The sequence below is a fragment of the Mustela lutreola genome, chromosome 9, assembly GCF_030435805.1.
Source record: "Mustela lutreola isolate mMusLut2 chromosome 9, mMusLut2.pri, whole genome shotgun sequence".
In the NCBI taxonomy this organism is placed as follows: Eukaryota; Metazoa; Chordata; class Mammalia; order Carnivora; family Mustelidae; genus Mustela; species Mustela lutreola.
The window spans coordinates 108274449-108328984 of record NC_081298.1 but is presented as its reverse complement, the minus strand read 5'-3'; the positions used below and the strand labels follow the sequence as shown (position 1 = coordinate 108328984).

Here is a 54536-nt window from a genome sequence, read left to right as displayed (position 1 = left end):
ATGGAGGCTACCAGTCAGTGAATGCTGGTGGTTTCCAGAAGCTGGAAAAGGCAAGGGAAAAGATGCTTCCCTAGAGCTTCTAGGAGAAACAATTGAATTTTAGTCCAGTGAAACCCATTTCAGACATCGGACCTCCAGAACTGTAAAATAATAAATGTGTGTTGCTTTAAGCCACCAAATTTGTGGTAATTTGTTACGACAGCAGTAGGAAATTAGTAGGAGGCCTTAGTAGGCTCCTGTGAACAGTGTTTAATGAAAGGTGCATGGGTCACTCGGTGTGTACTTGGAAGGCTGCCCACTGCTTCTCTTGTAGCCCATCTGCTCCAGAGCTTCTAGAAATAGCCAGAAGCTGCAGGAAGAACCCAGCTTTCCCCCACCCATCATGCATGGACAACATCTCGGGCTGCTCACAATTGTAGTTTTAGTTCAAATCTTGTGATTTGCCAATCAGATATTTCACAGTGAATATGTCATTCAGCCGACTGACCCATGCCACTGGTTGTCTGCTAGTGGACGTGTGAGGAGCAGTGAGGGAGAGATGGCGAGTTTATCCTGGGTGTGTTGAGTTTAAGGCTGTGGTGAAACTGATGGGCTCAGGTCAGGTGACTTGTCCCAGCCAGTGATACAGGGCTGGAACTCGGCTGAGAGTTTGTGAATAGGACTGACATTCGTCCTGGGAGCCTGGATCCCTCTCCATTTCACAGACAATCTGGGGTCAGGAGCAGGCTAGGGCAGAGAGCCCATGAGGTCGGTTCTCAGAGCAGTGGGCTGCCAGCCCTCTTCCTCCTTTGTGGGACTACTCTGCGTCCATTCAACATGCACCAGGGACCAGGCCGTTCAAGGACAGATTTTCTTCACCCTCAGAACCAGCCTGCAAGGGAAGCATTTGTACCCATTTGACAGATGAGGACACTGAACTAGAAGGGATGAAATAACTTGGGGAAGGTTGCATGAGCTGTACATGATGGAACTCAAGGTCATCCTGGCCCATCTGACCGCAATATCATTCCACACATTTTTATTCCACTCTTATTCTGGGAGTTGGGGACAGGCTGGCAAATAAGAACAAGCTTCCGTGGAGGTGATCGTGGAGCGGGAGAAACACTAAACAGGCAACCAATCAAAGAAGAAAACAAACAAGAGCAGTTTACATGAGAGAGGGTGGGCGGGGTAGGTATGGAATGACTTGGGAGAAGGTGGTCAGGGGAGGTGACTCTTTTTGGGGAGCTGACGTCTGAGCTGAGGCTGAAGGACAGGAGTGAGTGGGCCTGGGAGTGACGAGGCAGAGGAATAGCAAGCCTGCAGGCTCTGAGACCGAAGGGGCTTGGTGTGTCCAAACAGCAGTGGGAGGCAGGGGTATTGGAGCCTGGAGAATAAGGGAGGGGGTTAGGAGGTGAGCAAGACCAGCAGGGGCAGGGCCACGGGGGCCTTAAAGGCAAAGTGAGGGCTTCCGTTTATCTTTATGTGTGAAGAGAAGCTACGGGAAGGGTTTTAGCAGAGGAGACACATGCTGGCCTGACTCCTTTAGTAAGTGTAGATTCTTATCCTGCCTCCCCATGGCCTGCATATGCCCCGATTCCTTTGTCACCTGGCTTTCAGGTCATACCTGTGTGTTTATGTGTTGAAGTGACTCTGTGCTTTTGGAGGGCATGTTCTGTTCAGTTTCAGGTCACCAGTACCCAGAGTAGCTGCTGGAACACAAAAGGTGCTGAAGAGGTAGAGTCTCAAATGGATTAGGGGATGATCACTAATTGGCCGATCATTAATAGTCTCAAATGGATTAGGGGATGATCACTAATTGGCCGATCATTCAGGATTATTCAGTGTAAGGAGAGCCATGGTAGCAAGGTGGATGGTTTCCATTGTGGGACAGAGGCGGAGCTGGCAGAGAGGGCTAGACAGAGCTTCAAAAGCCAAAGGGCACTTAGTCTGGGCCTCAAGGAAAGAGTAGTCTCCCAGGCAGAGAGTGTGGGCCTGGACATTTCTAGGCAGAGGGAATGACTTGGGAGGGCATGATGGAGAAGAGCTCCTAGCACCTTGGGGATGTGAGGAGGCATCACGTGCTGGGACTCAGGGCTTGTGGTTGAAGAGTTGTTGAAAATGGAGATGGGAAGTTAGGTGGGGCCTGACTAGGAATGCCCTGCGAGGGAGGTTACCTTTATCCAGGAGACCTAGAGGAATCATCCAAGTATTTCAAGCAGGACCTGGATTTTAAGCCTGGGCCTCTGAGGTCAACATTGGACCAACCCAGCTGCTGCAAGGACCTCACCCAGTTTCCTCTTCACTCCCCCTGTCATCCCACCTGCCCTCTGTTTGGTAATGCCCTGGGATCAGCTTTGGTGCTTTGGTTCCAAGGTTTACTTAGCCCTGTTGCCTCCTCTTGCCTCCTCATCTCCATCACTCATGGGAACTCAACTTGATCCAACGTGGTGCAGGGCCTGTGGCTGGGAGGAAGACTGGGTCTCTCTGGGTGGTCATGAGCACGGTTCACAAGAGAAAAAAAAAAATTCTTTTTGAACATCTAATATGTGCCAGTCCTATGTTAGTGCTTGTGAGATGAAGAGGACATGGGAGATTTAGGAGACACAGTACCTACCCTTTAAAGGTACAGATAGTGTAGTGTGGGGATACTGGGCGTCAGGAATAATAGCTGACCCATATTGACTGCTGTCTGCAGAATGACTGGAAGACACTTCAAACAGCACTCAGGGAGGCTTGGACTGAAATTCTGCAGGCTTCTGTTCCAAATAATGATGGGAAGTTCTGATGCTGGGATTTAAGAGTGGGAAATGAAAGTAACTTCTAACATATACAGCTCAGAGCTGCCAGGAATGTTCTTCCTCCACCTCCCAAGACTTGTTTTTTAAATTCCTCCTCCTCCCTGGCGACCGCATCAAAGGTTTCATTCCGAAACCAGCCAATCAGAACTGTGACTGTGTAAATTTCTGGGAGAGGCACTCTTTAGGTCTCATTCACTATGTACAACCGGTAGTTGGGAGCCAGAGATCAGTAAACAAGTGATTGGAAGACAGTGTCATAACCTCTTATTCAGGCAGCATCAGGGAGCCGGGCTGGTGGGGAGGGCAAGCGGTCCCATCCAAGGGGGTCAGGTCCCAACTCAAGGGGGTTTAGAGGCAGTAAGGCGTGCATGGGGGCCAGCCAAGTGAGGGACACGGGGAACTCTGGGAGCAGGTCAAGACATTTCAGGCAGAAGAGGCAGCCACATGGCTGCAGGAAGTCCTGAGTGTGGCTGCGCGCGTGTGTGTGTGTGTTAGTGTCCACGTGTATGTGTGTGCCTGCGAGCACGTACGTGTGCACACGTATGTATGGTGTGCCTGTGTGCCTGCATGGGCTGGTGTCCGCATGTGTACCTATGTACATTGTATGTATGCATGAATGTCTGGGTGTGTGTGCTCTGTGTATCTATAAGAGGGGCCAGACAGCTAGGCAGCCGTTGATAAAGGACCTGTCTTTATTCCAAGAAGGCTTGGAGCAGTCTTAGACAAGAGAATAATGTGTTCAGGGTTTCCTGTAACCCATGTGCCATTCCAACCAGGATTCAGCATCTAGTCACACTTACCTTTTTTTTTTTAAGATTATTTATTTATTTATTTAACAGAGAGAGAGATCACAAGTAGGCAGAGAGGCAGGCAGAGAGAGAGAGGAGGAAGCAGGCTCCCTGCTGAGCAGAGAGCCCGATGTGGGACTTGATCCCAGGACCCTGAGATCATGACCTGAGCCGAAGGCAGCGGCTTAACCCACTGAGCCACCCAGGCGCCCCAAGTCACACTTACCTTTTGACCCCAGTTTTCATCTCATCCTACTCCTGCGTTTTATCACAGCCCCTACAAACTATGGCTTAAAACGTTGGACACAAACCCCAGGCTACACAACATATGGCAGTTCTAGGCACGTCTAAACCTGGATTAGGGAGGGAAATAAAAGCGAGGAAGAAGTCTCGAACGGGAGCCAAGGTTTCCCGGATACCATTCTGCTAACATGTACCACCGCTTCTTCAATGAGCACCACAGAAATGAACAAAAGTGAGCATAGACAGAGAAGTGAACATCTCAGAAGCACTGGCATTTGAGTTATTTGACAACATTGCCGGTTGGATTTTACATTTGTGTAACTAAGAAGGTTCACTAGCGATTCTGCCAAAACAAAGTCTGTGTATCCTTAAAGCAAATCCCAAGCTCTGTCCCTAAAAGGCACAAACTCCAAGCAATCCCAGATCCGGTCCCCAGGGTCCATCTTCTGAGGCCAGCCGCCTGCAGTAAGGCCTTTGGGCTGCAGGTGGCAACAAAGATCAGCCTTCCTCACTGCCTTGTTGAAGCTTTGAACCATGCAATTTAATTCCTCCAGTGCTTGGTATCCCCTGTGTGTGAGCCCCTGTGCACCAGATCTCTGCCTCCCTTCCAATAGATGCTTCCTTCTCAAACGATGTGTGAGTGCAGATCCAAATCACGTGAAGACGTTATAGAGCTCTGAATGCTCCTTCCTTCTGACGAGTTTCCTGGCACCTTCTTAGTGCTCTAGGAGCTTGGAGCCTAGGAGGGAAGGCAGATAGTAAATGCATACTCATTTCTACTCCCTGTGTATATATGGGAAGGAACAAAACATGTATGCCTGATCCCTTCTCCCGGGGACACCAATGCCTCTCTCATACTCATCCACTCCATCCCACTTGGGACTCCCCCTAAGTTCTGATCATAGAAGTAGAGTGACAAAGAAAGGTGGAAGCCTGGAGTTCTGGCAGAGGCTTTTCCCACTGACACTTTCTGAGGGCCCATAGCCAGAGGACCTGAGCTAAAAAAAAAAAAAAAAAAAAAAAAGTCATGGTCCTGTGACCCTGTCTACTCAGAGGATTAGAGACTCAGGTGTCTCCTAGCTAAGTATTTTCTAGACTTCTTCCAGGGAGCACTACTCCAACAAATGCTCATGGGTTTAAAAGGAAAATGGGTTATTATAATTTCATGTGCCAAATCAACTGAGCTAAGGAAAGCCCAGATAGCTGGTAAAGCATTATTTCTGGGAGTGTCTGTGGGGAGTGTTTCTGGAAGAGATTAGCATTTGAATTGGTAGGATGAGTAAAGAAGATGGCCTTCACCAGTGTGGTGGGCTTCATCAATCCACTGAGAGCCCCAATAGAAAAAGGAGGCAGAGGAAAGGTGAAAATATTCTCTTTCTTCTCTTGGGCCGGGATGTCCATCTTCTCATGCCCTTGGACACTGGAGCTCCAGACTGTAGGGCCTTTGGACTCCAGACTGGGTTCTACCACTGGCTTTCCTGGTTCTCCAACTTATGGATGGCAGACTATGGAACTTCCTGGCTTCCATAACTGTATGAGTTAAGTAATAAATCTTTAATCCTGTAATAAATCCTGTAATAAATCTTTCCCTCTTTCTTTTTCTCTCTCTATAAATAAAAATAGCTATTTATATCTCTGTATCTCTGTATTTCTCTATCTACCTATCTAATCTGTCCATTTGGTTCCGTTTCTCTGGAGAGCATAATACAGTTATCTCTGTTGTACTCTCCTGCATTCCTTTCTCTATTCACTCTCTGTTTGGCCCCACCAGGTTCCTCACTGCTCTCCAAAGACAAACACTCCAGGTTTGATGCCATCCCAGAGCCTTTGCACTAGACTTCTGTCTTTATGTCTCACTTCCTCAGTGAGGGCTACTCTGATCACTTCATTTAAAATAGCAACATGTACCCGTCTCCAAATCCCAGCACTCCCAAATCCTCTATAATACTATCATATTCTAGCATACTCTATGATTTAGTTTTTGTTTTACTTTTTTCCTTCTTGTTCCACTAGAATGCAAGTCACACAGAGCAGAAGTTTTGGTCTGTTTTGTTTGTTTATATATCATGAGCATTCAAAAATGTTTATAATGTGTCAGGTACTTAGCAACATTTGCTGCATGAATACAATAAGTTGGGGGAATATTCATTATTTAGGTCACTGTAGAGCTCAGTCCCCAGAAACTCAAGTAGAATTTCCCCCAAATGGTCCAATTTGGATATCAGAACCTAGGAAGTATAGTGCCAGGACACCTGTCCGGATTTGTTAGGAAGGACTGACAGTAGGTGGGAGTAGCAGAGAAAGGGTCTAGTTTCCAGGAGGGCTGGTATGGGTGCGTGGGGTCTCAGGGCTTCCAGTCAGTGTCTGAAGTGTTTCTCATGGTACCTCAGTTACCTATTTCTGTGTAACAACCAACCGTCACTTAGAAATTTTTTTCATTTTTTAAAGATTTTATTTATCTATTTGACAGGGAGACAGTGAGAGAGTGGATACAAGCAGGGGGAGTGGGAGAGGGAGAATCAGGCTTCTCACTCAGCAGGGAGCACAATGAAGGGCTCAATCCCAGGACCCTGGGAGCATGACCTGAGCTGAAGGCAGTCGCTTAACCAACTGAGTCCCCCAGGCACTGAACCAAGACTTAGGAACTTAAAACAACAACAATTTATTATTTTTCAAGATTCTGTGTATTGGTTGGTGGGTCTTCTGCTGGTTTTTCCTGGGTTCACACACATTCAGCTAAAGGTTAGCTAGGCTAAAAGGTCCAAGATAGTCCCACTCATATGTCTGGCAGTCGATATGGACTGTTGATTGGGGGCCTTGGCTCTCCTCTGTGTGTCCTCCAGCAGGCTAGAGTGATTTCCTTATGTGGCAATCTCAGGGAAGCTGTTCAAAAGGGGAAAGGTAGAAGCTATAAAACCTTATGAAGCCTTGGCTCTAGAACTCGCATTGTCACTCTTGCCATATTCTACTGGTCAAAACAGCTCACAAGGCCAGCCCGGATTTAAGGGAATGGGGGTGGAGAAATAACTCCAATTTTTAATGGGAAGCCCTGCAAAAATTTGTCCCCAAAGTCACTAGAGGAAAATAAGGGGTTAGATCTGACTGAACGGGCATTCTTGACCTTCCCATTACCCTGCCTTCACAACAAATTCAATGGGCTGTGTAGGGCAGTAAATTCTTCATTCATTCATCCATTCACTCATTCATTCATTGACCACTACTGAGCACCCACGATGTAGTGCTGGCACGGCGGGGATATAGAAATGAGTGGTGTCTAGCACTTGGTACGTCTAAAGAAAATGGGAAAGCCACCTTGATCAAGCCCTCTCAGATGTTCTTCATTTTGCTTAGTGACTTTAAGGCTAACTGGGAACCCAAGGAAGAGTATTAGCCCTTGGGATGATGTCCAGAGGAAAGTGAGATCCAGTTGGAGCCCTTGTCTATGGGAGGCAGATGGTAGAAGTGAGGGTAGGATTTAAGGCATATCTCCAAGGCTGGAGAGAAACAGACCTAAGGGAGAAGAGGAAAATCCGAAAGCAAAGGGCCTGTGGCCCCAGGAATGGGTTCTGAAATAGGAAAATACCATGTGCTTTGAAGTCACTGACCTCTGGTGCCCTGGCAATATTATGATAAAGCTACGCATGCTCTTCTTCCATGTTTTCTTCCTTCTTTTTTTTTTTTCTTCCTTTCCTCTCTTCCATTTGTATTTACTGAATCCTACTTTAGATTCTGTTAGGAGGATATCTGTTAAGTTTTTACTTCCTAGCCTTCTCAAGCTCATACTTTTCTCCTGCTCTCCCAAACCCAGAGTTCAGTGTTGAGCACATGGTAAGGACTTAGTCAATGGCTTGGGATGATTATAAGTTGCAGAAGTAAACTGAGAGGAAGGTCAAAGAATATCTTCACAGATATCCTAAGAAAGGTGACCCTCATCCAAGACTATCTCCCCCTCACATCATACAGCTCCTAGAATACAGATCACCTTGTAGGTAGCACAGATTTGCATGTTTACTTTGTTCTCAGAGCTTGAGGGGTTCCCCAAATCTCTTGACCACTTATACCAGATCATCTAGTTAAAAATGAAGATTCCTAAGTCCCCCTCAAACCAACTGGTACAGAGTTGTGGGGCTAAGTCCAGGAACCTGAGTTTCAAGGGAGCCTGTGAGTGATTTTTCGCAAGTCTCTGAGGATCCCCAGTGTAAACGAAACTTCACTTCCTCCACAACAAGCCCCATAGAAATAAATCCCATCAGGGCACGTGGCACTCCGTCTGTGTATATTTCCATGACAAAAAAGGGAATAACTGAAACAGGAAGTTGAGAATCAGAACATAACTCTCTATAAAAAAAACATGTGCCATGATTGTGACCTAAAATGTCATTCTCTACTCAGGCTCATTAGTCATACAAGATGATGGAAAATCATCCTCATTATGAGGGGCTGCTTGTTAGTTGTTACTTCCCCCAGACACCCTGTGAGAGAGGCAAAGTGGGTGCCCAGCATGGAAGTTCAGGGAAGCATGGCTTCTGAGAATTCACTAGCATAGACTCTATTAGGGTAGGAGATGCTTTGCCTAGGATTGGCTAGTATGGGGGTGGGAGCATGCTTTTTAGGTGAGGGGTCAAGGTTGATGTTACTACCTTTCTCATTATGGAAGTTGGGTGTCTCTTCTAATTGTGTTATCCTTGGGTACACTTTTGTTTTACTTTGTAGGTGGCACTTCCTAGGCCTGACCAATCACCTAACTGTAGGGGTGAGAGCTCCTGTTCTGTAGAGGTCCTGACAAGAGAATATTGGAATAATAGAGCCCCTACCACATACACTGCTGGTGGCAGGTGAATGCTTGACCCTTTATCAACATTATTATTAAAAAGCACCAGACTGTGAGCTTCTTAAAGGGCAGAGACTTGGTATTTTTATTTCTATACATTCATAAATGAGCACAAAGTTTCTAACATCACCTCATATGGGCATGTAGGTTTTACACTGATTCTAGAGGACACCACTCACATTTTGATATCATTGACTTGAATATTTATTATGACAATGTTATGGTCATTGACAATAAAGTGACTGTACTAAAAAAACAACAACAGTATTTCTAATGCCTTTCAAGCTGATAAGAATAAAAAAAATAAAGCTTTATGCCAATTCATTCCAAGGATGAGTGGTTTGAGCAGAGTACAAGGAAAGGGGTTTAGGCAAGAGATGTGGCTCACAGGAAAACAGGGACCAGATCATGAAATTTATTAAGGCTATACATGCTAACCCCTGGTCTTTAACAGGACAGCAGGGAGTCCCTGTGGACAATTTCAAACAGGGGAATGATGTGGTTGAATTTGCCTCCTTATATAGTTGCTTCTGGTGTGTGGCTGAAGAATGGATATTGGCATAGGCTCTCAAGTGGTTTCCCTACTCTAGTGTTTCTTGCCTCCAATCCAGTTGAGAGATGAGTATCTAACAATTGTCACAGGGGTTTTGAAGGAAGTGAATGGATTTAAGGCATAGTAAGAAGGCAGAGTTGATAGATTTTAGTGATTTATTATGTGCAGAATGGAGGTGTAATTGTTGAGATTGATCAACAAATTTCTTTTTTTTTTGGTCTATTGATGCACATTTCTACTGATGGGTAGAAAAGATTTATTTCTGGGTTTTTAAAAGATTTATTTATTTATTTGAGAGGGAGAGAGAGAGAGAAAGAGAGAGAGGTAGGGGAGGGGCAGAGGGAGAGAATCTTTAAGCAGATTCCCCACTGAGTGCAGAGCCTGGTGTGGGGCTAGATCCCATAATCCCAAGATCATGATGTGGGACCCAAACCAAGAGTTGATCACCCAACCATCTGAGCCACCCAGGTGCCCCCATTAGTGAATCTATTGATGAATGGTAGTTTCATTCACTGACATAAGGACTGATGGGGGAAAAAGTGGCAGCTTTGGGAGAAAGATGATAAGCTTTGTTTTTGACTATGTTGAATTTTGAGGTATATATGAACTCCAGATAGAGGTGCTCAGTGGGCATCTATCTATGTGGATCTGGTACTCAAAAGAGGAATCAGAAATGAAAGTTTAAATTTTGTATTTAGAGAGATATTTAGGAGATAATTGAACTTGTGGGGTGAATAAAATGGGCAGAAAGATTAAAAGAGAAAATAGTCTAGGACAGAGACATGTTTGGTAGGTAGAGGACACAGAGCCTTCAGTGGAGGCTTGGAAGGAGAGGCCTGAAGAGGCAAAAGGAAGACAGGGAGGCATGGAGTATGGAAGTCTAGAAAAGAAATGGTTTCAGAGTGAGAATCAACAGTGTCAAACACTAGCAGTACATCAAGGCTGGTAAAGTTTGAGAAGTGTCCATTGGATCTAGCAGCTGGGTGACCCTAAAGCAAAAGTTGAAATAAAAGGTCTTCTGGAGTGAGTGGAGGGTGAGAATAGAGGGTCAGTGAGTAGAGATATATTTTTTAATAGATTTGTCTGTGAAGGGGAGAGAAAGGGGAGTATAGTTAGAGGGAGATGTGTGGCTAAGGAAAGAATTTTTCAAGATGTGACAGATTTAAACAAGTGTAAAAGCTGCGAGGAAGACCCTAATGGAGAAGGATGGGTTGAAAGAAGCAGAGGGAGGTGGGTTTGTGGGTAAGTGTGTGGGCTCTGGAGTAAGTCTAGGCAACTTTAAATTCCTGTTCTTCTCTTTCTCCTGTGAGTAAACTGAATGAAATAGGCATACTCAAGTTATTTTTAAGATTAGGCAGCAGAGTCATATGCTTTTTTCTTTCCATGATGCATCTGTGAGAAAAAAAAAAAAAAAGTGCCAAGGATTTTCTTCAGATTTAACAAGAAATCTCTTAAGTCTTTATGCCATTTAAGGATATGGAAATGCTTTTTTCATCCTTATTCCCAAGGCAACTGTTCCATTTATCTATTATGGTGAAATAAAGTATCCAGAAACTTAGTAACTTAAACAACAACAAAAAAAGAAGACAGTTTTATGTTGCATGTGAATCTGCAGTTGAACATGGCTCAGTCTTATCTCTGATCCACCCAGCATCAGCTGGGGAGGGGGGGCTCAAAGGGTAAGAGCTGGGGTCATCTGATGGTTCCTTCACTAACAGGTCTGGTTCTCTGGTGGGACCTTAGTGGGCTGTTGATCAAATCACCTTCACATGACCTCTCCACACAGTGTGGGCTTCTCCTCAACATGGTGACTGGGTTTCAAGAGTGAGTGTCTTGAGAGAGAGTGAGAGACAGGCAGAAGCTATATAATTTCTGCTGACCTGGTTTCAAAAATCATTCGGCATCACTTTTGCCTTGTTCTGTTCGTTAGAAGAGCATCACTGATGTCAGCCTGCATCAAAAAAGAGGGAAATTCGATTCCACCTCCTAATGAGAAAAGTGTCAAAGAATGTGTGGGCACGTTTTAAAACCACAACAGCAACGCATTGCCAATTAAGACAAATTAAAGCTATAGGTTTCTTTTTCAGGGTTTCTTTTATAGGACATGACTTCTGAAGCCTTCAGTGTTTTTTAAGACCCTTTTGGTCAAATAATACTTGCAAGGGTATATTTGGTTTAACTAAGAATAGAAAAGTTTATGATAGTAATGAATATTCATACAGGTCTTCATAATGCACAGAACAAGAGTGATAGTCTTATGGTTGTTCTTAATTTAATGTTGCTTAAAATGGAGTCTTTGAACTAGTTTAGGCTGCAGAACAATATCTTTCTCACTGAAGCTGAAAGGAAGAGGGATACCTCCCATATTGCTGGGAGTTGTGTTTGTTTGTTGGTTATGAAGACTAGTACTGTAGGCAGTATTATTTGTACGATAAGCAAACAGTAGACCCTTGGATTTAATTTTAACAGCAGAATGGAAAAAGAACTAAATAGGATTTTATTTAATGACAGTGGAATAAGGAACATAGAGAGTTTTTCTTCCATTTGATGTAAACTTGAGCAAATAAAGTGCGTGTACACTAATGGTGACCACCATATCATGGCCTCATAGCATTTGGGGGGAGGACTGAGTAAGTTAATGCATGCTAAGCTCTTGGCATGGGGCCAGGCACACAGAGTGCTCACTTGATGATTGAGAATCGTAGGTGATGTCAGAACCTTGATGAGGCTGAATGTGCCAGTAAGGCTAAAGTGGAGGGACTAACCGTGGGTAAGAGCAGAGCTACTGCTTCTGTTGGACGAGAGGGAAGAAAGGATGAAGGTTCAATGGGTTTTAATGTGGGCTGATGGGGAGTTGAGAAAGTCTACCAGCTTCTGTTGTTTTGCTATAACTAAAGGAAGAGAAGGCTGGATAGGAGATTGAAGAAAGTAAGGAAGATTTGAAATATTTTCTGTGAAGATGGGACAGCTAGCAAATTATAGAAACAAGAAAAGGGTGCTAAGCTACTGTGAAAGCCAGCTGGTTGGCTATTGTCAAGGTGCCATTGTACAGATCTGTCATGTTTTCCTGAGCTTCTTGGTGACTTTGGTGTAGAATCCAAGGAGGAAAACATTGGACAGATCTAGAGCTTTGCCAAGAAGCGCAGTGGGTGAACAGAGGAGCCTCACGGGTGGGGGGGGGGGAATATCGACAAAAGAATGGTTCAAGTGTAGGGACTGGAAGGAAGTGAAGAGAGGAGGAGATGATAGAATGAACTTGAGTAGGTCAAAGGGCTGGAGGTCTCTGGTGGTTGAAATATATAAGCAGCAGGGGAAAATGGACAGTGAGGGAGGAGCAGAGGGAGAGAGAAAGAGAAAGGAGGAAAGGAGAAACAAGCCATAAAGTCTGTCTTTTGTGGTCAGAGAGCAGGATGTTTGAACTTTTCAGAAGTGAAGAGGTTATGGGAAATGATAAGTCATAGGGTATAGCCATGAGTGTTGGTAATAAAAGAGAGTAGAGATGGAAGTCACTGGAAGTGAAAAAGTTAAGAAACTGAGAGGTCATGGTGTAGGTCATCCAAATGGGTTTCAAGGTACAAATGGGGTTTAGGGCAAAGAAAAGGACTTGGTTCCGGGTACCAGATATTTAATAAATGGAGGGGAATGATAAGGTGGTCAGTAGCTAAAAGCGACTCCGAGAGTTACAGGATGGTATAAACTTCAAAGGATGGGGTTTGCATTTGTTTGTTTTCTTTGGTTGTTCATTTAACAAAGGTTACAGATGTTACAATATGATGTCAGTGGAGAAGTGACCCAATGTTGGCCCCAACTTCCTGACCGTGAAATATCTGAGGGTAGGGGCTTGAATTCTTTCTCCTTGAGAAAGTGGCAGGGAAAGCAGGGTACCCCAAGAACAGTTGGGGCTCAACCAACACAAGAATTGGGGGACCATTTAGAAAAGAGAATGGAAAGATAGACTTTAAAGATTCATTTTAAAAATAGCAATTCAGCAGCTGCTATGGGTATGTTTTGGGCACTGGGATACATCCATGAATAAGACATATTAAAGAACTTACATGGGGCACCTGGGTGGCTCAGTCAGGTAAGCATCCAATTCTTAATTTTGGTTCAGCTCGTGATCGGAGGCTCCCTGTTCAGTGGGGAGTCTCCCTGTTCCCTTCTCCCTCTGCCCCTTCCCTACCTCAAATAAATAAATAAATATTTTTTAAAAAAAGGAATTTACATTCCAATAGCAAGAGACAGAGAAATAAACACCTGAGCAAAGGCATACTCCATACAATTTTGGATAATGATACAGGATATGAAGGAGAAAAATAGGGCTATTAGATGGAAAGCAGAGAGTATGTGGAAGAAGTGGGGACTTATCAGTCACAAATTATGTCCTCCAAAGGGGATGGAGGGTGCAGTGGGAGTTGTGTCAACAGTAAGCCTAGATAGATTTTATAGAATGAGTGCTTGTTAGAATAAAGAGTTTGGTTGAATAGCAGTCAGAGGAAAGCACATTAGGGTTTGCAAACCATCACTGTGAGATGTGTGGTTTTGCAAAATAACTGCCAAGGTTTTTACGGCAGTTCTTTCCCATTGTGGCCCCTTGGGAAATCTATGGCCATGGTGTGACCTTTCCTATCTTCTTGACCTCAAGGCCAAGGACAGACCCTTGGGATTTCTGCCCACAGGCCCCACAGTTCCCACAGGTCACTGAGCTACTGGAAACTAGAGCAGATGCTTACTGTGTGGGAATTGGAGGCAGCCTCCAGGGCAAGACAGTTTGCATGCAGCTCCGGAAGCCATGGTGTTCTTGATGTTGGGCAAAGGGAAGTGGCTAGCCCATCAGACATGTCATCCATTGAGGCTTAGAGGACACTTTCTTAGGACAAAGAAAAGGAAGTTTTCTTTTACTGGAGTTAATAAATATAGGGAATTTACTTTCTTAACAGATCTCTAAATAAAGATAGAGGAAGAACAGGAACAATACCTAGAGAGGAGAGCTGTAACTGATGGGTAATGAGAATGGGGATTTAGAGGAAACCTGCTCATTCCAGGTGGCCCCATGAGCAGCCTTGAGCTCTTGCCTTCCTCTCTGGTGCCCTGGTTGGCCAGGGCATTGGGAATGCCACTTAGGGCCAGATCACTCTCACCTTGCCTGATTTTACTTCATTGAGAATCCTATAGTCTGGTATGTCCTCATGCTCTCTTCACCTGAGATCACGAAGATATATTTGTCTAGCTACAGTTAAAACCCTTCCCTTTAAAAACAAGGAAATCGATGTATTGTTGACTCACATGTTACTACCATTTGAGCTCTCACTATATTCAAGATAACTGTAGAAGAAAACAGAGACCCAAAGTTAAAAATGTGATCTTTCATAATGCAGCTGAGGGAACAAATTGTCTTTAAAAAAGACATTACAAAGTGCTCTGTGCTGAAGCATTGGTTTACCCTGCACTCTGCCCTCTCTCTTGCAGGCCTGTCTTAACCTCCATCAATTGCTTATAGATTTTTTTATCTTTAGAGCGGTCTCCTCTTCTAGCTTCTAAGCCTGTGAGTCTACCTGCCAGCTGGACTTCCCTTGGGTAGCCCAACAACATCTCAAACACAGTGCAACCAAGCTACTATAATAGTTTCCCCCTACTACCTCAGAAAAGATTTGCTCCCCCTTCTTCATGTATCTCTATTCTTAGCACGATTCTACTGTCTTCCCAGTTCCCAAAGTCCCTAAATAAGAATATCCTTGCTCCTTGTTGTCCTTCCACACTCACGTTTGCATCCACATTCAGCAGTCACCAAGTCCTAGTGAATCTATCTGTCCACCCCGATGGCCGTCATCATGGTTCAGGCCCTTGTCCACTCATCCATGGGTGCTGAGGTGACCTCCCCATCAGCCATGTTCCCGCAGTTTTTGCCTTGTCCTCAACTCTTGCCCACACTGCTGTATCTGGGTGCTCCCAGGCTTTTTCTTCCAACTTTCACATAGGATTTTATCACAGACAAGATGCCTCATATGCAGGGCCCTGCCAATCCCCAGCTCATCTCTCAGTTACTCTTACAGCTCTGCACACATACTGCACATTGTAGCCACGAGGAACCTCTGAAGCAACCCCCCGCCCCGGTCCCCCAGGATGCTCTCTCTCTCACACAAGGTCTGTCCTTGCACATGCTGCTCTTTCTCTTCAGAAAATCATTCCCCTTTTGCTTCCCTGGCTAAGTTTACTCATACTGTGGAGCTCAGCTAAGGACCTAGGTCCCTAAGGGAACAATGTGTTGCCCGGTGGCCAGATTGAGCATCCCTTTTCTATGCTTCTAGGGGACTCTGGATCAAACCCGTCACAGCACTTACCAAACTACATTATAATTGTGAGCCTCTGGTTAATCTATAAACAACCTCTGGACAGAAGCTGTGCCCTGCACACTTTTGTATCTCGGTGAGTGTCTTGTAGGAAATATTTAGTAAATGTGTGATACATGAGTAAGTGAAAGAAATGAGAAAAGGAATGAAAGGAAGGAATAAGGGAAAACTGGAGAGAGAGAGAGAGAGAGATGGAGAGATGGAGAAGAACAGGAACTAAACTATACTGGAAATAAGCAGTGAAGGCTTCAAGAAAGAGGTGAGGTTTGAACCAATGTTGAAGCAGAAGTTAGGAGTTAGGCAGCCAGAGTCTGGGCAAGAGGACCACTACACATGGTCAAGAATATGTACCCCAATGTTTATAGCAGCAATGGCCATGGTCGCCAAACTGTGGAAAGAATCAAGATGCCCTTCAACAGACGAATGGATAAGGAAGATGTGGTCCATATACACTATGGAGTATTATGCCTCCATCAGAAAGGACGAATACCCAACTTTTGTAGCAACATGGACAGGACTGGAAGAGATTATGCTGAGTGAAATAAGTCAAGCAGAGAGAGTCAATTATCATATGGTTTCACTTATTTGTGGAGCATAACAAATAGCATGGAGGACAAGGGGAGTTAGAGAGGAGAAGGGAGTTGAGGGAAATTGGAAGGGGAGGTGAACCATGAGAGACTATGGACTCTGAAAAACAATCTGAGGGTCTTGAAGGGGCAGGGGGTGGGAGGTCGGGGTACCAGGTGGTGGGTATTATAGAGGGCATGGATTGCATGGAGCACTGGGTGTGGTGTAAAAATAATGAATACTGTTATGTTGAAAATAAAAAATAAATTAAAAAAAAAGAATACACCTTCAGGCACAGAGGTGAAGAAGACAGTGAGATATTGTTTTATTTGTTTGGACTCATTTGCAAGTGACAGGAAATCATGCCACTGATTTTAATCAGGAAATATTTTCATATCAAGAACTGGGTGCATACAGAATGAGCTGGACGACTAGGAGAATGAGTTTCAGGCTGGGCATTCAGGAATACTCCCTGGGGAACCCTCCAGAACTGGCGTGCTGGGGGAGCCATCATCTCACAGAAATGCCCTGCAAAACGCGGTAGAGATGAGCCCAGGCTTTCTGAGGTCACTCCTCCTGCTCCCGGGCCGCCCTGTCCAGCAGTCTGCACGGCCCCAGGGCCAACCTTCTCTCATTCTTCTCGGCTGAAGCCTATGCTTCTTCTCTGGGGTGCTGCCTCCCAGCTTAGAGCCCAGCCTAGAACAAGACTGTGTGGGAAGAGTGCTCTGGGGTTGCCTGATGATGACAAATGTGGCATTCCCTTCTAGGGAGCGTGGGGGTCAGAGCGCTGGGCTGAAGGGAGGGGGATGTGGGCAGAAGGTCCTGTCCCACAAGGAGATTTACTCTTCGATAGCTCTGTGGCCTTGGACAAATTATTTCAGTGTTCTGGGTCACGTTCAGTGCTTCGTGTCCTCCATGTGCTCAGCCATAAAGGGAGGAATTAGGATAACTGCTGCCACTACTGCCAGGAATGACGGAGTGCCTTGTGTGTCTGGGAGTCACTCTCTCAAAGCCAGAGTCCTCAGGAGGATCATCTGCAGGCCTGTCTTTGACCAGGTGCCCATGGCCTCCTCAGGAGCTAGGGAACAGGAGAGGCACTCCTGTCCTCCCCTGTTGGTTCTTCCCAGGTCAGAAATGGAAAGCAGAGCCCTACTTCCTACCAAGACATGACTGGGGTCGGGTTGGGGGTGGCAGGGGGATTTATCCCCAATGGGAAGCATGCTTAGTTGGCAAATAGAAAACTAAAAAAGCCAGTACACTGTGGACACATTTTTAAAACAGGAATCATTTCCATCTGTGCCTCCCCCTGAGTACTGACACCGTTGCAGTCGGAAGCTTTGTGTGCTAGTCGGAAGCTTTGTGTGCTAGTCAGAAGCTTTGTGTATCTGTTTCCATCACAACGAAAACACAGTAACACTATTGAAATTCAAGAATATATTTGAATCTGAACTTGTCTCACGTACCACTGGGGATAGCCATCACACGCTGGGCACGTACACAGGGCACGTGAGGCGTTGTCGTATTAGTGTCACAAGCCCGTCCCAGTTGACAGAGCCATGCTTATCGGCCGGGGACTGTAGGACAAGGAATGGAAGTGGACTCAGACCGTTTTTTTTTTTTTTTTTTTAAGATTTTGTTCATTTATTTATTTTAGAGAAAGAAAGAGAGAGTGTAAACAGTCAAGAGGGGCAGAAGGGTAGGGAGAGAATCTCAAGCAGACTCCGTGCTGAGCGTGGAGTGCAATGCAGGGCTTGATCCCACCACCCCGAGATCACAACCTGAGCAGAAATCAAGAGTTGGACACTCAACCGCTTGATCCACCCAGGTTCCTCTGGACTCGGACTGGTTCAAATAGAAAAATACTGGGGGCGCCTGGCTGACTCAGCTGGTTAAGCATCTGCCTTCGACTCAGTTCATGATCCCAGGGTCCTGGGATGCAGCCTCACATCGGGGTCTCTGGTCAATCGGGAGCTTCCTTCTCCCTCCCCCTATGCCTGCTGCTCTCCCTGCTTGTGCTCTCTCTCTCCCTCTCTCTTTGTGAAATAACTAACTAACTAAATAAATAAAATCTTTTTAAAAATAAATGGAAAAATAATTTAGTGAAAAATATAATCTGGTGGTCCCCAGAATCCATGGGAAGGTTGCAGAGCTAGCTCAGAAAACAGGGAGAAATCAGGGGGCAGGAGTGGGGTGGGCAGATTGAGGGGGAAAAAAAGAAAGCATAGAGAGAAAAGCCACTCACAGGGGAAGGGGCATTCTGCTGCAGCTTTTTGTTCTTTCTTTCTTTCTTTCTTTTTTTAAGGTTTTATTTATTCATTTGACAGATGGAGATCACAAGTAGGCAGAGAAGCAGGCAGATAGAGAGGAGGAAGCAGGCTCCCTGCTGAGCAGAGAGCCCGATGCGGGGCTCGATCCTAGAACCCTGGGATCATTACCTGAGCCGAAGGCAGAAGCTTTAACGCACTGAGCCACCTAGGTGCCCCCTTTTTGTTCTTTCTTAAACGCTGGCAAAATGGAGAGTATTTTGTGGTTAGATACATCCGCATTCACACAACAAGCGTTAGCTGAGTCCTGTTCCCAGAGAAGCAGAGAATGCCGAACTGTGGTGTCAGGACAGGAGTAGGCTGGACCAAGAGCTGGACACTGGGGGACACAGAAGGAGTGAGTTCTGGTCTTTATTAAACCGGTGAAGGTGGTCTATGGTAAGCCTTGAAGGGTCATGCTGAGCACACATGTAGGGGAGCCTTGTAACCCATCATCAAAACAGAGCAACGGAGGCTCAGAGAATTGAGTCACTTGCTTTAGTAAATAGCACAGACAAGATTCCAGTTCAGAACCTCCTGACTGAAAGTCATGTTTGTAAACATTGGGCCTTCCTCCTCCTCCTCAGGAGAGTGTGCCTAAGAAGCTCAAACAAGCCAACGTGTAGATGCCACAGGGAAGATTCAAAGAATCTACGAGGAGTTAGAGACAGCAAGCAGCTAGGAGATCTGGAAGGCTTCATGGAGGAAGCAGCATTCCCTATGGACTTTGAGGGCTCTCCAGGGTAACAGCAGGTGAATATATGTAGGAAAAATGATGTGGCAGTTTGAGGGAGTGAAACAAGCCATGTGAACAGGAGGGTTGGCGGGGGGTAGCTCTAGAGATGGTGAAGGGTCCATGTGATAGCATGTGGGAATTCATGGAGGATGAAGGAGCAGGTGGAGACCTGCTAGGGGATTCTGTTGTAACCTGGATGGGCGTAAAGAGTGACACAGTTTCCTTCCATAGGCAAAGGAGGCATTTTTATTTTTATTTGTTTGAATTACTTAAACTTATTTATTAAGTATGTGAGCCTATAGATGTAGAGGGTTTTTTGGTTTGGTTTCATTTTTTAATTTTTTCTTTTTTTTATTCTAGTTTCAGAGGTAGAGTTTAATGATTCATCGGTTGCATATAACACCCAGGGCTCACTACATCAAGTGCCCTCCTTAATGCCTATCACCCAATTACCCCATCCCCCCCATATCCCCTCCAGAAACCCTATTTGTTTCCTAGAGTTAAGAGTCTCTTATGGTTTTCTCCCTCTCAATTTTCATCTTGTTTTATTTTTCCTTCCCCTTCCGTATGTTCCTCTGTTTTGTTTCTTAAATTCCACATATGAATGAGATCTTTTTTTTTTTTTTAAAGATTTTATTTATTTATTTGACAGAGAGAGATCACAAGCAGGCAGAGAGGCAGGCAGGGAGAGAGAGAGGAGGAAGCAGGCTCCTGCTGAGCAGAGAGCCCAATGCGGGACTCGATCCCAGGACCCTGAGATCATGACCTGAGCCGAAGGCAGAGGCTTAACCCACTGAGCCACCCAGGCGCCCCGAATGAGATCTTTTGATATTTGTCTTTCCCTGACTTATTTCACTTAGCCTAATATCCTCTAGCTCCCTCCATGTCATTGCAAATGGTAAGATTTCATTCTTTTTGATGGCTGAGTTTGCATTCCCACCAACAGTGTAAGAGGGTTCCCCTTTCTCTGCATCCTTGCCAACATTTGCTGTTTCCTGAGTTGTTAATTTTAGCCATTCTGACTGGTGTGAGGTAACATCTCATTGCTGTTTTGATTTGCACTAAGGGAGGGATTTTTAGATTGAGAGTGAGTTGGGGGAAGAAGGTCTGATATGCTTGATGATCCGAGCTGTGATTTAAAACAGTGATTCTCAGACTTTTGAATAACTGATACCAATAATTTGTTTTTGCCCATATATATATATATATAAAATTTAATTTAATTCAGGAAAGCAACTCTGCATTTTGACAAGGGCCTTAATAAAAATAACACATCACATCACTACTACCTCATAAAAGAAAAGCCACTTTTTATTCTGTGCGCCCCTCCCAAAAGATAGGATCTTAGAGGAAAAGACAGTCCTTCTAAAAAAAAAAGGGGGAGTTGTCAACAGTCCCCCAGTACACTTAAATATCAAGGGCTCTCTCACTTTCCTCGTTTTATTTGGCCTGTTATTATACTAGTGTGGCTCTAGGACCCCCGTGTAGAAACCACAGCTCTGAAAGATCTGGTCATGTATAGAAGGCAGTTTGGTGCTGGGAGAGATCACAGGCAGAGCAAAGATTTCTGCTCTTAAGGAGCTGCTGCAATACTTTGAACAGTTCAAATTGGGAGTGGGGGAGGCCTGTGGGCATGGGAAGGAGAGGGTGGATGTGGGAGATGCTGGGAGGGAGATGCAAAGTACTCATGTGTGTTCTGCCCTACGATGACCACAGTGGACATGATTCATTGAGCAGATCACTCTTTCCTAAGGGATCTAAGACACAGCCTCACAGTCCTTAGCCTGCCTCGGTGGAACAGAGGGGGTCCGTGACCCAAAACTTTTTGCTATCACTATACTGGGTGATTTCCTATGAAGGCAGGTAGGGATGGGGATGGAGATGGGAGTCACAAATGTTCCTGATGCTTCAGGGCTGGGATTTTGGAAGAAGTCTGGCTAGGTAGATTTATGTCTCCCAGATATCCATGTTGATGAACATGGAATGCTCAGAATCTGTCAACATGTTACCTTATATGGAAAAGGTATTTTATACGTGGAATTAAGGATCTCAAAATTGTAAGAAAAAATGTTCCTGGATTTTCCTGGTGGGCTCAGTGTAATACTTTTAAGAATACTTTTAATAGGAAAGAATACTTTTAATAGGAAAGCAGGCATGTAAATCCAAGAAGATACATCAACAGAAAGAGAGGTCATGGTGATGAAGCCATAAGTCAAGGAATGTGGGCAGCCCCAGAAGCAGGAAAAGGACCCTCCCCTAGAGCCTCCAGAAGGAACAGGCCATGCTGTCACCTTGATTTCTCCCAGTAACAGATTTTCTCCCTGTGTCAGACTTCTAACCTACAAAACTATAAGATAATAAACCTATATTTTAGGTCATAAAGTTTGTGGAAACTTGTTACAGAGGCAACAGAAAACTAATTCAAGAAAGTTGTGTCATCCACAGAAACAGAGTAGTCTGAAGGGTAGGGTGAGCAGGTAATGGATTCTTCTTGGAGCATTCTGGATGTCATATATAAGGTACATGTTATTGGGGAAATGACCATCCAACAGCTGGAACTCCAGAGACAGAAAAGAAGGAACAACAATACTTTAAAAGGAAGAGAAATAGATAATAACTAATTTGGGGGGGTTACCTACAAGGTTTCTGGTTCTTTGACCAAGTTATTTTATTTAATCCTCATGACATCTTGAAGGTAAGCTTTTTTTTTTTTTTTTTTTTTTTTTAACTTACTTTCACAAGTAAGCGGCTCAGGTAAATGACCAAGGACTAGGAGATGTCTTAAAGTTTACTCAGCTAACACCTGGTCCAATCTCATTCTAGACAGTGTGACTTTGATCATTATGGTCCTACTGAAGTTCTGAGAAGGAAGTCAAGGGAATCTCTGACTTAAGTCCTGATTCTTCTCAGTAACACAGAAAACGAGATCACCAATAAATAGTGCCAGGGTTAAGGGGTCACTTTGGAAGGTTAAAAGTAAGTTTAGAGCAATGGTATTAGGAGGGGAGACAAATCTTTGGCAACCTGGAGATGTTTCTCAGAAGGAAAATTTCTTCACATCATGGGGTCACCAACTCCAAGATCAGTGGGTGTCATGGATGATGTCAGCAGTGACTCACTGTCTGTTGTTCCGGCAGAGGTATAGAGCATGAGACTGGACAGTAGCCAGCGGATCTGATTCCTCCTGCTCATACAGTGATTTATTCCTGGACTTCCTCACTGTGGGGGCAGGAGGAGGGGTGTGAAGGGATTTCCTCCATGTCTGAGGGCTCCAAGAGGACAGGAGAAGCAGCTGTTAATTTATAGACCTACGGTTGGATTCTTGTTGACTCAAGGAACTGGGGTCTTGTATGTTTCCTATACCTTCCTCAACCCTTGTAGTATGGCACCGGGCTTGAAGCCACACTGGTCTTATTCTCTTCCAGGGATCCATAAGCCTGGGTACATAGCTGACATTTATTGGACACTTAGCATATGCCAATAGCCTCATGAAGCAGGTTTTCTCTGATCCTATTGTTCTGGTAAAGGATCAGAAGTTCAGAGAGATTCAGTAACTTGTCCAAAGTCGCAGAGCTGGTGAAAGGTGTGGCTAAAATTTAAGACCAGGTTTATTCAATTCTGAATCCCATACTTGACACATTTTGCTATGAATTAAATTCCGTCACAGGGGAAGTAGATGTAATCACAGTTTACCATAACACCGTGTAGTTATGGAACTAAATGTGGAACTAAAAAGAAGCACATGGATGGCCTGGGAGGAAGCCCCTTTACTGATAGGGAGACACATGGGGGTAGGGGGAGGCTTCTTGGAGGAGTGGTCTCAGAGCTCAGGGGTGAATGAGTTTCTGACCAGTAAAAGAGCATTCTGGCTAGAGCAAGAAACAGGCAAAGATGTGAAGATGGTGGCCATGTTTGGGAAGAATGAGTAGTCTGACAACCATGACCATGAGTCAAGACTATGACATCAGGGGTTATTGTTGACACAGATGAAGACTAGAGGTTCTTTGAAAAACAAACCCTCAACACTTCCAGCTAAGTCCTAAAGCCAGACTCAGTATACATCCTCTCTCAAGAGAGCCAAGGAGGTGAACATTTGGGCCTACTTACCATTCTGTTCAGTAATTATTATGTTGTTCATTGAGTACATGTCAGGGTAACATTTTTGGTGGATTTGTTTGATCAGGATGTAAACTCTGTATATGTAGACACAGGTTTCTCAGCTTGTTACTCAGATACTATGGTGATCTGATCATAAGCCACAGCCGGCTGTTCAGACTTCTTTAAAATAGAGGGAAATATATCCTCTGAGAACTGTGTGCCTCAAAAATCTGCATGCTTTTCCTGAGCCTCAGCTGGGTGAGATGACACTACCAGTGTGCGATAAGCATTTTCCATGTTTGGTACTCGGTCTTTAAAAACGGAACATTTCAGGGGCACCTGGGTGGCTCAGTGGGTTAAAGCCTCTGCCTTTGGCTCAGATCATGATCCCAGTATTCTGGGATCAAGCCCCACATCGGGCTTTCTGCTCAGCGGGGAGCATGCTTTCTCCTCTCTCTCTCTCTCTGCCTGCCTATCTGCCTGCTTGTGATCTCTGTCTGTCAAATAAATAAATAAAATCTTTAAAGAAAAAATAAAATGGAACATTTCAAAGAGCTATATCATTTTCCATAAATGTGGCATTATTGACTAAATTTTCTTTTCTGCACATTGAAGTTTCTTCTCATTTTTCCCTGTTTTCATCTACACTGAAATAACCCTGTGGTTTTTATCCTTTGGATGATTTTTTATTCAAAAATTCCTTGAAATGGGATTAATGGGTCAAAGATGGATAACATTTTTATGGTTTTTGATACATGTTACACAATCACCTTCTGAAAAGTTTAGAACAATAGCCCATTGTTGGCATCAAATTTCAGTGCAAACTCATCAGTGTTGGGAAGTGGGGTTTTCCTAATTTTCATTCATTCATTAGGTATAAATGACTTATTTTAACTATGGTCTCTTTTTTAATGATGTCAGTTGAACATTTTCTACATTTCTGTCTTCCATTTGACTTCAGCTTTTTGCAAAATTTCCTTTGTTTACTGGTCTGCTAGAATTTTGGTATTTTTCTTTTCAATTTGTAATGGAACTTGAATTCAAAATCACACATGGGAAAATAAACAAGTCTCTCTTTGGGAATTTACAGAAAGGAAAGGATGTGTTAAGAACTAGGACAGCAAAGGACTATGAAAATAAAAAATAATAAATTTGAGTTTATTTTCATTTTTGAAGTTCCTCCAGTGTAGTGATTTTTTTTTTTAAGAGCGAGAGCTCACATGTACACATGCACGAGTGGGGAGAGAATTGTAAGCAGGCCCCATGCCCAGTGGGAGCCTAATGCGGGGCTCGATCTCACAACCCTGAGATTATGACCTGAGCAGAATTCAAGAGTCAAGTGCTTAATCAACTGAGCCACCCAGGCGCCCCCAGAGTAGTGATTCTTAACTTGTTTTTAGATTATACATCTTTTTAAGATATGAATCCTTACCCCCAAAATGAACCTGACCTATTGCATAAAACTTAAATGAGTTCATGGCCCTTCTCAGGCCTCTCCACTGACACCTCTCAGCTTCAGAGCCTTTGTTCTATAATAACTGCTTTAACTAAAAAGTTCAATTCATTATTGCTCATTTTTGTCTGTCTTAACAAAAAGCTACATTGCTTTGTTTGGTGTCAGAACGCTAATGCTATGAATAAGTCATTGTATTTCTTTTCCTTTTTTTTTTCCCCCGGAGTTTTGCGACTGTCACCAGTAGACTTCAGAATTCCCAGAGGGAATTTGACTTCATGACTCATACCTCCAGCTTCAGGTATGACATGATCCCAGCAATGTGGGAACCTCAGAGTCTGAAACACAATTAACAGATTGAGGCCCCTACGACTTCAGACTTACCAGATTCAAAATTTTAAATAACATGTTTGAAATACTCAAAGAAAAAAATAAAAACCAACAAAACTATATCAAAATGTGAGCAAGAGAGAAAAATAACAAATGACCAGGCAGTTTGGAGAAAGAACTAAATTGAGTTTTTAGAAATCATCATTCTCTTCAAAGTGCTGAGAGAAAATAAACTGTTAATACAGAATCATATACCTATTAAAACTATCTACAAAGAAAAAGTAACCCATAAGGATATTTACAGGTAAATAACAAATGAGTTTACCACCAACAAGCCTTCACTAAAAGAACAAAGAGTGTTTAAAAAAGAAGGAAAATTATTCCAGACAGAAGGTATATTAGTTTTTCATTAGCTGTTGAACCAACTTGCCACTAATGTTGTGGCTCAGAACAACACAAAACTATCTCCCATTTCTTCAGGTCAGAACTCTGATCCAAGTCTCATTGTGTAGAATCAAGGTGCCAGTCAACAGGGCTTCTAGAGGTTCAGGAGACAAACTGCTTCCTTGCTTTCACTACCTTCTAGAAGCTTCCTGCATTTCTTGACTGGTGGCCCCTTTCTCCATCTTCAAAGCCAGTAATGGATGTTGGGTCCTTGTCACATGATATCACTCTGACTCCTTTTCTGTCTCCCTCTTCTACTTTGAAGGACCCTTGGGGGTTACATTGAGCCCACTGAGATAATCCTGAAGAATCTCCCTGTTCTAAGGTCAGCTGATTAGCAACTTGCTGAGGTTTTCACGCTCTTCCACAGTTTGCACTTTTGGGCAGAAAGAGGTTCATGTGCTGGCCAGACATTAACGCTCCTGGTACTCCTGTGGCACTGGAGTAAGTTCTTCACCTGGTAGGAGGCTGACAGGTGTGCCCGAGAAAGCCACAGTCCTTCCCCTTCCTGGTTTCCAGTTACCCCCACCTTCAGACCTCTGATTGTCGATTCTCAAAAGCCTCTGGTTATTGAAGAGATGAAAACCTCACCTATATAAAGCATCTGGCATGATGCCCAACACAGGTGGCCATTTCACAAGTGTTCCCTTCCTTCTAACCCTTCTGGGCAAGTCTGTTTTCTCTTGGCTGGGACAGCTCTTTCTTCCATCGTGTCATCAGATCCATACTAGGGCCCTGTTGGACATGCACTCTGGGAATTAATTCTTGGCCTCTGTTCTGTTGACAGACTTCTCTGTCATTTACCTGCATCTGTCCATTTACCAAAAGGAGGTGATCGCATTGGCCCTCTACCAGCGGGAGTGCCTGAAAGGTTTAGGTTTCTGGCCATCCTCCAAGACTGGGGGTGGTCTTATATCCTGCCATTTCTTAGATCTCATACTGTTTTTCCTGTGTAATAAGAATTCCATCTGTTATTTGTAGATGGGTTAGCGATTCATAAAGCACATCCAGCAAAAGGTAGATCAAGTATAAGAATCCCCATTTTAGAGCTGGGAAAACTGAACCCCAGAAAGGAAGAAAGGCTCCCCTGGAAAACGGTCAGTGACTAGACGGCAAGTGAGGGTCTTCTGTGCTGAGGTTTCCTGACTACCCATCCAGGGCTTTGCTTGGGAACGAGACGTTATGGGGAAGGAGGGTCTGAGTCAGACAACTGTGAGCCTCAGTTTCCTCATCTGTAAAGTGAAGATAATAGTAAAACATGCTGAAGTTGTGAAAATTCAGGCAGCTAGTCCCTTGGGTAGCATGGTGGCTGGCATTGGACACTGCCTGCTGTAGACGCTGGCGGGGCTGCCCAGGCCTGCCCCTGCCCCAGGACAATGGCCTGCACCTGCACAAATCACGTCTGCTCTCCAAGGGAAGCCTGCATCCAATGACCTTTCAGTGTTGGGTGTGGAGACCCGACTCTCTTGCCAGGCCCTCCCTAGCTCCAGACGTCTGAGGGCAAGGGCTGAGCCTGTGTTCTGACAGCTCAGCTTGCCAACTCCCTCGGCTTGGTCCTTCTTTATTCACACCACGCCGGGGCAGATCCTGAGCTAACTCCCCAGTAAGTACCCTGTGTGCTAGTCTCTGTGTCATGCTCAGCTCTGTGCGCATACATGAAAATCAGCCTCATCAGGTGTGAACCGCAAAGGAGAGTGGGTTTGCATGGAACCATCTGCACAAAGTCATGTCCTACCAGCGTAGCAGAGAAGATGGCCTGGGCTAAGCGTGTGTCCCGTGTCCTTGCAACAGACTAGGATGGGCAGGCTCTCCTGGGTCCTAAGTCCATGACCCTGGCCCCCTGTCCTGGGACCTGACAGCTGGGGAAGCCTCCAGGTTGGGGCAACCCCAGAATCTGGGCCGTTCTGTTCCTGGGTGCAACCTTCTTTCCCCAGTGATGCAACCCTTTGCAACAGACCACAGGGCAATCGTGTTCCTGTTACTGAGCACGGAGAGGCTTGCGGCTCGGTCTCTCCAGGAATTCTGACGCACCGCAAGTCCCTGTGGTTGGAATGCTTCTTTCCTCATAAAAGCCCCGGGCCTCAGAAGAGGAAGATTTCTTAGGGGACTAACATTTGAGGTAGAGCTTCCCAGGACCCAGCCACCTTGTTACACGAAACACCCAACAGAGAGATCCACTTTACCTCAAGTTATTTGGGGAGGGGGAATAGGACCCCTTAATTACCATCCGCTCCCCAACTTCTCCTCCCCCAGGTAAGCATACAGTGAAAGAGGGAAAATGCAAGTGGAACTCTTGCCAGCCTTTTCCCCACTTCTTTTTTTTTTTTTAAGTATCTTTTTTTTTTTTTTTTTAAGATTTTATTTATTTATTTGACAGACAGAGATGACAAGTAGCGGGGTTCGATCCAAGGATACTGGAATCATGACCTGAGCTGAAGGCAGAGTCTTTAACCCACTGAGCCACCCAGGCGCCCCATTTTCCCCACTTCTAACCAGACTGCCACCCCAGTGTCCCCTGTCAGAATTCTGGAGCCCCTAATGCTGCCCCAAATCTAGAGCCCTTGATGACATGGATGGGTGAGTGCCTAGAGGCCAGGGGCTCTGTGACTCTACAGGCTGCTGCCGCTGCTCTTGCCCTCGAATGCTACCTCTCAGCTCTGCTTTGCCTAAACCCCTTTCACTGTGGAGCTCTTCTTCCTTCCTCCTCCCCTACCTGTCCCATCTCGCTCCCCTGGCTGCTCCCCCAAGCCTGATTAGGGTGCCCCTGCTCTGTGCTCCCACAATACCCCGTGCTTCTTGTATCCACGCACATACCACCCTGCGATGTAGTTTTCTGGGGGTGTGAACACTAAACCCGTGAAGACAAGGACACACCTGCCCCACTTACCTCTGTCCCCTCAGGATCTAACATAGCCCCTGGCAGTGGTCGGGGGGCAAGGGAGAGGGCAAGTCTTCATGGAATGGATGCACATTAGGTTTTGCTGTGATGGCTGGTTGTTTTCACAAGGGGCCAAATCCCACCTTGAACTAGCTGGCAGCTTCTACAGTTTGGCTGCTGTGAGAGCCAGAGGAATTTCTCCTCTCGCTGAAGTTCAGCTTGAACAATGCCAGGAAGATTCCCATGTCCCAGGCATTGTGGCTGAGGAGGTCTGAAGGTGGGTGGGCTGAAAAGCAGAGGCAAGTCAACACCATGAGGTGAGGGAGCTGGCAGACGAAACCTCAGGCCCTGGGAGCCCGGGATCCCGTGGCAGAGCTGTGTGAATTGCTGTGTCCTGTGCACAGATCTGGGGAATGACTTCCCATTGTCAGCCGGTGCCTTGCTGGAGTCTGTCCCCCTGCATTTTCATATGGATTCACTCCTCAGCTCCCTTCTGTGTTGCTTGTTGGCTTTGATAGGATTGTTTCCTTGAAGGCTTTGGTCATAGGAGGCAAACGTGCTTGAGCTAGCTAGCGTCCACCATCCCGGGGAGTGTGTGAGACGGGACGTCGTGGTAAGAAGTGCAGTCAGACCTCGTGAGAGCCTCTGCCTGGCGACAGGGAGGTGATGAGATGTGAAGCCAGCCACATTTAGCTGTCAGGCAAAGCCCTCTGCCTTCTCACCTCCACATCTGTCTGCTTCATTCTTCCCTCCCCACAGAGCACGTTTCTCTGTCTCTCTGTGCACCTGCGGCAAGGGGCCGCTCGAAAGTGTATGGAGCTTTCCCAGCTCGGAGCCTCTGTCTGAGAGCATGTCGGCATGGCCAGGCCTCTCTGCATTTGAGTTTCTACCTCCTGCCAGTCAGCTGGTTGGAAGCAGCTTCTCACCACAAGTCCCGTCAGCCATGGCCTGGGGACAAGGGCAGGTACATTTATCTGTGCCTGGCCCCAAGAGTTGTGGTAGAGGTGAGAGGGGTAGTTCGCAGAAGAATGGATCATGGGATTAAGCAGAATCTGCATATCTTGACCTTGACTGATGTGAACTTATGTGTTTCAGTGTGACCGTTTATGAGTGTCGTGCTGGGAGTCTTATTCTTTCATACAGGTGTATGGGGGGGGGGTGTATGAGAGAGAGAGAGGGAGAGAGAGGCGCCATGTACATGAGTGGCGGCTTCCAATCTCTTCCTTTACTCATTCGTCCACATGGCAGGTTCTGTGCTGAGAGTCAGGATTATCATGGTGAACAGAACAGACACAATCCTTGCTGTGACCCGCCAGGGAGATAGATGTCACACAGAGGATCACACAAAGGAAGGAAGTGTCCGGGCTGAGGTCTTCAGGGTGAGGTTAGTCTGCTAGTCGGTGGGAGGGGGCAGGAAAAGGTGTTCCATGTGGAGGATGAACATATGTCCAAGGCCCAAGGCAGGAGGAGGAGGTGATATTGAGAAATCAAGAGGCCTGTGTCACCAGAGTTCAGGGAATAAAGGGGGTTGTTTTGCAAGCAGAGCCTGGGTTTTGTAGACTCTCACAGATCCTGCAAGGACTATCGTTTATCTAAGATCACGGGAAACAGCTCAATGCTGGTTCTTTTCTAAAGTCCCCTCCATCGCTCTGACCTCATGTAAACTTGCAGGAAGTGGGCTGCCCCCTCAGTGCCTCTTTCCCCTGGCTGCAGTGAGGGGCTCTCTGATGCTTTTAGTCTCCTCACAGTGGACAGGGACCCAGCCATCAAGCCCAGTATATGACTTCTGCTTGGGGACTTGGCATCTCTCTTGTTAGGTGACCTCATCCGCAGCTGTCTCAATCAGAGATATGGGTTCTGAATAACATTGATCCCCCCATTCCTGATGCCTGCTCTCCTCGTTACCTCCCGCCTCCACCCTGTCTTCTCTCCGGTCCCCAACCCCTTCTTCCTTGTGCAGCTGGCTGGCCCCAGGCAGGTTGGTGCTAGAATGAGTGCTCAATCATTGTTGCTGAAGGTGGAGTAGCTCTGTGCTCTGCAGAAGCAGCCCTCCTCCACCACCAAGGGCGCCCAGCCACCAGGAGTTCCCAAGGCCTCCAATGCCAGCTTTTCCCATAAACACAGTCTTCCCCATCTCCGGGGCGTTTTTGGCTCTGGGCTTCTCAGGGGCTCTGAGTGCCCCAGGCCAGGCCAGTTGGTCTCTTAGATATTTGTAGCTTTGGAGGAGAGGTGGTAAGCCTGGAGAGGAGAGTTCTGGAGTGGGCCAGGCTAGTGGGGTGGAGATGACCTCCATCTTGGATGTGCCCTGAGTCAGAGCTGGCCAGTGCAAGCCCAGTGCACCAACCAACATGCCATCCCCGGCCCTGACTAGCAGCCTTGTTTACCATCTCCTTACTGCCTGAAGACTGACCAGGCCGTTAGCTCCCCAGGAAGAATTCAGACCCTTGCTCTGCAGAAGTAACAGGTAATGCTTGCATGATTTCTGAACTCTAAGCACCCATTAGCTTAGCTTCCTGAACTCTAAGCACCCATTAGCAGCCATTAACTCTTAGCACTTATTAGCTCAGTCCTCACAACCACCCCACAAGCTGGGGAGCAGTCGTGTTCTCATTTTACCAATGCTTCCAAGATCACCCAGACGTGGTGTGTGAGGCCAGGACCTGAAACCCCAAGCACGAGAACCTGCCTCACAGAGTGCTCTTTCCGATGTTAACTGACTTGGCCTCATCTTGATGAAGCGATGGCCGGTGTAGGCAGGTTCCCCTGCTGCCCAACTTTCCAGGTTTACAACATTAACTTCCTGATTTGCTTGCAAATGGGCATTTCTCTACGAAAACTGCTTCAGAAATTCCCAGCCCAATCTCAGAGGCCTTGGCATTCTAGCTGATGAGCCAAGGCTGCAGAGAACAGGAAGTGAGGGCCCTGTGGGAAGTCCCGGCGGTCAGGAGTCCCCAGGGAAGGGCACCCTGCTCTCCTCTGGCTCTCTGCACCTCCCAGCCGACCTCAGGCCCTGTGTGTTGAGTGGAGGGACCCTGGGAACGAGCCCAGGCCCCAGAGACAGGGTTAGGGGAAAGCGAAGCCCTCCCCCAGACCCCCCTTGAGACCCCTTCTGCAAGTAAGCATGGTATTCCCTTCTCCAACAGAAGAGACGGGTTTGAAGGTGGCCAGGAGGCTGGACTGCTCCTTCACTTTCTTCTTCCCCTGTGCCCTTAAACCCTGTCTAGAGAAAAGGCCTGTTTCAATGCTACAACTTGTAACGCATTTTACAGTCTGCATGCTATGTCTTCCTCCAGTCTGCCCCTGCTCTAAAGGACACTTCCAGAGTCATACAACTGCTTAGCTGCAGGCCTGGGGACAAGATCTGGGACTTCTAGCTTGTCAAGGAAGCCCTTGTCACTACTCCTCATGCATCAACCCAGATGGTCTTAAGGATCCCTGAGTTGTCTGCTCCCTGATGGTGGGATCCAGGGGCATGAAGCTAGAGAGCAAGTTCAGAAAGGCAAAGAGAAAGTTTAGGGCATAGGGTCTTGGAGAGAAGGTGGGGAGAGTATCCAGCCTTGTGGACAGTGTCATGCCAGCTGCTGGGGTGGGGAGCCTGAGGGGAACTGGAAGAAGGGTTGGACACCCTGCTGCTCCATTAGCCTTGTCCCCACTGTATGAGCCTCCACGTGGTCCCCAAATAAACCAAGAAGATCCCCACCCAAGGGTCTTTGCGTTTGCTCTTCCCTGCCCTGGGATACTCTTCCCCTTCTTTGACGTCACTCAGGTCTCAGTTCACGAGTCACCTTCTCAGACTGGCCTTCCCTTCCACTTTATGTAAAACATGCGCGCATCCCTAAGTCCCTCAAAAACAGAGCATGCTTCTGATTTCCCCTGGAGCACATACTGTCCTACGAAGTTAGTGTATTTGTTTACTAGTTTCTTGTCTGCCTTCCTCCATTAGATAATCATGGACCTTATCTGGCTTTCCCCCCCAGTGCCCGGAAGAGTGCCTGGCACACAGGATTAAGTCATTCCACGTGGTCTGGATGAAAGAGCACATGCACGCGTGAATGGGCTGCAGTCGGCTTGAGCCCAGAGTGGGGTGGGCATAAAGGTCCAGCCTTACTAAGCCCGCTCAGTTCCTCGTGTGAGATCTCTGGCTTTACAGAGATAAGAACCAGTTTGGCTTCTGTTAGCCTGAGTCACCCTCTTGGAAGCTGGGCTTGGCGAGCCCTGCATGGGTGTGTGAAAGCCAGGCACAGGCCCTTCCTCTTCCTCTCTGCAGGTAATCAGGAGGGAAGGAGCAGCTCCGCCCTGGGAGGTGTGGTGGCACAGGTAGTGCCCACTGCTTCTCCTTTATGTGCAGCAGCTTGGTCTGGAGCCAGAGGCTGGACGGTCTCATAGGACTGCGGATTCTACCAGGCCTTTCCCATGGCTGCAGGTAAGTTTCTCTCACTCCTACTTTTCCATCTGAAAAATGGTGGGGGAGGGAATAGCTACCATTCGTGTTTACCAAATGCTCTCAGACTCTCAAGAGCAAGCTTCCAGGGAGACGTCAAGGGCAGGTAGCTCCAGGCCTGTCTGGGAGACCTGGCTGAGGGGGAGGCAGCAGCAGGCCCCACAGATGCTATGGGGCTGGGGACACTAGCCCAATGCCTGCCAGACCCTCAGGTGACAGAGGGGGCACACCTGCTGCAAGAAAAATCCTGGAGCTCTTAGAGTCTGTTGGTCATTTTCCACTGGTGAGAGAGACGTGGAAATTGGGGATATATTTCTGTTCAGTGGGAGAAAGAACCATGTGAACTCAATGAGAAACACTGACAGAATTGGGCACCAGGTCTCAAGATCTGAAGGGTCAGACGCAAGGGCAGGGGCCGGAATTCCTTGGCTACACCTGATTCGTTCTAGCAGATGGTTGTCTCATGAGGGTGCAGGCTCAGGTGGTCAGAACTTCTCATTTTTTTCAGGAATAGTCAGATATTCCGATTTCCTTCAGCAGTATTTTGATTAAATGAAACAACAGAGTGAGCAAAGAAAATATTCAACCTGTGGGCTGCTACTGGTTTGCAATCTCTGCTTAAGATCTGTGTGGCACAGAGAAAAGAACTTAAACTTGGGAGTCTGAAGACCTAGTTTCGAATTCTGTGCTCGACCTTGAATGGGTGAACTGTTTTCCTTTCTGGGTCTCCCTCTTCTCAGTATCAAGAGGAAGCTGACCAACTCTCAGGGTCTCATGGGCATGGTCATAGCCAATTCTCCCATAAGCCGGCAGACCAGGCGCTCCGCTGAGCAATTAACATGACCCATCTCTTCTAATCCTCACCACAACCCTATGAGGAAGCACTAAGACTGTTTACTGTTTCATAAGTGGGAACTTGGACAGAGAGGTTAAGTAATTTGCCCAAGACCAGACAGCCACTCTAAGGGGAGGAGCTGGGGTCCACTGCAGATGGTCTGTTCCATACCACCCTATTGTGCTCTTGGATGCAGAGACTGAGTGAGCTCATGCAGGAAGAAGGACTTTGTAAACCACAAGCAGTTTTTCCAAGAGCAGCAAATCCTCCCCTTTCCCTCGGCAGGTGAGGCGATTTCCAGTGGAGTGGGTTAAATTGTCAGCCCACGGTCTTACCCTTCTTTCAAATGTGTAAAGAGGACACCATTCCCAGAACCAGACAGTGATAGAATGTGAAGGAACCTTTATGCTTAAAAACAGTCCACTTTGAAGTATTTTCAACTGGCACATGGTAGGCGCTGAGTAAGTTCGAGTTCAGGAGACGAGGGCGTGCAAGCCCAGTGAAGACACCATGTTTTCTGGGAGGCCAAGGAGCAGGGCTCCGAGAAGGGAGACCATGGAGACCATGGAGAGATTTAGGGTTTGCCTCAAGGTCTGGGAGCTCGAGGACTGAGGAGCAAGGACCAAGTTGAGTGTGCACCTGGGACATGGAACTTCTCTCACTGGCCCTCTTCCTCCTCTCTAACACCACTGACCTCACAGCCAAGGTGCGTGAAGGTGAGGCGGGAGGAAGAGGATGTAAAGGTGGAGGCAGTGATAATGATAGAGAAACTCCTTTTTTATAGCCTAAGTTTGAAACCAATGTGGAGCTACAGGAGGCAGACCTATTTTGATTTACATAGTTGGAGGAAGTGTGAATGGCTAAATTAAAAATTAACTTGATCCAAAGGGGAGTGATTGACCAACGTTGCATCTGCTGTGGTCTCTTTTCCTGCATGGAAGCCTAAGGCTTTTGGTTCTTGTGTGCTTTATCTACCTACGTATTTATCTAATAAAATGAATCACATCTCTGCTGGGTAGGACACAATGATGGGCAGCTAATCGCGCCTGCAATTTGCAGTACTAGCCACCAGATGGTATGAGCACCTTTTTAGGATTTGTATTATAGGGTGACCAATCATCTCAGCTTTCCGGAGATGCAGGACTTTCCATACTAACATTGGAAAGTTCTGGAAAAACCGGGCAAATGGCCACCTTAGTCCAAAGTCAGTTATAGAGCTTTCTTGTTAAGCTCCAAAAGGAGCTTTCCTTTCCTTACTACCAAAAAAACAAACTCCTAAAATTTCCAAGCAATTGTGGAATAAATTGTTTCTCTAGAAGACATGAGTTCCAATCAAAAGGAACGCCGTAAGAGCGAATGTAATTTCTGCTTCTATTCCCTGTGCAATGAAGCAGAGAGGAAAGAGGTCAGTTGCCTTTCTGGCAGGACTGGTGTATGGGAAGGGATTCAAGAGCTGGGTTCAAATCCTGCCTCAGCCACCATCTGGGGCAAGTGATTTAATCTTTCTGAGCCTTGATTTCTTATTCTGTGAAGTGAGTGTAAGTATAAACCCGCCTTGAAAGTGGGTGTAAAGATACCCACCTGGCGCAGTTGTCATGAGGGCTAAGTGAGATCCATGGAAAAGAAAGAGCACACAGCCTGAGCCCGAAGCGCAGAAGGTAAGAAACCCAGCTGTGCCCTCCCCCAGTTCCTGGCCCGCTCCCTCTCCCTCTCCACCTGCCTTTGGAGAAGCTAGCTGCCTTATGAAGCTGGTCACCAAAACCAAGAAGGCAGGAACAAACATGTGCCTCTAGAAGGACCAGATAAGCAGATAAAGAATGGCTTTCGGTTCAGATCCATATCAGACCCAGAACTGCTGGAGCAAAAACTATCTTGGAAGACTTGGAAACTTGTACAAGATCCACAGTAAGTTTGCCATTTGGACCAGGACGGGAGCATGCTTCTTGTGAAGCCGAGACTGATAACAGTTGACTTTATATACAATCTCCCAACAACCGTCCCCAGGCCAGGAGGGCACTCAGGTGGGCCAAGACACCTGGGAGAACCTCTGTCTCCAAACCTGGCCTGTCGCCGTGGGCAGCTTCTCACAAGCTCCTGGGTTTCGTAAAAATGGACTTGGTTACAGGGCAGGTCTCGGCAGGTGGAAACTGACAAGAGAAGATGTGAGCTGGTGTTTGCCCGTCCTCCTCCTATTTGTACTGATATATTTACTCAGCTCTTGGAAAGAGTAACCAGAGACTTTGTACCATTATCTTAGTAAAAATTTCCGAAGTTTGGGCATGTGTGCTGTGTGCTGTGTGCTGTGACGCTCACGTACGCAGGAGTTGGCTGAAGGATCTAAACGTGAGATCGAGCTGTTGCGAATTAAGGTGCACATCTGTCCGCCCAAAGCCGGCTGCTTAAATTTTGATGAATGCTGTTTGTGTGACCTGCCTGCAGGCCAGCAGACACAGTTGGAAACGTTTACACCAAGGTTCACTGAGGTGTCCTGGTGACCTGGATTTGTCGGGACGGACCGCTGGCTGTGAGGGGAATGGGACCTGGGGGCTGAGCTGCTGGGCTGAGGCAGGGAGAGATTGGAGTTGGGAAATAAGATGTTCTCTCCCAAGAAGGACCAAGAGCCGTCAGATCTCCCCATCTCTGTGGGGTGCCGGAGCCGGCAGGATCCGCTTGTGAGCATCTCTTCCCAGTTCTGCATTCAGCATGGTCCTGCTGGTGGCTTGGGATCATCCACGGAGGGAGTGTTTATCCCAGAGAAACCAGCAAAAGCTACTAACTAATGGGAACTTTTTTGGAGAAGCCAGCTGTCCACATGGACCAGCACAGCACAGCCCTGCCTTCAGGCTCAGTGGCCCCAGATCACACACCAGGTCTCATCTATCTGTCCACGGGCCCCAGGGTGATCTTAATGAAAGAAATTTGACAGTGTCACCCTCTGGTTCCAGGTTCTTTAAGATAAATTCCCTGCCCCTTGGTGCAGCATTAAAGGCCCTTCCTCCTCAGACTTCTGCCCAGACTTTTTCACGACTTCTGCCCCTACCCCCAAATTCTGTTTGGACTCTGCCATCCTGAAAAATACAACTCAAAAAATACACATCGGGCTCCACATCTGGCCCAGGGCCAAAATGCCTGCTGTGATAACCAGCAAAGCTAGCAAAATATATTTCGAAATAATCAGATGGCATCAAAGAATGACCAGGGCTTTGAAGTACTGCAGAGGCCCCGACAGGTGGAGGTCAGCCTGGAGGCCTTTTGGCCCAGGAAACATTTTCTGGTTTCAAAAGCCCCAGCTGAGTTTTGGACAGTCTTATGGGGTTGGACAGGGGGTAGGAGAGGATAAAATTTGTGTTTTATCTCCCACTGAGGAGAAGGGGCCCTGATAAACACCCCAGGTCTGGGCTGGGACCCTAAGGACCAGGACTGAACAGAAATGGAGTAACCTGCCTAGTTCTTGATGCTCCATTGTGACCACTGGAAGCCTGCTGGGGGGAAGGTCACCCGGAAGCACCCCCAGCCTCACTGCCCAGGGGAAGCAAAAGGGAATCCTCTCTAGATAAAGACAATATGTCCAGGGCCTCAAATGACCTCTACAATGTTTGTTATACTACCGTGCCCAGCAGTCAATAGAAAGCAGCCAGGCATACGCAAGACAACCTGTGCACCAGACAGAAGCGGATTCCAGAAGGACACGCAGCAGGGATTCAGATAACGCCTTGAGCAGGCATAGGCTTTACAAGAACCATGAATACTATGTCCAAGGATTTAAAAGACAAGACTGAAACTTTTGGCAGAAACCATACCCCCCCCCCCAGAAAAGGAAGCAGATGGCAATCCTAGAACTGAGGGATGCAATTAGCTGAGATTGAGAAATAGCATTTATTGAACCCTTCCTATGTGGATGGTGCCCTAAAGGCACCAATAGTGGGCCAGGGCTTGGTCCCAGTACAGCTTGTCGAGTGTCACTCCGAGGACATGGTTGTCCTATTTCCCTCTGAGTGGGCCTTTGTCATTTCTGCTGTTACCAGGGCAGGGCAGGGCTCAACATGTAGAAGGCACTCGATGTCGTTTGCTGCCTTAAGCTCACAGGGAGAGCACAAGGTCTGAGTGGGAAGGCAGGGTCCGCAACGCGGTGTGGTCATCGAACTGAATTCGGGAACTAGAGTGAGGGGCTGAGCACCCAGAACCGAGAATAAGTTTAGTCAGAGATTTCCTGTGGGCAGAAATCATAGGGACACCAACTATTTTTGATAAGACGGAACCAAGAGTGGAATTGTGGCCAGAAGTGTGAGGAGAGTGGAGGAGCCTCAGGTCCCCCGCTCACTTCCTCCCCCAGCCCAGACGGTGAGGGCCTCCCCTCTGGAGTCCAGCCCGGTGAGCCGAGCAGGGTGGATGGGGTTAAGGGCATTGTGACTGACCTTTCCCACTTTACGTGGGGCGAAGAGGCAGACGCAATAGCTTTCCATTGTGTGAGTATCTGCTGCGTGCCAGGGTCAGGGTTGAGTACACTGTGTGCAACATCTCAGTCCTCACGGAACCTGTGACAAGGCCTCAATTATCAACCCGGTCTAATGGATAATGAAACTGCAGACAAGAGAACAGGGCGTGGGTGGCCCAGCTCCTAAGTGGCATGGGAGAGGGCAGCCCCAGGTCAGCCTGACTTCTCAACCTGGCCCTAGGGACTCCCTCCTCCCCACCTGGAAAGGCCTGCTAGGCCACTTCTCCAGCAAAGGTGGAGAACCCAGGGTTCTGCTCTCTGGGAGAAATCTGTCTCTCTGAGAGAAATCTGTCTCTCTGAATTTGGGCTGGAGACAGGGGAGCATTTACCCAGGAGCCACAGTGTGGGTGGGACCTTCACCTGGAATGCTGTCTGAGGGCAGGCAGGCAGGACGGAGCCCCTTGGCGCCCCCTGGGCAAGTCATCCTTTTCTTCAGTCTCCAGGGATGTTTTTCAAGGGGTGCTGGGGTGATATCAAGGAGGGCTTCGGAAGTGGCATTAAAAGACAAGAAGGAGAGAACTTACCACAGTGGGGGCTTGCTGCCTTCCCTCTCAGCAGGGGTGGTGACCAGTTTAGGCCCCTGATGATTCGTAGGTGTTCCAGAAATTATTCAGCAAATGCTGAATGAATGTGGCAAATAATCAAGCAGGTTCTTACCCATCACATCCTCCAGCCAGCCCTCCCCCAAACCAACAGAACTCCCCCTTGGCCCTCAAAGGTAGATATTCTTTCTTGCATGTGTTTCAAAGGCGAACGCCTTCCTCAAGGTCACTCATCTTGTGAGGACCGAGGGGACAAGTACAAGTCACTTTGTCCCTCAAAGTAATCACCCAGAGAAGTGATACAATTTTTGCAGAAATATTCCATTTGCTCTGAAAGAGTTTTTTAAAGATATGAGAAATTCATCTGTAACCTTTATTTTAAAAAATCTTTTAAAATTGAGGTGTAATTGGCATATAACATATTAATTTTTTTAAAAATTGAGATATAATTGACATATAACATTAAATTATATTTAATTAAAGTATAATTGACATATAACATTAGTGGTATACAACATAGCTGTTTTCACCTATCATCTGTTTTATATACATAGTTATAAAAGTATCTTTTTTCTTGTGATGAGAACTTTTATGATCGACTCTTTTAGCAACTTTCAACTATACAATGTAGCCATCCTCTTTGAAGGATTTTGACCTCATTTGGACAATGACACTGATTTGTTGGTTAAAAATAAAGTCAGACTCATCAAGATCAGCTGTTGAACAGGATGACCACTGGCTGGGGGTCTGGGGACCCAGATTCTTAGGCGTACCTTTGCTGTTAATGCTCTGTGTGACCTTGGGCAGGTCCCTTTCCCTCTTTGGGTCTTTCTGAATGTTCTTCAAGACAATGATAGGGTGGGTAAGACCACTGCCGAGCTCCCACCCAGTTCTCCAATGGTGTAATCTGTGCTTCTGCATTAACGCTGGGCCCTCTGATTACGTAAAGCCCTGTCCATGCTCTTGCCATCCATAAATGGGAATATGCATACCTTTTTCCTAACTTCTAGAACGTAGTAAGGGAAGAAGTTAATGCTTATGTGTGCTCACTGCAGGCTGGAATTTCTTCCTTCCTGTCTCCCTTCCTCTCTTCCTTTCTCTTTTCCTTCCTACCTCCTCCTTCCTCCCTCTTTTCACCCATAGAGGAAGACATGATCAACCCCACTCTGGGCACTGAGGCAGAAGGGGCAGAGGCAGAGCCCCGAGAAGTTCAAGGTCACATGGGTAGCAAATGGCAAGTGGCAGAGGTGAAATCTGGATCCATCTGTCCAAGAGTTAAGTTGACCCCATTTTTCCAAGACCATACTTTAAAGACGTGGATCCCAGAGAGAGAGCTGAGGTTGAAACACCTCTCAGGAAACTGACTCCACGGCAGGGATCAGCGGACTTCAAGCCAAATGCAGCCAAAAACAACTTCAACAAAAACTCAAGCTGCCCTGTCCTATTCTGAAAAACAGAAATGCCCTGTATTTGTAAATTGTGTTAGAAGGTAACTGGCTTGTCATTTACAGATCACCTATCACTGTTTAAGCGACAATAGCTGAGCTGAGAAATCATGACAGAGACAAACCCTAAAATATTTACTATCTGGTCCTTTACAGAATGTTTACTAGTCCCTGGTCCAGAGTCCAGCACGGCTGTCCATCCTTCAAAGAACACAAAGTGTCATGAGACTGTTCTGTGTGCCGAAGGGCCCCACCACTTGGCTTGTTAGAAAGGAGGATTTTTTCTACTTAAATCTATTTTTTTTTCCCCTTATATCTATTTTTAAAAAGGTCAACAAACCGTTTCAGGATACCTGTCAGGCCAATGAGGGAGTCAGTTTTCATCGCGCTCTTCCCAGGAACTCAGTGAAGGGGAAATAGAAATCTTAATTTTGGGGAAATTGCATGGGGGAAAAGGGGAGGGAATCAGTTACGACACCCCGTTGCGACACTCAGCACCGTTGAAAGTGACAACAACAAGGGTTTCTCATTTTGGAAATATGAGGGCATTTCCGTTTCTCAGAGTAGGACAGGGCGGCTTGGGTGAGTGACTATTTTCTTTATAAGCGGCAACTCGGGGCTCGAAATGGCAGTGTCGTGTTGCCTCGCTGTGGCCGCAGAATGGACACCTGCAGGTATCCCCTCAGTTACCTGATCTCTTTCCTCCTTTTCCTGTTCCATTCAGAGATAGCCTGCCATCCCTCGGGGAAGAGACCTTGCAGGATGCAAGTCTTCAGGTAAGGCCGCCCCTGCGAAGGCATGGTGGACGGACAGGCAAATGGAGCCACTACTGGCCGTGGGGGGCCACTGGCCACCACGGTGACTGCAATCTGAGTTTGGGCTGGAAAGGGAGGTCCGTTATTCAGGAAAGGGGAGCCACATCCGTGGTCTTTAGGGAGTGTGTCTCAGAATATCTCAGATGGGCAGAACTTGGCCAGAGGCCTGGCTGATTGTCCCAGAGACTCTGGCAACTCAGTGAGTGACAGCCATGGAGTCATGCTGAGGCTCTTGGCTGGGCAAGGCAGCCAGAGGGAGGCCCACTGTGGGCGGTGCACAGCCCGGAGGCCCAGACTGCCAGCCAGCCTTGTGGGTCCGTGTGGACATGATGGAGGACCCCGCTCCTTTGTGGCCTCAGTTTCCCTGTCTGTGACATGGGGTTAAGGATAACCCTCTGCCTGCCTTACTGGGTTGTTGTGAAGATCAAAGAGCCCCTGAGCATGACTGTGATTTAAAAAAATTGGGCCAGGAGTTTTGTGAGATGTCACCAACATTGTAAAATCAACAGGCTATGGCTCTGTCCCCATGGGCCCTCTGTCCTGTAACATTCTGGGACTAAGCCACACCAGGGTGACTTCACCCTTGAATCGAGTTTCCCTGGCTTAAGATGCAGTTTGGGATTCTGTGCATGTGTGTATGTGTGTGCATTTCTAGACATGGGAACTTCTTCATGGGCTTTGCCTCTGCCTCCTCCTACTGACTGGGGGCTCCAGGAGATGCACTTTGAGGTCTCTAGTAGGAGACTCATCCAGGAGCTCAGAAGAATCTGGAAAGGTCCGATTTTTACATTTTGTCCAGCCATCCCTCACTGAGCTCATGAGCTCCCCAAAGTCACCCGATGTTACGGGCATTGGTTGCCACACTTCACTTGTGAGGAGATGAGGCACAGTTCCAAGGTCACACAGGTGGGCAGCAGGGCACAGAGGGCCCGTGTTCAGGTTGGGGCTATGCAAGCTTGGCTCTCAGCCCTTCACCAAGGGCTCGATGGCCACATGTGGCTGGTGGCTACCATGGTAGAATGTGGGTACACTGCTTTCGAGAGGTGACAGCTGGGCCTCCTCTTCGTCCATGTAGACCTCAGCGTCTCCTCCATGCCAGGGCTGGGCTAAAGCACCACACCTGTATCAGAAAGCTGAATGCAGATTCAGTGAGCTCTGGGGGACACAGGAAGAGTGGGGGGAGGCACAGGACTGGGCATACAGAGGTTGTTCACCATAGTGGGGGGCTTTTGCATTTCAGAATCTGGGATATTAACCAGAAGACCTTCTACCTGAGGAACAACCAGCTGGTTGCTGGGTACTTGCAAGGATCAAATACTAAATTGGAAGGTGAGTGGTTGCCAGGAGAGTGGATGCTTTGTGGGTCCTGGGTCATGTTGGCCTGGAGTCTGTGGCTTGCTCCCCAAAACCTTCGGTTCAAAGTCCTAACTCTCGCTGGATCTTTGTGGCTGAGTTGGAAGCTGGGGGAGGCCTGGCCACACTCGAGGGCAGCCTCAGGAGGGTAGGAGAGTTATCTAGTTCTGGAGCCCCCACCTGCTGGCACGGTGTCACAGGGCCACAGCTGGCAGGGAGAGGGCACAGAAAGTAAGGTGCTCCCTTTTCCTCCATGACTATGAAGGCTTCCATGTTCCTATGTTGTTCAGATCCTAACTACCACCCAAAACGAACCCACCACATCTAAATCTGGGTTCTGTCCCTTATCCTCGGACACAACATCAGCCATGTTCTGGTCCTTGTTCTAAACAAGCTCCATGAGCTTGGGCAGGCTTCCCCCACTCCATCCCTCAATTTCTCCTTCAGGGAAATGAGGCCGGCATGATGGCGCCATGAGAGAGTCTCTGAGCATGAGCTTCCTGGGATGTTTTCACATCCTTGTTGGCTGACTTGGCACAAGGGATGGCTCCCACCCTGCCCCGTCCCCTTGTTCTCAGCTCCCTGCCTTGCCCTAAAAGAGTATAAGACTGGCCTTTCCTGTCCTTCTGTTAATTCTCCTGATGAACATGCCGAAGCACAGGAAGGCTGAGATTCTCACTGCTGTGTGAAGGCTCAGAGACTACCAAGGCCAAGAGGCAGGTTCAAAGTCACCCAGGTGCCTGTAGACCAAGCCCTAGGGCCCAGTGTGCTATTTTCCTGCACCTCTGGAGACCTGGAGCACAGATGTCCTGGGTAGAAAAAAGGACAGGAACCACACAGAGCAGAATCTAGGCAACACAGTCCTTGAAGAGTAACAGAGACTACTTGGTTTGATCTTCTGTTTGAAGGCAGACCAGGAAGATGGGGCTTTCCTGTCCTTCTGACCTTCGGGGTTTAGTTGGTGGGTGGGCAGTGGGGGGAGACAGAAAAATCTCCTGGGAGAGTCTGGGCTGCCTCCTTCTCTCTGTGCAACCTGACCCTGCCTTCTGCTCTTCCCCAGAGAAGTTAGATGTGGTGCCCATCGAGCCTCATACCGTGTTCCTGGGGATCCATGGGGGGAAGCTGTGTCTGTCCTGTGTCAAGTCTGGCGATGAGACCAGGCTCCAGCTGGAGGTAAGGACCCATCTCAGATAACAACCACCCCAAACCCCATAGCTGGAACAATGGCAGTAGGCTCTTTCTCGGGCTTGGGGTTGATGAGGCAGGTGCAGCGGGCTGTGTGCTCCGCTTGGCATAGCTCCTGTGCCTCCCGCAGCAGCATCAGTGAGGAGTTCTGCTGGGGGTGGGGGGAGATGATGGCTTCTCACTCCCCAGGCTGCTGTTCCGCATGCTCTCCCGAGGTCAGCGTGGGCCTCCTCACAGCATGGCTGCTGGCTTCCAAGCCAGATTATTCCACAAAGACAAGCCTCCATGTGCAAATGTGTATCAAACCCTCACTGACATCATTCAGCTCACATCCCATTGGCTGAAGCCAGGCGTGGGGCTAAGTCTAGTCTCGAGAAGGGAGGGGACTGGGAAGCATGGTTGCCTTGGAGGCCCCATTCTCTGTGTGGCACTCTCCTGCCCAAGGCCCCTGATCCACTTGGACTTGCCCTCTTCCCAAGGAAGTGAAGCTTCAAGACCTTTCTCTTCTAATCCTTATTTACTCAAACCCACCCACTGGCATCCCATCTGGGGCCCTGTGCTCCTTGCTCCCCGCAGTGTGAAGGGGAAGAGATGGCTTTGCCTCAGGGGCTTGTGGGTCAGGATCTTTACTCAGTGTGAGTGGCTGGAACTAACTGGGGCACCGTCCCTTCTCCCGACCGCAGGACAGGGGCATTCTTTCAGAGGGCGACTACTCCGTGTGGAGGGGGGATGAGGAGGACGTTGTGTGTACTGTGCCCAACGTGCTGTGCTGACCTCTGCCCACCCCCCGTCGCCATGCCCTCTTGCCAGAGGCGCAGGCCAGGAGAGAACTCCGGCCTCCATGTGCACTGCCCTCTGCTGAAGACGCCATGTGTTTACCAAATGTCCTGGCCCAAGGCTAGAGCGGCCAGATTCCCCAAAGTCAAGGCGTGACTGTGGGACAGCCTCTTTGTGTCACTGCTGTCCCAGACAGCCCGGGACACATGGCCAGCTGCAGGGGTCCCTGGTCAGTGTTTCTCCAGCTCCTTCTCTAGGCCAGCCAGGGGCCAAGTGTGAGCAGGGGGAGGGAGGCAGCACAGATCCCTGGGCTCCCCAGCCCTCACTGCTCCTGTCTTGGCCTCCAGGCAGTTAACATCACCGACCTGAGTAAGAGCAAGGATCAAGACAAGCGTTTCACCTTCATCCTCTCGGACAGCGGCCCCACCACCCGCTTCGAGTCTGCCGCCTGCCCCGGCTGGTTCCTCTGCACAGCACTTGAGGCCGACCGGCCCGTCAGCTTCACCAACACCCCCGAAGAGGCCAGGACGGTCACCAAGTTCTACTTCCAGAAAGACTAGTGGTGGGACCAGGCCGCACTTGCCCCATGCCCAGCACATCGATGACTCCACAGACACCTCACCACGCTGCCCGCGGCCTCCTGGCTGTCGCGGGGGCTGGGAGGGGCAGCCTTGGTGGGGTGGGCCCTCGGAAGGATGGCCGAGAGCCCCCGTGACAGGACTCTGTCGCCAGCCCCTCAGCTAAGTGACCTCGATGCTGCCTCCATGGTAGTCTTTCTAACGTGCAGCTCAAGCCACAGCCCTGCTCCAGGCCTTCGAGCGGGGCCTGTGCCTTCCGGATGGAAGCCAGGCTGCTCGGCCAGCCGGCCCTCCGCTCTGCCCGCCATGACTCCTTGTCCTTCTCTCTCGCCCTGGAGGGATCCCTCACGCCCCACGCTGCCTGCCAAGCCTTGTTTTGCAAACTGAGGCTGTTCTGTGAGGAAAACTCACAGAGTCTGTGCCACAATGGAGGACAAGGATTTCCTTTTTCTTTTAAGCCAATTGCATCCAGTCTGAAAGAGAGTCCTTTATTTAGAGACTGTGGCCTTTCTGGAAAGGGGGCGGGGGAGGGGGAAAGGAGCTCTCCCTTTTGGTTTCCCTGTCTTATTTTTGTAACACCCTAACCTGCAAAAATGAGAAATTAGTTTGTTATGCTGGTCCCTAGTTTTTCTCTTTCTGTCACGTTCCTCACATCTGGCTCCCACTGCCCAGGCCCGGCACCATCTCCACTCCAGGCCTTGTACAGCGGCCCCCGCTTTTCCTCTCCCAGCCCGCCCATCAGAAGCTCCCAGCTCCCAGGGTGCACAACTTTGGCTTCCCTGGGGCCAGGTCTCCTGGGAGGGAGGAATTGCTCTTGGACTATTTTAGCACTTCGGATGCTCTGAGACTTGTTCAAGGACGGTTGTGTCCGTCTGTCTCCCAGCCCAGAGCCCCAGATTCTGAGCTCCTGAGAGCAGGGAGCATGACCTGACTGTGTTTGGCCATCAGCGTATGCTCACTGAATGTGTGTTATGTGTGCAGAGTAGAAAGTCTGCTACTCCCTGTGACTGAAGCTCTGTTTTACAATAAAATCTTGAAAACGTACCTACTTTGCTGGCTATGTCTTTGGCCTCGCCAGGGTTGGTGCGTGGAGAGCCTGGGAAACGAGGAAGCCAAGGGGCCTTTCTCACCCTGGGGGCTAGGCCTGGCTGCCTCTCTTCTGAGAATCCTTTCCTCCTTGGGCCTCATTCTCTCTGGATCTGTGAGAGCGGATCTCCCTGTCAGGAAGGTGGGTAGAACCACTGTCCACGATAGCCGCCAACAGAAAACCATCCAAACACCCATCACCGAGGAATGAATACAGATATTGTGTATGTTCATATAAAGCACAGAAAGCGGGTGAACGGCAGTCGGCTGCGTGCCACAGGGAGGTGCACCTTGACCACATGACGGGGGCTGCGGGAGTCACAATGGGAGTCACATTAAGCGCTCCTGGAGCGCGAGTCTGTGGACATAAAGCTAAAACAGGACAAACTCAGCCTTTGCAGGGAGGGGTGTGCAGACAGGGGGTGAAAACAGAGAGAGAAGCAGGGATGGGCTGTGTCCGAAAGCGGGGCGGCTGGGTGATCCCCTGGGAGACAGAGGGTCAGATGGGAGCACCCGGAGGCTTTTAGGATCCAGACGACACTCTATCTCTTGGCTGCGGTTAGGTGGTTTTCTGGGTGTATGCTATATTTCACAATTTCAAAATCTAAAAAAAGAAAAGCCTTGCCCCTCTGGGGAGTGAGGAAAGGGGGCACTGGGAAATAATGAGATCGCCGGGTAGACTATTGAATTTGGCCCCTCGAGGTGTAGGAGCTTAAGATCGTCCTCGGACCTGGCTCGGCTACCAGCCAGGCCAGCTGCCAGTGTGGTCCCTCCTCCCTCCCGGGTTCTGCTGACTTCTGGACTTGGTCTCTGGAGCCCTCGAGTCAGACCCGACTGGGTGGCCTCCGTCCTTGAGGCCTGCTGCTCCTTGTTCCTAGAGAGAGCTGACTGAGACAGGGTTTGCAAACAGCACTCCTGGCACTTGCCTCCAAGGTCCGGGAAACAGAGCTCAACAAAGCTAGGCCACGAGGCGGGGCTGCAGGTCTCGAACCTGGCTCCAGCCGAACCCTCTGCTCCTCTCCACTTCCCCAGCTGGACTTCGCGCACCACTTGGCTGGAAGAGGAGATTTCACTGCTAATAACTAAGTTCAATCGGTTAAAAGGCCACCGAATGGAGAAAATATTTACTATCTCTAGATCTCAGCTCCTCAGAGAAGTCCACCCTTGGGTCAGCCGTCTCTTACTCCCGTGGAAGATGGAAGAAGCCACACACCTGCTCCCCAGGTATGATGTGGGATAAAATGAGCCGGTATGGGAGCAGTGCTGTGCATCAGGGAAGGATCCCAGCAGCTGGTAGATTTTTAGTCCCTGCGAAAGGGGGACGTTCAGGGCAGAAAACCCTTCAGGGATTAATGGCAACAACAGCAACAACACTTGTGGGGCCCTACTGCCATCCTGCCCTCTGCTGACAGAAGGGAAACTTGGGGTTTGGACTCCTCATGCAATCAAATCAAGCAGCCAGTCGTAGCTAAGTAAGAGGCAAGGGAGCAGACAATCAAGTGCACGGGCTCTTGAGTGTTCCGGCTCTCCCGTTGGCAACGTGCACTCCCGCACAAGCGAGTTAATGTCTTGGAGGCTCTGTTTCCTCCTCTCTAAATGCAGGTGATAGCGAAAGCCTGACTGAAGCTTTGCCATATCACTGTGGTCATATTACTGTCACTTGTTTTCTAAGAGTCAGGGCTCAAGGGAATCTTCAAAGCCTTGCTGCTCCAGGTGTGGTTCCGAGATCAGTATCATCATCATCATCATCAGCAGCAGCAGCAGCAGCAGCAGCAGCATTTTGGGAGTAAAAGGCAGACCCCCAGGCCCCATGCCAGACTTCCTAACTTAGGATCTTCCTCTGAAGCAGGTCCTCAGGTGATTCAGTGCAAGTTCAAGTTTAAGAAGGTCTCCTTCAAAGTGCAGTGCTCGTGCAGTGTATGAACTCAGGAACATTTGTTAAACCGACTCTCATGATTATAAACCCAACTCATGTCCTCAACATCCCTCTCACTAGCTCACTGATGATACCCAAAACTCGCCTCTTAAGACCTCCTTACTCCGGCTTCAAGGGTTCTTAAGAGAGGAAAAGCTTTAGGGGCACCTGAGTGGCTCAGTCGGTGAAGCATCTGACTCTTGGTTTCTGCTCAGGTCATGATCTCAGGGTCGTGAGATCGAGCTCTGTGTGGGGCTCGGCGATCAGCATGGAGTCCGCTTGTCCCTCTCTCTCATAAATAAACAAAATCTTTAAAAAGAGAGAGAGAAGAAAAGCTTTAAGCCCCTTCTAGAACATCACCAGCTCACTCAGGGATTTTGATCTGTTTTGCTCTACGACATATCCTAAGTCCCTCAAGCAACACTTGGAATGTCCAGGGTGGTCAATTGATATTAGATTAAGCAGTGAATCGGCCATTGATATATAAGTAGGAACTCATGTATTACATGGGTCAGAAAACTTGGGAAGACAGGGAACTTAGGCCACAGAAGTTTTTTTTTTTTTTTTTTTTTACTTTATTTTTTTATTTTCAGCATAACAGTATTCATTGTTTTTGCACCACACCCAGTGCTCCATGCAATCCGTGCCCTCTCTAATACCCACCACCTGGTTCCCCCAACCTCCCACCCCCTGCCCCTTTAAACCCCTCAGATTGTTTTAGAAAGAAGCCTAGGGGAAAAACAAACAAACAAACAAACAACCCCTGGGCGTTGCAGGTTGCAGATTTTGGAGCACATCAAAGAAAAAGAAACGGCCACAAGGTGGCAGCAGCGCACCCGGGCTTTACTGGGCGGGGCCTTGACCGGTGCGCTTCTGCCCTCAGAAGTCTCTCCGGAGCAGTAGGGAGTTGCTACTTAGGAGGACTTGGGGACTTGGGGGGGGGGGGGGGACGACTCATGTGTCTAGGTGATGTCACTCAGCAGCACAGTGAGGAATTTCTGGGTCAGAGAGCTCCGAAGCACAGCGGCAGCTTGGGGTCTTTATGGCCTGGGGCTTATCCCCAGCTCGCAGATGTTAGGAGCAGTGTCATGGGGTATGCAAAGCAGGCTGGCCATAAATGGCTACAAACTTGCTTATTTGGGTGATGTTTAAAGCAATTGGTTGTGGAGATATTTGAGTTTGGTCTCAGGTGGGCTTTGGAGCTAACAGGTCACGGTCTGCTGTGAACAAATCAACCGCCTAGGGCTCAGGACAGGCTGGCCTGGGCAGCATGTGAAAGTGACATATCTGTGCTTGAGGCAGTGAGGGTGACTGAGAGGCGGGAGGCTCGGCTGGGAGAACAAAGCTCAGGGGGGGAAGATGGGCATGCTTCGGAGAGAACTGTGGCCTTTTCTGTCTCTTGGAGGCCTGCCTGCACTGTCAGACCACAGGAGCAGGGAAGAGTTCATTTGAAACTTCGAAACTGAAAGTACAGGGCTTTAGTCTTTAAGGCTTTCACAGTCTAGTCAGAATTTCCCTGCTAACTAGCTGGGTGACCTCAGCCAAGAGCCTTCTCCTCTCTGGGCCGAGGTGTTCTCACTTTACAGAAGGAGGGGGTGAGACTAGGTCTGTGGTTCTCATTCACCTCACCTGTGGAGCTTTAAAAAAAAAACTGACCCCACCCCCAGAGACTGGTTTGCGGGTGGTCTGGGCATGTCCAGGTCAAGATCCCCTGGGCCAGAAGGTTCCTGAATTCCAGTCCTCCCAGCTGCTCCCTCAGAGTGAGTCTCATCTGGCAGCATCTGGAAATGCAAAGGAGGGAGAATGGTCCTTACCTTCAGGGAGAGGCTCTTTATCAAGTCAGCGGTATATTTTGACTATATTTCAATTTGAGTTGAAGGTAGGAAAAGGTTTTCTACTTTCTCAGTCTGGTTAAGACACACTTTGAACTTCATTTTTTGGGGCATAAATTATGCTAATAGTAGATGTTAAATTGGCATAAAATTTCTGCAGATCTCAGGGAAACCAAATAATTTTGTGTTTTCTCTTCATAAAATTATGAATTCCCTAATCAGAGCAGAAAATCTTAGCATGTTTGATATTAAACCCAACTCTCAGAAAAGTTTGGAGAGATAGTGAAGTATGTGTTTTGGGGTTCATATCCTCAGACCTGATGAAGCCTAAAGAGAGGGACGTTCAGCTTTCAAAAGAATGTTTTGCCTCTGGGACTTCTGCTGCGTCAAGTCAATTGGGTTTTAAAAACAACAACAACAACCCCAAACCAAAAAGCAAACGAAACCAAACCAAAAAACAGTTCAAGAAATGTCCACCAGAGGTCAGCATTTTACTGAAGAGACTCCTGTACGCCTACCTTCCATCTTCGTTCTGGAAAGAACCTTGAGAAGGCCCGTAACTAGTTCAGTTCATGCTCTCAGGCTGGTGAAAGTTAGGTTTTTTAATAAAAACTCTCTGAGAAATAGCTGGATTTCACGCCAAGGGAATTATATTTTCACTCAGTCTCTCAGTCAAGCTGCGGTCCTAGTTTGAGCTATTTGCCTCTTGAAGTGCATGAAATATGCAGCAGAAGGTGTCTGTCATGGATGTCCAACGTGCAAAAGGTGAGACTCAAGAAGCTCCAAAGGTCTTCTAGTATCTGCTTGAAAATCCAACTCCTGCGGTTCTGTTTCCAGCTGAGGGCCTGGTAGCAGGCTGATTGACATGTGGAACTACCTCCATGCCCCCTTCCCGGGGAAGAATGTGCCCCTGCCTCACAGAACTCAAGGCAGGAGCCCCAGTGGCATGCCTGCCAGGGACACGTGCCCTTTTTTATGTGCTGGAAAAGGGTTAATGGAGCTCACAAAAGACAGATAAACAAAAAGGCCTAGACACTTACTATAATGAGGAGTGGATCTGGCCTCTATCCTCTCTCCAGGGAGAGCCAATACACAGTCAGCTGACTCGGAGTCAGAGCGGAGTTCCCAGATTCTAGTGACCAGTGACCTCAAGCTGCCACACCTTGTTATCCACCTCTGTTCAGACGGTCTCCCTGCCAAGGGATGGGAACGGCCAATTCTTAGAGTCAAAGCACACTCTTCCTTGGGCCTTGATGGAACCATCAGGAAACTTCTTTCTCCTTGGCGGTCTTCCTGATTAGTCATGGAAGTTTTCTTTCCTTTCATGGAAGGCCTGTGGCCGAAGCACAGGGACAGGGAGAGGTAGGCAGGGGTTAGATCCCGCCGGGCCTGGCTGGTGATGGTCAGTGTCACAGTCTCTGTCCCGAGGCATAAACAGGACTTGGAAGCTCTGAAACTTACCGTGTCAGCACCCCAGGTCCAATTTTGGGGTGCACACTGTCTTCCTCAGCACCACCGAATTCCTAGTCAACCTTCATATCCAGGCTCCTGGGCCATGTTTTCTGGGAAGCCACCAAGGACCATCTGTGCCAGCCCTCCGTACCCTGCTCTTTTGACATCTCCCCCTGGGACTCGGAGCCCTGATTGCAGAGTACTGATGGGGCCCTTCCAAAAGTGCATGTTTTAACCGTCCCCTGAATGCCTGAAGGTGGGGACAAAAGTGTATTGCATTTGGCAACCTCCAGAGCACTCGGCTACTTCCGTGAAACTGATGAAAACTCATTGCAAACAAATTCCCAAGCATATTCATTTCCTATGCACTTCCCATTTACTCCTTCCTCTTCTTCCAGTGCTCTACCCCAGAGATCCCCTGGGCTGCTTTCCTCTTCTTCCCTGAGGCTTCTGCATGAAGGGCACCTTATTGGGTCTTTTGTGGCCCCCCATCTAAGACAGCATTCAACCCCCTGCCCCCACCCCCCAAAGCCACCTGCATCACCCTTACTTGCTGTCCCTGAACACCTGGCTTTATTGTTCTTTTTGGCCATGATTATCTTCTGACATGTTATATATTTGCTTGTTTGCTCACTTAAATCTATTGCCCTACCACATTTTAAGCTTCATTAAGGCAGGAACATCTCCCCACATAGGTGCCTGATTAGTAATTCAACGGTCTTCTTCAACAAGCACCTGCTCTATGTCAGTTCCTCGCGCTGGAGAAAACAGCCAGAATGCTCCCCAGCAAGTCCAGCCAGGAGTAGAAACCCGCTCCAATATATACCGGTAATGCGGAGTAGTTTTACCTGGCTAGAACTTGTATTCCAGTTTTTCTCTCCTTTCTCGTGTGGCATAAAACAACTACTCCTTCTCCTGCGGTAGATATGGGGGCCTAAGGGTACTAATGGCACCTCTATGTCCTTGTTCTGAGAGCCACAAAAGTCTCAGGGGTGTGATGGAATCATCTAAGGAGAAAGAGAAGGGTTTGGATAGTGAATGGACGGTCACAGCAGAGACAGCAGGAGCCACAACAGGAACTGAGTGGGAGACACCACAGTCCTAGACATTCACGGGCCTCTTCACCCCACAGGGCAGGATCCCAAGGCCTGGCCAAACACAATGTTCTAGGCCCTCTTTCTGTAAAGACCCTTCTCCACCACTCTCCAGCTGCCGGCCCCCAATGCTCGCATTTCTGCAAAGGAGCTTTCATCTCCTGACCTCCCTCCACCGCAAGTGGGTCCAGGGCTTACCTTTGCGTTTCCAAACAGACCAAAGAGCTCCACTAAGCACAGGGCCTATGAGTTCTAGAAGGGGCAGAGCTTTCAATTTATGGTTGTCTGTAACATCACATTCTTGGGCAGAGGTCCTATTGCTTTCAGACCAAAGCAAAGGGCCTGGGGACCGCCTGGGCTTCTCTACCCACTCCAGACGCCCTCCGCCCTCTGTCAGGAGGCCGGGCGTGCAGTCAGCGGAGGGGCGGGGCCGGCTGCAAGTGGGCGGGGGAGTGGGAGGCAGGTGTGCCACCTTCCCCGCGGAGAGGGTCGCCTAGCAACAGGAAGCCCAGCCCTGAAGTCCGAAGGCTCAGGAAGGTCCAGCTCCACCCTATCACAGCTGGAGAATTCGGAGCAGGCTACTGAAGCTTCCTGAAGCTCGTTGCATTCATTTGAAAAACCAAGATCACAATACTTGGCAGAGTTGTTTTGATGGTTAAATAACGTATGTGAAAGTACTCTATCAAAGCTCTCTATAAAACCCGGCTTTATAATGTGATAACCCAAGTGTCTCCAGATGTCTCCAGGCTGCGGAAACAAGGCAAATCGCATGATCCGGGAGTCCGGTCCCGCTCCAGCTTCCCCCCCAAGTCCCTGGCTGCCCCCGACAGGACTGCTGGGCTGACCCAGGAAGGGGTCCGCACTGGTGTCTATCAGAACCTCAGCCCCAAACCTTCGACCACTTACTTCCCTCCTCTCCTTATGCAACAGCGTCTGTGCCAAGGGCAACCTCTCCAGATAATCCCAGAGCGTCTAGTTCTCAAAAAGCGTCCAAGCGGGTTCAGAGCAAGGGAGAGAACATGGATTTCTCCAGCGCTGGTACCACTAGGTGGCACTTGTCTCCCCCAAAACCACTCAGTGAGGCTTTTCAGGTCCCAAAGAAAAACTTGACCTGTGGTCCGTTCCCCAGAAGCAGCAGCAGCAGCAGCAGCAACATTTTGCAGGCACAGGGAAGTCTGATCCTGACTTGGGAAGAAAACATAAGGAGGCAGTGTACAGGGTCCTTCCTCTCCAGCTCACTTTGCCCACAGAACCATTCTCGAAGGCCTCCTATTTTGGAGGATGGTTTCTGCTTGGCAAATGCATAATCAAATGGCCCCTTTCTGCACCCAGAACGAGAGACCTGCCTGCCCCAAATGCCTTTCCAAGTGTTCATTTTTCCCCCAAACAAAACTGCTTGCTGCTTTGAAATGACAATTTCTCATTCAACACAATGCTTCGAGAGTCATCCTTGTGCTGTAGGCAATCAGTAGAATGTATCTTTTCGTTTGCTGAGCACTAACTATTCCAACTGATTAATAAATCACAACTGTTTATTTCTGGGCTTTGAGGTCATTTCCAGTTTTCGTATTTGATAAATGAAGCCATTGTGAATATTCCTTTGTATAAGTCTTCTCACGGACACTTATTTTTCATTCTCTTGGATAAGTTGCTAGGAGCGGTGTGTCTGAGTTTCCTGGCAGGTGTGTGTTTCATTTTATCAGAAATTGACAAATTGCTTTCCAAAAAGGTTGCGCATTTTTTTTTTTTTAAAGATTTTATTTACCCATTTGACAGAGAGGGAGATCACAAGTAGACAGAGAGTCAAGCAGAGAGAGAAGGGGAAGCAGGCTCCCCGCTGAGCAGAGAGCCCGACTCGGGGCCCGATCCCAGGACACCGAGATCATGACCTGAGCGGAAGGCAGCGGCTCAATCCACTGAGCCACCCAGGCGCCCAGGTTGCGCATTTTTTAACTGGTTGTTTTAATTTCTCGCTGATATTTGGGATTAGGAGTATTCAATTTTTAGCCATTCTTGGAGGGGTGATGTGGTATCTCGTTGTGGTTTTATTTTGCATGAATGATATCGAGCATCATTTTGTGCGCTTACTGGTAATTTATCTTTCAGTATAAAGTGGCTGTTCAGGTCTGTTGGCCTTTATTTTAATTGAGGGGTCTGATTTTTACTACTGATATACAGACTGTAACCTGGATATAATTCTTCTGTCAGATATATGTGTTGTCGATATTTTCTCCCCATCTGGAACTTGCTTGTTCATTTCTCTAACAGGGTATTTTGATGAACAGAATTAAACAAAAATTTAAATCCAATTATTGTTGTACAGAATCTTGGTCTCTTACA

General features: G+C 47.9%; 2 protein-coding genes and 1 long non-coding RNA gene across 6 annotated transcripts in view; 2 read left to right on the top strand and 1 right to left on the bottom strand.

Moving 5' to 3' along the window:
- Positions 1-165, top strand: part of IL1F10 (interleukin 1 family member 10) — a 3563-nt gene extending 3398 nt beyond the window's left edge. The window contains exon 4 of the mRNA XM_059134058.1: positions 1-165. This exon is cut by the window's left edge and continues 519 nt beyond it. The gene's annotated coding sequence lies outside the window, so the exon portion shown is untranslated.
- Positions 166-32617: 32452 nt separating this feature from the next.
- Positions 32618-45861, top strand: IL1RN (interleukin 1 receptor antagonist). 4 transcript variants are annotated; one of them, XM_059188356.1, is made up of 5 exons: positions 32618-32774; positions 40834-40885; positions 42165-42253; positions 43338-43450; positions 44587-45861. In XM_059188356.1, exons 1-5 carry the CDS (start codon positions 32765-32767, stop codon positions 44797-44799), a joined length of 477 nt encoding a protein of 158 aa, XP_059044339.1. In that variant the 5' UTR covers positions 32618-32764; the 3' UTR covers positions 44800-45861. The 4 variants fall into 4 exon arrangements, with proteins under 4 accessions (XP_059044339.1, XP_059044338.1, XP_059044337.1 ...); XM_059188355.1 differs by lacking the exon at positions 32618-32774 and adding an exon at positions 40611-40691; XM_059188354.1 differs by lacking the exon at positions 32618-32774 and having other exon boundaries at positions 40704-40885.
- LOC131840427 (uncharacterized) lies at positions 37485-40543 on the bottom strand. Its single transcript, XR_009357343.1, has 4 exons — positions 40463-40543; positions 38483-38605; positions 38043-38162; positions 37485-37796 (listed from the first exon to the last, which is right to left on the bottom strand). It is a non-coding gene; the product is annotated as an uncharacterized LOC131840427 (long non-coding RNA).
- Positions 45862-54536: the final 8675 nt, after the last annotated feature.

Excerpts from the sequence above, each read along its gene's own strand:
- IL1RN (XM_059188354.1), top strand. The coding sequence starts at position 40,770 with ATGGACACCTGCAGGTATCCCCTCAGTTACCTGATCTCTTTCCTCCTT. Across the intron at positions 42,254-43,337 it reads ATCAAATACTAAATTGGAAG|AGAAGTTAGATGTGGTGCCC; the intron begins GTGAGTGGTTGC and ends GCTCTTCCCCAG. Across the intron at positions 43,451-44,586 it reads AGACCAGGCTCCAGCTGGAG|GCAGTTAACATCACCGACCT; the intron begins GTAAGGACCCAT and ends CTTGGCCTCCAG.